This window comes from Mobula birostris, chromosome 11, assembly GCF_030028105.1.
Source record: "Mobula birostris isolate sMobBir1 chromosome 11, sMobBir1.hap1, whole genome shotgun sequence".
Lineage (NCBI taxonomy): Eukaryota > Metazoa > Chordata > Chondrichthyes > Myliobatiformes > Myliobatidae > Mobula > Mobula birostris.
In genome coordinates, this window is record NC_092380.1 from 102,064,317 (window position 1) to 102,136,405 (window position 72,089).

General features: G+C 41.1%; 1 protein-coding gene across 1 annotated transcript; it reads right to left on the reverse strand.

The window, feature by feature from the left end:
* Positions 1 to 5,396: 5,396 nt before the first annotated feature.
* fgf3 (fibroblast growth factor 3) lies at positions 5,397 to 17,452 on the reverse strand. Its single transcript, XM_072271381.1, has 4 exons — positions 17,371 to 17,452; positions 11,295 to 11,591; positions 8,904 to 9,007; positions 5,397 to 5,729 (listed from the first exon to the last, which is right to left on the reverse strand). Exons 1-4 carry the CDS (start codon positions 17,450 to 17,452, stop codon positions 5,397 to 5,399), a joined length of 816 nt encoding a protein of 271 aa, XP_072127482.1.
* Positions 17,453 to 72,089: the final 54,637 nt, after the last annotated feature.

Sequence of the window (72,089 nt, forward strand, 5' to 3'; positions counted from 1 at the left end):
TCTGTGAAAACAGAAACCGGTCTGTGTTTGGTGTCCGCGACTTTTTCTCGGAACTCGGGGAGGAGTGAAGGGTTTCCAGTTGTCAACGCAAACGCGGGAGAGGTGACCACAAATCGCCATATGGAGATAGGTTCAGATAGATCAGAAGATAAGGTGCAGGAGCACTAATCACCAGAGAAGCATTTAAAATAAACGAGAAGAGAATTCAATGTTCTCCAAACCCAGCTTCTCTAAATTCAAGTAAACAATCTCAACGTTTCTCATCATCAGGCTCATGTTGTTTTCTCGCCCTTCTCCGAGGCTCGTCACCTTGGATCCCTGAGATCCCGAGAGAGATGCCGTCTGCAGCTTAGCTCCTGGTAGGTCACTCAGGGCGGTAAGGTCGATGGAGAGGTTCCAGGCGAAGAGCGATCCAATCCAGACCTCAACGGTGGAGCTGGCGGAAAAAGACGATACATCACACCGGCAGTGAAGGTGGAAGAAGGTTGCAGCGGTGAGGTTCGTCGGTCGTCTTACACTCCAAGCCACTGGTTCCTAACCCCGACCTGTCAATGCCGATCTGTGGGGTGACTGCCCATACATCAGCCTCCCCACGGTAAACACCGTCTCACTGGCGTTCCCTATTCAGGGAATAACGCCTGACTCGACTGGAGCAAACGCAAGGCTACGCTTTCTTGCCACATTTCAAGTGGTCATGGCTAGTTTGCTCCCGTAATAACAGTCTGTAATCCAAAGAAACACTGCATATGATGAAAAAAATGAACTAGTCTTAAATGGACGCCAGTAAAGATTGTTACTCTTCTAAACTGGGCATTTTGATTCTACGTTGAATTTTTCTAAAGCTATCTCCCCGTAACCAAATTTTTACGTTCTGATGATTTATTATCGTTTTCCAAAGCCAAGAGATTGGGAAATAGAGTGTTCAGTAGCAGAGAATAGACGGCATTAGATATTTTTTAAAAAATTGGACCTTGAGGTCACAAGGAAAAGCTCTACACATATGGTGAACGATTATGAATCGTTCGCATTCATGAACTCAGGAGGCGGGACCATTAAGTATATTCATAAATTAGGTAGATTTTTGATCGTATTGAAATCGTCGTTATGGGGACCACACTGGAAAGTGGAGTGAACATCAACGTCAGATCGGCCTGTACTTTCATGGATAGAAGAGCAGGCTTGACGGGCCCTTGTGCCCCAATCCCGTTCTTGGATACTAGAATTGAAGCGAACTCAAATCAGTGAGATTGCGGTGCTACTCCTGTCCGTGCAAAACAACGCATAATTATATATATATTTTTAAAATCTCACATTTACGTGCAATAGGTGACTTCGACAGTCCGTAACAATCAAAGGCCCATATTCACTTATTTCCATTTAGCAAGTCCCGCAACCCGAACAGGTACATCAAGATATTATCCACAATTCAGAACCAAACGCCCCCGTTCAGCAAGGAAACGTTCTCTCCCAGCTTCTCATTTCATCCCACTGCTCCACCCGTCTACCTTGCTGCTCATCTGGTTTCGCCTATCACCTTCCAGCTTGTACCCTTTTCCATCCCTTCCCGCCTTCTTATTCTGGCTTCTTCCCCCTTCGCCCTCCTCGGCGTGGACGGCTTCATTCGCCTCAGCGCTGAACTGACTCCCCAACCTGTGGACTCAGCAACTCGTGTTCCATGCACTGTCTACTTTTTATTATCTGGACGATTTGTCCTCCTCTGCATATTGGATATTTGCCGGTCATTGTTGTGGGTTCTTTCCCTCCTTCCCCCCCCCCCCGATTCTACTCTATTTTTTGTTTTCGTGTGGATGCCTGCAAGAAAACGGATCTCAAGGTTATATAAGATATAATACTCGGAATTTTGACATTTCCAGTACTGTACTGATAAAGGATCTCGGTTCGAAACGGCGACTCTTTATTCCTTTCCATAGATGCTGCCCGACCTACTCAGTTCCTCCAGCATTTTGTGTGTGTTGATCATGAGTAAAACTTAGACTAACATTGCTCCGCCATTAGCGATACTTTGCCGCTTCATCGACCACACGAATCATCAATCAGAAATATCTACACTGGCTGTTGTTTCCAGTTGCTCTGTATGTGTAACTATAACGCTGTATAGATTGGATTTGTGTTTTGTCTGCAATACCTGTGTAGTTCCATGCAGTGCAAACGGAAAACATTGAACAGCTAAGGGCCAGCGTTCAGTATGTTTTCCGCTGAGCACAGCTTCCCCAAGGGGCGCCGACGCTGGAAAGTGGTATTCACCATCAAGCGCCCCCACCACCCAGGCCGTACTCTCTAGTCGCTGCTACCATCAGGAAGGAGGGACAGAAGCCTCACATCACAAACCCCCAGGTTCAGGATCAGCTATTGCCTCTCAACCATTAGGCTCCTGAACCGAAGTGGATAACCTCACACAAGCCAGAGCAGAGCTGATTTTGCAACCTCTGGACCCACTTTCAAGGACTCTACAACTGACGTTCTCAGTATTATTTATAATTTATCTATTATTGTTACTTCGTCTTTTTCCCCTTTTTTTTGCATTTGCACCATTTGTTATCTGTTGCACATTGGTTGTTTGTCCGCCTTTGCGTGTAATTTTTCATTGATTCTATTGTGTTTTTGTGTATTTGTATTAAATGTGACTGCCCGCAAGAAAATGAATCTCGGGGTTATTGATGACATATATATATTTTGAACTTGATGGGAAGCTGCATTTGAACTTCACAGATTGTCCTTCTATTGTTAGAACAAGTCAGAATAATGAACTAAGAATGCCCATTCGCCAGATATATATATAAAAAACTACGGTTAGCTGAGATGGGACATGGTTGGATTCTGGAACCACATTGACGCATTAGAAAAACGAAATATTTTATCGAAAACAACATTTCATAATTTACTGGCATAATTTACATATTACTATTTAACTATTTATGGTTCTGTTACTATTTATTATTTATGGTGCAACTGTAACGAAAACCAATTTCCCCCGGGATCAATAAAGTATGACTATGACTATGAACTGGACCACTTAATTTGCAACCATCTTGTTAGGAAAATATTATAGAAACGCATTTCTTCTTTTCCTAACTTTAAAAACGAATGTCCTTTACAACTCCGGAAAGCCCAGATGATAAGGTTTTTAGATTAGATGTTTGGCGATCGGAGAAAAGCAGTCTGTACTCATGATTTTACCGACAATTACAAGCAGCTAATTCGAAGGGAAAGAATGCGACAAGGAACGACACCCTTAAGTAGATTGTCGTTGAAAGTTTAAAATGTCTAATACCAGAGGGCGTGGTTTCAAAGTGAGAGGGGGTAAGTTCAAAGAAGATGTTTTGCTGCACAGAGTGGCGGGTGCCTAGAATGAGCTGCCTGGGGTGGTGGCAGAGGCAGACCCCTTAGAGACTTTTAAGACACGTTTAGAAGAGAGATTGAAGGATTTGGTCGTTGTGCAGGCAGAAGGGATGAGTTCAGTTGGCCATTTGATGACTAATTTAATTGGGTTGGCACAACACCGTGGGCCGAAGGGCGCGGTCCTGTGCTGTACTGTTCTATGTTCTATGTCAGGTGGATAACTGAATTCCAACGGCAAAACAGCATCGAAGCAAGCTTGGGGACCAAGTGGCGGAAATCACATTCCAAGTATAAATCAGTGGGAGTACTGTATTTTTAATGGCTTACACTTCATAACTAGCTGGCCACTGACATTTATCTTCTTCAGACTCAGTTGCGTTAGGTGAAATCTATGCATCCTTTGTCATTACTTTGGATTCATTCGGTATCAGTTGCTGATGTAGCAAGGTGAATGGACATTAAGTGAAACTATTTAGATAAGTGCATATCGGGACAGAAAAGACATGCTTCTGCGGTTTCATAATAAAAATTTCCTTCTTTTTCCCCCTCTTTATAGAACGTCATGTGGAATATAGAGATATATTGTAAAGTGGCTTTTTTGGTTCAAGGAATATCTGCCTCACAACCGACAGCTTTCACTGATAGATTGTTCGGAGCAAACGATGTAATGTATTATAATTCAGATATTCTTGACAGGAAATGTGAGATGTGCTTCATTTTTTATATTTAGATGTACAGTGTGGAGTAGGTCCTTGCGGCCTTTCGAGCCACGCAGCCAGCAACCCAACTATTTAACCTTAGCCTAATCACAGGGCAATTTACGGTACGTCTTTGGACTGTGGGAGGAAACTGGAGCACCCGAGGGAAATCTACGCATTCCACAGGGAGGACTTACAGAGGACGCCGGGGTTGAACTCCGACGCCTCCAGCAATAACAGTATCCCGCTGACTTCTACGCTACCATGGTGAAGAAACTGTTGCATTTAGTAATGAGCGTTTATATAAACGATCCCATCCACAGATTTTGTATCATGCAAAAAATGCCAGAAGAAATGGCTGAAGGAATCATTGGTTGTAGATTCCCTGCACGCTTGCATCGATATCCATCTGGAAGTCAAAGGACTTATATATTCCAGGTGTAAGCTCAGTCTGACCACTTCACTACAATTTATATCAATAGAATATCCAAAATTAAGGTTGCTTCATCCTTAAAATTTTGCGTTTCCGAAATGCGCCATGAACCACCCTCTGCAGCAAAGTGTTCATGTGTATATATTTATTTATAATAAATATAACTAGACAAATAAAGGACAGCTCTTGCGTACATTGTTCAGTGCAGTTTCTGACTTCCTCCATCAGCTAAGTTTAAAGTATTATCGAACGGCCAGGCCACCAGGACCATCATGTCTGTGCCGGTTTTTTTGAAAAGGATTACAAATCAGCACCAATCCCTTGCTTTTCTCCCGCAAACCTGTAATGTTCCCCATTCAAGTATTTATCCAGTTCCCTTTTGGAAATTGCCAGTAAATCGGCGGCAACGCTAGTTGTTTTGTGCAGGGCATTTCAGATCACACCACACAGATGCAACATCTCCCCAACGTTCTCGATATGTACCGCTCAATTACAAACAGGAGCATCCGACGTCAGACTTCATACCAGTGAAGTATATGTTAGTATTCTGTACCAAACCCGGGAAGAAAATACATCGCCGATAGATGTTCTACTAATTCATTTGTATTTTCTTGAGATGGAAAAAGGCATACAAAAATAGATGTTTAAAAAATCACTGACTACAAGTTCCTACTTAGTTCGAGTAAGACATTGAGGACGATATACATTAAATGTCTTTGAAGGTAGCGGCAGAACTGAAATGGAAACTAATTTACATATTTACATTAATTATATCATAGATAGTTTCAACCTGAAATACTAGGTATATTACTCTACAAATAAAATTAGCCCTAGGTCCAACCGAAGGGAGTCCAACATTATAAAGCATCTCTCTGCAAGGGTTGTTACCCCAACGATGTTCACCACTATTGGGCAGCTCTCCTTTTCTCCGCTTTGCCTGGATTTTTCACCAGGGCCTCTCGCTTTTTGGAACCAGTACGGAATAACCGGACAATTTCGTGATCTTTGCTGTCCAGCACCCTCGGCAAGAAAAGGGAAGATTTTTGAGTCCTTCGGGTTTTGAAGCCTCTCCTTGGTCGCCCCTTGCCGTTGATGGACACATACCAGAGTCTCTCAGCGCTGTTTCTGCGGCTTGATCCCGATGGGGTTGGAATGGTCCTGTAAGATCTGGACGCGTACGTGTTATATCCCAACTCATGAATTCTCTCTACAAACTCACACTCTGGAGTGTAGACTTCCTGTAGACGGCAGAGAAACACACAATATATTCAATTATAGAAATTATTTGGACTCTTTAAATAGAACGATTGCCTTTCTAGCATGACCTCCCTTCCCATCATTAAATTGGTATTGTAAATCTTCAGCTTCAGAGACAGATTGGTTTATTGTGATAAAAACAAGGGTTTAATTAAATTCCTTACTCGCCTGGAGAGTGAAGAGTGTACATGGTATTACAGTGGGGTGGCATGGTACACAGTGCCAGTGACCTGGGCTCAATCCTCACTGTTGTCTGTTAGGAGTTTGTACATTCTCCCTGTGACTATGTGGGTTTCCACCCACAATCCAAAGAGGTTAATAGCTAGTTGCTCATATGGGTGTAATGTGGGCTCGCTGGGTCAGAAGCACCCTTTACTGTGTTGTAAGTCTCCAAGTATAAGCAATAGTAAATATGGCGTCGAGCGCAGAACGACAGAAAGCTTCATTATACAAAGCAACACACATAAAAGTTGCTGGTGAACGCAGCAGGCCAGGCAGCATCTCTAGGAAGAGGTGCAGTACTCACTCTTCCTTCAGTTAGTTCTGACGAAGGGTCTCGGCCTGAAACGTCGACTGCACCTCTTCCTACAGATGCTGCCTGGCCTGCTGCGTTCACCAGCAACTTTTATGTGTGTTGCTTGAATTTCCAGCATCTGCAGAATTCCTGCTGTTTGCGTTTATACAAAGCATCCTTGATTTCCTTTTTGTCTTTCATATTGTTATGTTTGACAGTTTTACAATCTTTTGGACCACGTTTGTGTGACATTATGTTGTCTTACTATCACAGAGCAATGGTTCATACTCTTGCACAGATAATCAATTAATGAAAAGTGACATCTCGGTGCGGAATTAATTGGTAAGCACAAAGTCCGTCAATGCTAGAAGTCAATATTGGTCCCAAATATGATAACTTAAAATTTAACCTATTTGTAAAATACAGATTGAGAAATACAAACCCAAGGTTGTCTACACTGTACAGCTCCACTTGGAGGAACTAAAGGTAACTTTCCACCTGAGTGAAATAAAGCAATAGCGGAAAGAGCGGCCAGCACTTAGTCATGTACTCATCTCGGGGCGGTTAGGTAATTAAACATGCCCAAGTGAGAAGGTGTGAGGCCAATGTTATATGAAGTCTACTTAATCAAATTCATTAAGGGATAATGAGATTATCTTTTTAAGTTATAATATCTCCTGAAGTTATTTTTCACATGAATTCGAATCGAATTACGAAAGTTGCCTCCATTCGTTTTCTCCCAACTGGCCACACGTAGAGTCGATTAATGACAATCACGGCAAAGATTTTGAAGCTAGCGTGCTAATTATGTAGGTGTAAAGAACATTGCTTCTCTTTCCCACCCTCAGAGTTACTAACCTCGACCTTCTAAAACAGACATAGTTTGTTACAGTAATTACGCATTGAATGCATGTTCGCATTTCAAAAGCACTTATCGTACAAGGGCCAGAAAATTAGTCGGAAGTGGTGATTAATAATTGCCCTCTTACTAAAAAGGGAATGTAATACACATCAGATTATCAAACTCTGATTGGAACCACCACTTTGCTCAGCTCTATGTCTGCAAGTATATCAGCCGATCAAGGCTAGAAGTGCATTGATTCAAACAGTGGGGTATATTGAACAGGCTGCCGCGGGGACGGTAGCAATCTGATCACAGATAAGGACGATGCAGCGTGAGAACCCTTTTTGTGTACAATTCCTCTTTAACCAGATATTTCAAACGATGTTCTATCTGAAAAGAACGAACGGGGGAGTGGGAAGAGAAGATTAAACGGGAGTGAAGTGTGTTCACACTTTTACGTCAAATCTTGGACGTAAAAAAGGCAGAAATGAGAACTCCGAGAAAACAAATAAACCAGCAACCGGAAACAAAATTTCAAATAGTATATTAATGTCAACATAGCACGATTAAAAAACGCGTTTGTATTAAAATTCGCGCAATTCATTTCTCGCACTAGTTCGGTTGCTGTGAATGGTTTAATGCCAACATCTTAGCGCATGGGGTTTTGTGACTAACCCGCGGGCGGTTAGCCTGCTCACGGTTTGGAAATAGTCTTATAGATAATTAACGGTGAAATAGTTGGCCTGAAACTCTTGATGCCGCGATTTTCCACAATGAATGCGCATAGACTTCAAACGGATTCACCACTTGTGCGGCCTGCGGTTTGAGCCTCGCCACATGAATCCCGCGGTGGGAGATCTGGCACCTTGTTTTTCTAGGGGTGGGAGGGGCAGGGAGGAGGGCTGGGGATGATGATGACGACTGGTCAATTGCGGCTGCAAATGTGTTTGAGGCTTCAGAAGAGAGAAAAAAATGTTCAAAAATTCTCTTTGCACTGTTCACATGAAAGCATGCAATTACAACTCCTTCACCGTCCTCTTAGGTCAATGGCGTAAAGAACGGTGAAGGTGATACATGTCTCATGTTGTTGCATGCTTTATCCCAAGTTGCCCCCTAACTCTAACGGAGAGCGAGTGAGGTGGGAGAAGCTGTAGGGAACTATTACCAAGGAGAACCACCAGTTTTTCCCCTACTTGGTGGAGAGCCTTCTCCTCACCACGTCTCTGCACCGCTCCGAGGCTCGAGTTAGTTTTCGGGAAATCGTTCCAAACGCCTCTATATCCCGAACTGTGCCTCAGATTCGCTTGATACCACCAGTGGGGTATCCTTCATCAAGTGTTTTAAAGCACCCTCGGGATCTCTGGAACCAGCAAATAAGTTGAACAGCATGTCTGTTTGTACAACCTCGCCGAATTTCACCCTTTGTAATGGAAGAGAAGGAACAGGGTGGTAAAACAACACGGGAACGGTAATGAGAAAAGCCCGGGTCTCCGACCAGAGGGAAATGTATTTTGTCAGCTCCATCAATAGTCGTGGTCGTTATTTATGTGTATTACTTATGTTAGTAGACGTCAGATCCTTAAATAATAACAAAATAAACAGGTGCATTTCCTCCGCATAGAAAAGTTGGTCTGTACAATATTGCGTTATTTTATGACATTTTAGTAACTCGCTGGCAATATCTATTCAGAGAATGAAAGCGAAACCTTGAAGGACCCTACTTTAATATCTCGAACTAATACAGCATGATAGCCACGTATCAATTTTAATATATACGTAATAATAGAAATAACTTACCGAGGCGTATAGGCGTCCTCTTTTGTTCATGGCCAGATATCTACCCGAAAACAAGCCTTTGATCGCCACCACTCCCACGTCGACAGCAGTTATTTCCAAGATACCTGAAAGAAATAATATAAGGATCAATGAAAGAAGATAGGTGGTTTTAATATTTGAAAGGTTCTAGGTAGAGTGAACGCGGAGAGGATGTTTCCTACAACGGGAGAGTCTAGGAACAGAGAGCACGGCCTCAGAATAGAGGGACGTCCATCTAGAACGGATATGAGATGCAATTTGTTTAGCTACAGGGTGCTGAATCTGTGGAATTCACTGCCACAGACAACTGTGGGTGTCAAGTCATTGGGTGTATTTAAAGCGGAGGTTGGTAGGTTCTTGATTAGTAAGAATTTAGAACATAGACCAGGACAGCACTGGAACAGGCCCTTCGTTACACATTGTGCCGAGCAGATTACGTTAGTTAGGGCGTCAAATGTTACGAGGAGAAGGCAGGAGACTGGAGTTGAGACGGATAATAAATCAACCATGATGAAATGGTGGATCAGAGTAGATGGGCCGAATGGCTCAAATCTGCTCCTATGTCTTATGTTCTTCTGTTCTAATATGCCCCGATAAGTCAGCCGAGGAATGCAGGTAAAGGGGCGGGATATGATTTAACAGTCATAATATTCCAAATAAAACATTTTGCTAAAATGACAGGAAATCTTATCCATGAATAAGAAAGTCAGCTAATCTTCGTGAAAATGGTTCAAGGCCAAACAAAATATTATAACAATTCAGAAAACGTTGATTGACACTGAACTATATAAATCCTGTAAGAATCTACTTTCCTCCCGCCAAGTGCATTTTCATCACATACCAGACGCTAGTTCCAATCGCCAGTGTTTTAAGGGGTTTCTATTTATGTTGCTCTTATATACGAATTATTCTGTCAGATGCCAAGGAGTCGCCAGATTCTTCACTTAGCCGCGTTTTCCTGTCTATAAATCTTCCTATCCCCTTTCAGTTGAGATAATCAAAACTCAGATGGTACAAGTGATTGTAAGATGCTAGTAGTTCACCCTACAAGTGTATCAGTTGTTTTCGGCGTACTTCTAAACATTATTCTTAGGGAACAAGGTGATTAACAGATTTCTGTGTGTCCCACCACACCAATGTGCCATTGGTATTAAGCCTGACATTGTGATGCTGCCTATTCATCCACTAATTCCAATTAATCCCAATTGAGGCTATACAGCAGTTCATTACTCTTAATGGGATGTCAGAAAAGCGCATGGTACAAAAGGTTGGGAGAAGAGTAACAATTTAAACCGCTTTGTGGTCTTAAGAAAACAAATTTGAGTCTAGCTTCTAGGCTAGCGCAACGAATTAGGATTGCATTTTGTCACTGAGCTTTCAAGGGAAATGACGCGTGTTAAGGATAAATCCGTGCAAATGCAGCTAAAGGGGTGGCTTCTTCAGAAATGGTTCAACAAAGTGACAGTCTGCTGGAGTTGGCCATTGTTGGGGAAAATAAACTACTTATCCCCGCAGATTGATTTCCTTAAAGAAGTTTAGGAACTCCGGACATGGAACTAAGCAGAGAGGTGGGTCGCGGAAACGATTTTGCTGATAAACATTGCCTTTAGCACCCAGGCCCGAAGTGTCACACTCTGGAGTAGTTCCTTTGTGGTAAATCGAGGGATTCACAAGATCTTCCTCAAATAAATGATCTTACACGTCAAAACATGGCGAGGATTCGTATTCTTGTTAAATATTGGGCGTTTAGAATACCCCACATGCCCTTGGGCTGATGAACATAAGCAGCCGCTATAAACGCGTATTGGGAAACAGAATCGTTAAATGCAAAGGGAGCAAAGTTTAGATTGTACCATGTTGGCAGTCGTAAACTGGAGTTGTCCACTCATCGTTTTGTTTTCACAGGAAGGAGGAAGTTCATTATAAACCCAATGAGAGCGCATTGACAGTGGTGCCTTTAAAATGCCCCAAGGATGCAAAAGACTGCAAAAGGCTAGACATTGAAACTACGAAGAAATACTAGCCAAAAAGTAGCAACACTACAAAAAAAATCACCTAGTTCATTAAGTAAGATCTATTTACTGCAACTTAAATCTGTTTAATCTATAATGTGTCTCTGTGTAAAATCCAGAAGGATTTTTTATTCAGAAACTGCTACGCAATAGGCATCTTTAAATACAGTGCTATGCATTGAAATTACACGTAAAGTGGCTTGTATTTCACAAGTCTGAATAAACGTTTGAAGTTTCTGAATATTTCGCCTGAATGCAGTTATAATATTAATGTTGCAACATGCATGCGCACACGGTCACCACTTCACTCGCTCCGCTTGCTGGGTTAGTTCGGAAATTAAAAGGAAGATCTGCTACTCACTGAAGATGCTGTTTTTTTCCAGCGTGCCGTTGATCTTCCCATTGAGATGGATCTGCAGATGGTACTTGGTGGCACAGTAGAGCCTCCTCCGCCTGGGTGCTCCCCCGAGATGTTCATAGACCCCTCCGCGCCCCCCGGCATCCCTCCGCAGTCTGGACTCGCAGGCTGGGGACGGCGCGCACGGGACCTTAGGAGCCACGCTCAGCGCCCGGGGCGACGGCAACTGCTGTCTCGTGAAATCCAGGAAACTCAGCAACAAACAGACAGTTATAAACATTGTGGCATGGTCAAAACACTCTCCGGTACAATCCGATGCGGATCAAGGTCTGGATTAGCTAGGTCAGGGGGTCCCATTAAAGAATGTTCCAAACGGGCCAACAGTTCGCGGGGCGCGTCGTTCTACTCGATGAAACATGGTAATACATCTGCCTTGATGTGTTGAATCAATAGTTAGTGGTCTGAGCCATCCTAATCCCAAAACGTCCGGGTTTTGTCTGAAGAACGGTGTCTGCTCCCGCGAGTCCTACTCTCCAAATAGCGCACGGCAGACTGGCAGAAAAGCCACTGAATTTCACTTAAGACACTATCGTGAGATTTCGTCGCAACCCCGGTGATCGACGGCGCATAGAAATAAAAGAACTTTTCTCCGAACAATAGCTGAACTCCGACCAATTGATACAAAGGGGAAGGAGGCAAGGTATCAGTCTTGTGTGAACTCAGAGAGTGCGGCGTGGATAAAATTACAACATTACACACAGTGGCTTATTGCGGAAAACCGCATCACAAAGAAACCAGCAACGCATCTGAAGGCAGATTTTCCTTACAGCCCTTCTTAAAAGTCCAAAAGACCAATTATACATAAGAAAAAAATATACACTGAGGGTTGGAGTGAATATTCCCCAGGGCATGCCAGATCTCCCCGCTACTATCAATACAAACTAACAATACGTGACAACTTGGATGACTGATGCTAAAATGAAGCAACTTTAGAAAAAGTCTCTTTAAAAAGATGTCCACACACAAAAAAACTGCATACGAATGGAATCTCCTACGTTGCAGAATGTTTAAGGGGGCACTTTCACTGAGACGCCACTAATTCACACCTTGTGAAGTTTAACGCGACGTTTTAAACAAAAGCATTTTTTAAACGTTTTTCTCAAAAGTCCTACATGTGTTTGCAGAGTTTTAACTGTTGTGTTTCGCTCACCATTTGCTGATCTGGTGCACTGATGCCTCTGGGCTCGGGGCTAATTAAAATAATGGTTCTGTTTCTTTTGCAGAAGCGACTCAAAACCAGCAAGCTGTTTTACTGGAAGATTCACTGTAGTCACTGGAAACTAACTTCCTTTTTAGTTACTGTCTGCCAACACTATTTCCTACTGATTTAAAGCTGCTGACATTATAAGCATCTCATTGGGAGTCAGCAGAACGCAAATGAACAATTTCTTTATCTCCCGAAGCATAGAAACACTTCCCTGGACAAAATTACTTGCTGGATATATCACCCCCTGAACAATACTTTTTGAATGTGTCCGTTAACGTATGTCAATGTCAGGAAATCGATTATGCAGTGCCCTCGAATTATGGAGTGATGCTCTCATTGGGATCTCAACTGTGGCCGCTCATTTAAAAGCCAGCGGATATTTTGATGGTACTGTCGATGGAATCAGAATCTGAGTTCCGAGTTCCGAACCGACGTGTGCCACTAGCCTTTCTCCCAGACAGTTGTTTGACAACTTTTATTTTAGATGCTGGACGTGAGCTATGAAGTGAAGTTCTACTGGCCAGCATGCAGTCCTGGAGAAAGGATGGTCTAAGAGGCAGAGAGGCGGCGGTGGGTGTGCGGAGAATGTGGGTCCCTGGAATACAAGCCACTGATTAACCCTCACTCAACATCAGCGAGACAGGTTATCTGGCGACCGTCCCAATCCTCCTCGCTCACTGAAAATTGGCTGCTGAGTTACCACAGCTCCGGGACGTCCAACAACTCTTCTATTAATCGAGAACTCTTTGGGATGCCCCGAAAGGGACGTGGGTGGCGCTATATCAATACAATTCCTTATCCTGATTTCCCGGACGAACAACATTGTGGAGTTGACGATCGTTTGCATTACTTATCTGAATCCTTGCCAGAATTTAACAAGTGCGTCTGCTTTCCATCGTTCAACCATCTACTATTTCGGAATATGTAAATGTACCCAGGTTCAGGAGCTTGTCACCACCTAAACCAGGATGTGTTTGCTTAACAGTTGCCATTTGTTTCCAGTAATATGTCTTCAATCAGACCTCTTAACAGCAAAATTTAATCTTTGCTTAATATTACAATAAATTACAATCTGTCCAAACTAATCCTGTTTTAATACTGAATGTAAATTAATAGGTTGTTTAATGGGACGCCTACACGCAAGTGGCATTAGGCGAAATTGCTTCCATCCTTACTATGTTATGGTGACCATTCTGATCATGGGTACCATCGTCTGAAAACCCCCCTGCCCTTGGCAGCTGCTGGTTTATTCAGAATATATATATATATATATATATATATATATATATATATATATAGAGAGAGAGAGAGAGAGAGAGAGAGAGAGAGAGAGAGAGAGAGAGAGAGAGAGAGAGAGAGAGAGAGAGAGAGAGAGAGAGAGAGAGAGAGAGAGAGAGAGAGAGAGAAAGAAAGAGAGAGAGACAGAGAGAGAGACAGAGACAGACAGACAGACCTCAGTCCACCCCTCTCTGTCCTCTACGCAAGCTACACCCATCCCACCCATCGGGTTTGATATCTTCGTTCCACTTGGACACCGACTTTCCCTCTCCCCGAGCACACAAAACAAAACTGAAATTAAACTTATTTTAAAATCTACCCTCTTATAAGATCAAGTGGTTCACCCAGTCCCAGTCAGACATCAACAGTAAGCTCGCTGACGTATATTATAAGTTGTCTGATGACCATTTAAAGAAAATTTTGGCTTTTGATGTGGCCTGGTTGTGACTGAGGTTGGTACTTTAGATGTGGTCCGCTGTCTGTTTCTAGAAGCATTTTTAATTAGCCTTTAACCTCCCAGAAAGTATTTTGTGGCCCCTGAGCAACAATATGAGAACAGTTTTTGATTTATTTCTCTCTCTGTCTTTTTCTCGCTTGATCGTTTCTGTACTTTAGTCCAAGGACATATGTTTTTTTTTTTCAGGGAACGATGAACACATCTTCGTTTTAACGGAGTCCATGTGGATGTTATCCACAACCGAGTCTAGGGTGGCTATATATGTTTATATAATCACGTGACGGCAACTGTATCTCTGTAGATCTGGGATCCTGTTACAAGTGCATGCGATAGACAGATGGGAGAAGGGAAATGCTTTATCTAACCAGAAGTTGCGAGTGCCAGCGGTGGTCCTGTCCGTACCAATTAAATCAGGAGTAATTTAGGTTTCCTGTGCGTTTGCCTCTCGTTCTCATCTGTGCAGCGTTTGACTCCTTTAACACGCACCAGCGCTCGTTTAATTTAAAACCAGACTTCTCTTTGTATCATTTCTAAATACGCAACGCCGGCAGTACTCCAACCAGCAGTAAGCATTTCCACATATACATAGTTGTACTCCTGCCAGCATTCCCAAATCATATTTGTGAGCAGTTTTATGAATGAAAGAAAGATCACTTCATTAAAACTTCCGAACAGGAAGCCGAGGCGCTCATGAACGCCCCCGGATTCACCGCACGCAGCACACCGCAATTAACAACCAATTGACAATGCATGTAGCGCCTGCAAATAGGGTGAAAGCCAGGCCCTTATTGCCATAATTAGAAGGTTCGCATTTTAAAGGCGGATGCGAGGTCGTAAAACAAAGATTTCCCGGAAACGCAGCATTTTTAATCATAAAATATAGTGAGGGTGTAAAATATAGTTTAGGGATTCGCTATTCCCGATTTCCCGTAGGCTGAACATCCTGTTGGTAACTCTCAGTCAGTCAATGATTTACTGTTTTTAATGGATGTCTGAGGAATAAAAAGGGGAAGTTGCAATTTGTAGCCGCAGTAAGTAGGAGGGTGGGAGCGGCATGAGTGGAGGAGCCTCCCCCCTCCCCATTCCTCGCCAATTAAAAAGTCATTACTTGTTCAAACACAGTACATTCTACCGTCCCATAGAGCCCAATATTCAAAGGCAGTCATTAAGTGTTGCTTTCAATTCTGCTAGTACTTTGTGAGCACAGCTACCGGTAAGAACTCCTTTTTTAAAAAAAGATAAACCAGATTAACCCCGTAGTTCTGAAGAAGCCTTACCTTTCTGTAGAGCCACTTACTTCGTGCTTGTATCCCCCCGCTTTTTTAAACCACACAATACAATATAGGAAAAAAATGAATTAACCCTTCACTTTTACGCGGTTGCAATTATCTTCGATTTACGAGTTAACGGGCAGATTAGTAATAATTGCCGATCGATTTTTCCATCGAAAATAACACCGGGACTGGTTAAAATAAGGAATATGTTGCGATGAATTTACGTTTACGTACGTTCTCTACTTGTTTTTTTCCTTGCTACACAATGATTGAAAGATTGAAACTCTCACGCTGTCATCATTTCACTCTACCGCTCAAGAATGTTTTTCCAGCTGGAATAATCTTATGGATGACATTAGGAACGTTGAAAGACACATTGCTGGAACATTTCCCAAGTTGAAATTCAGTGTGTTCCTATCATTCAGTTTAGTTATGTCACATCAGCTATGGAGTTTCCAACTCAATGCTCTTTCTAACAACCCTTTCCTTTTACAAAAGGGGAATATGGAAACATAGAGTCATAAAACACAGCACAGAAACAGGCCCTTCGGTCCATCTATTCCGTGCTGAACTATTATTTTGCCTAGCCCATCGACCCGCATCCGGAGCATAGCCATGTACTTATCAAGCTTCTCTTAAAAGTCAACCTCCAACCCACGTCCGCCACTTCTACCGGCAGTTCGTTCCACGCTCTTACCAACCTCATGTATCCCCTTAAACATTTCACCTTTCATCCTTAACCATGACCTCTAGTTCTAGTCTCACCCAGCCTCAATGGAGCAAGCCTGCATGTATTTACCCTATCAATACCCCCGCATAATTTTGTATACCTCTACGTTGGAATTTTATTTAAATCACATTTTGTTTTATATATCTAAACACTGTTATAATAATACAAGATCACTTACTTTCTTAAAGAAAATTATTTAATGGTCGAGAGATATCAAAGTAATCGATGAATGGACGTTTCCAGTGTCTAAGGGACACTTCAGAGGGCAGGGGAAAACGGGGCAGGTTTAACCCACGCAGAAATTGTTTTACTTCCAAATTGCATCGATAGAATACATGATCTACGATAATCACTCAGTGATAATAGACGGACTATTATCGAAGTTCAAAGTTCAACATAAATTTATTATCCAAGTACGTACATGCCACTATATGCTACCTTTGAGGTTCATTTTCTTGCGAGCATTTGCAGTAGCTACAAAGAAATACAATGGAATCAATGAAAAAAAACTACACACAAAAACAAACAACCAATGTGCAAAAGAAGAGAAACTGTGCGAACACACCCCCCCCCCCGAAATAATAAACAATAAACAAACAAATATATATTTTCTCCAGTCCTGATGAAGAGTCTCGGTCCGAAACATCGACTGTACTTCTTCCACAGATGTTTCCCGGCCTGCTGAGTTCCTCCTGTGTTTTGTGTGCGTTGCTTGGACTTCCAGCACCTGCAGATTTTCTCTTGTTTGTGATTAAATAAATAAATAATTGGTTAATTAACCAATTCCGAGAACATGAGCTGTCGAGTCCTTGAAAGTGAGCCCATAGGTTGTGGACTCAGTTCTGTGTTCAGGTGAGTGAAGTTATTCGCCCTGGTTCAGGAACCTGATGGCTGATGGGTCATACTATCACAGAGTGTATCTGATGAATAATTACAAAATCACTGATTCGGACTACCGAATAGTTTTACAACACATCACTGATGCAGACAATTAGGAACAAGCAACATGAATGCGCTGGCGCAGATGATCTTATTCCTATGGTATTAAATCACTGGTGCTGGCTTTCAGATACTCCGCATGCAAAACGGCCGCAGACTTCGAGATATAGACAACACAAACCATTTGGTCAGATTATCAGATACCTCTATCGCCATATCTGGGACAGATTGAATATAAAAATAGATCACATCCAGCCGGCATGACATCAGCAAAGTGGATTACTTGTGTACCAGATGCTGTCACTATTCCTCAATATTACATAATAAACCGATAGAGAATTAACCAGTTATAGCAACCAACACAGGAGATTCTGCAGATGCTGGAAATCCAGAGTAACACGTACAAAATGATGGAGGAACCCAGCAGGTCAGGCAGCATCTCTGAAGAGGAATAAAGAGTCGCCGGTGCGAGACACTTCATCACCTCCTGATGAAGGGTCTCGGCCCGAAACGTTGACTCTTCATTCCTCTGCGCGGATGCTGTCTGACCTGATAGACTCCCACGGCATTTTGTGCGTGTTGCTTTAGGCATAGCTATATCCTTTCCATATTTGGACGACAGAATTTTATTCTGCATTCATACTCAGTTTTAATACCGTCTGTTCTGTCCATTTTTTGTTATGCGTTGGAATATTTTCATACGTGGCAAAGCAGATCTGTTGGTCTGCAATAGCTTCAACGGCAGTGTAAGCAACCGCAAATATTGAATAGTTCCAGTTGATTGTATCAGTGCTCCGGTTTCCTGCTATTCTGGGAGGAATTGCCAATAATGCTGACTGACCTTTGAACCTTTTCTGCTGTACTTCTTTGTCTCATGCCACAGTCTCTTTAGGGTGTTACTGATCTGAAGGCCTGGCCTGAGTTAGAGTCACTTTCTCAGACATCAGTGCCTTTCTCGTCCCTTGACAAATCACCGCCGAGTCTCCTTTGTCCCGTGACGCTTTGATCTCACCTGCCTGTCAGCACGAAGGACTGGGTACAGTCACAACGTGACGCGAACAGCTTTCATTCCTATGTCTCACGACATTGGGGAAAAGTACATAGGTTGTATACGATGTGGAATTGCTGAATATTTGTTTTAATAGTATTAATATCTGGAATTAATAAATGACTTTATTAAATATGTAATATAATATAAATAGATCAGACTCCTCCTAACCAAAGTGTGGATGGATCCCTTTAGCCAAACTATGACCTCATGTCCAGCTGTACCTTTGGGATCCAAGTTCTATATCAGTATGATGCCTGATAGAAGGTACTGTATGAATGGAAACCTTTTCTCCGCTGAAATTGGATAGGGTTTCTTATATGCTCAGCTTTCTTTTGCTTCTGACTTCAGGTTTCAACCGCTTCCACAACCTTTTCAGAAGGCATTAGAATACTCTACACTTTCCAACAGAATAATCTTTGTGATGACCTGTAACATTATCATTCAGTTGGGGACTATTCAGAGAACAGCTCTGGGCAGACCTGATTTCGACCAGAATGCATGAAGCATCTGACGGGAAAACATTTGCAAGAGAAAGTCTGCAAGATGCTGGAAATCCATAGCAACACACACAAACTGCTGGAGCAACTCAGCAGGCCAGGCAGCATCCATGGAAATGAATAAGCCGTTGACATTTCGAGCCAAGACCCTTCTTCAGGACCGAGAAGAAAGGGGGGAAATGCCAGAATAAAAAGAGTGGGGTGGGGGAGGAGGGAAAGAGGTGAGTTTGAAGGTGATAAGTGAAGCCAAGCAGGTGGGAAAGTTCATGGGCTGGAGAAGAAGGAGTCATATAGGAGAGGAGAGTGGACCACAGGAGAAAGGGAAGGAGGAGCGGACCCAGGGGGAAGTAATAGGCAGGTGTAAAGAGGTAAAAGGTCAGAGTGGGTAATGGAGGGGAGGGGGAGATGGATTTCTTTTAATCAGAAGGAGAAATCGATATTCATGTCATCAGACGGAATATAAGATGTTGCTCCTCCATGTTGAGCATGGTCTCATCTTGGTGCAAGAGGAGGCCATGGACTGACATATCGGAACGGGAATGGGAATCGGGATTAAGATGCTTGTTTGGCCATTGGGAAGTTTTGTTTGTGGCGGATGGAGCGGAGATGCTCAGCAAAACATTTATCTCAATATCTGAAACTAAACGGGCAAATTCTCATATCCATATCACAACGAGGCACTTAGTGACAACGTTATTAGTTAGCTCATGTACCTAATAAGGTGGCCATTGAATGTATGTTCATGGTCTTCTGCTGCTGTTGCCCTTTCTCTTCAGGGTTGACATGTTGTTAGCCCCCCCGTCAGTTTGAAGCAATCTGGCCATTCTCCTCTGACCTCTCTCATTAACAAGGCACTTTCGCCCCACAGACCTGCCACTCACAAGCTGCTGTTATTAAGTTTTTCACACTATTGTCTATAAAATACAGAGAATATTGTACATTAAAATCCCAGGAAAGCAGCAGTTTCTGAGATACTCAAACTATCCTGTCTGGCACTGACAATCATTCCACGCCCAAGTCACTTACATCATATTTCTTCCTCATTCTGATGTTGGCTTTGAACAACAACTGAACCCCTTGTCCATTGCTGCATGCTTTTATGCATTGAGTTACGAGGTGCTTTGCATCCTGGTTTGTGGTGCCTGAATTCTTCAGTCTGATAGTCTGCTGTCAGCTGCTGATATCGCTATTGAACATAAATTCTGAACTCAATTCAGAAAGTGCAATCCAGATTACAACACCTTAATACTATTGAGCACATGTTCAAGGAGACATTGGATTGTATAGAGGCAGAGTGAGTTTAAAAGAAGTGAGTGGGTAGGGGGGAGGTAGCCCATACATTTTGCATACTACAGTCCCTGAGGAGACATTGGATTGCGCATAATCTAGAACTAAAGTTCATGGCTCATCATGACTTTGGCGAGGAGAAGCATAGACCATAGGTAGATATTTATCCTTTCTTTCTGATTGCACATTTAGATGGGGATGCCAGGCAGGATAGTGGAATGCTCCTCTTGTAGGATGAGGGAAGGCAGGGAGACGTCCAGTGTCCCTGATGACTACACCTGCAAGAAGTGCATCCAGCTGCAGCTTCTAAAAGTCCGTGTTAAGGAGTTAGTGCTGGAATTGGATGAACTCCGAATCATTCGGGAGGCTGAGGGGTTGATAGATAGGACGTACAGGTAGGGAGTTACACCTGAGGTGCAGGACACAGGTAACTGGGTCATCAACAGGAGGGGGAGAAGGGATAGGCAGGCAGTGCAGAGTACCCTTGTGGCCGTTCCCTTCAACAACACTTTGGATACTGTTGGAGGGAGGATCGACCTAGCAGAGAAAAGCCACAGCGGGCAGCTGTCTGGCACTGATCCTGGCTTTGTGGCTCAGAAGGGAAGGGGGAGAAGAGGTGCGCTGTAGAGATAGGGGATTCATTGGTTATGGGAACAGAAAGGAGGTTCTGTGGATGAGAGCAAGATTCCTGGATGGCATGTTGCTTCCCGGGTGCAGGAGTCAGGGATATTTCAGACTGAGTCCACAGTGTTCTTAAGTGGGACAGCGAGCATCCAGAGGTGGTGGTCCACACCAGTACCAATGACGTGGGCAGGACAAGTGATGAGTTCCTGCAAAGTGAGTTCAGGGGATTCAGTGCTGTTGAAAGACAGGACCTCCAGGGATGTGATGTCAGGTTTGCTACCTGTGCAAGAGAATACTCAAGAAGGAAATCAGAGGGGCTAAAAGATGACATGAAGTTGTTCTAGCAGACAAGGTGAAGGAGAATTATAAGGGCTTCTATAGATATATTAAGAGCAAAAGGATAGCAAGGGACAAAATTGGTCCTCTGGAAGATCAGAGTGATCATCTATGCACGGAGCTGAAAGAATGAGTGAGATGTTTTATATCTGTATTTACTCCGAAGATGGGCACAGAGTCTATAGAAACAAGGGAAAGCAGCAGAGAGATCATGTACCCTACATAGATTACAGAGGAGGGGGTGTCTGCTGTCTTTAGGTGAATTAGGGTGGATAAATTCTCAGGCCTGACACGGTGTTCCCTTGGATCCTGTGGAAGAATAGTCCAGAAATTGCAGGGCCTCTGGTAAAGATATTTAAAATGTCTTTAGCCATGGATGAGATGGTGGAGGATTGGAGGACAGCTAATGTTGTTCCATTGTTTAACAAAAGCTCTAAGAATAAGACAGGAAATAATAGGCTGATGAGCCTGATATCAGTAATGGGTAAATTATTGGAAGGTATTTAAAGAAACAGGATTTATAAATATTTGGATAAACAGGAACTGATTAGGTATAGTCAACATGGCTTTGTGTGTGGTAGGCTGTGTCAAACCTATTTTATACAGTTTTTTGAGGATGTTGCCAGGAAAACTGGTGAAGGCAAGGCAGTGGATATCATCTACATGAACCTTAGCAAGGCCTTTGACAGTGTCCCGCATGGGAGGTTGGTCACGAAGGTTCAGTAGCTTACTTTCAAGATGAGGTATTAAACATTGGCTTTGTGGGAGAAGCTAAAGGGTGGTAGTAGGTGGTTGCCTCTCTGACTGCAGGCAAACTATAGTAGGGACCGGTGCTGGGTCTGTTGTTGTTTGCCATCTATGTCAGTGATCTGGATGATAATGTTTTAAATTTGATGACACCAGGATTGGACTGTGATGGACAGAGAGGGAAACTATTGCAGCTTTCAGTGGGATCTGGACCAGCTGGGAAAATGGCAGATGTAATTTAATGCAGCCAAGTGTGAAGTGTTCCACTTTGCGAGGAAAAAGCCGGGTAGGAGTTACATGGTAGGGAACTGAGGAATGCAATTGAACAGAGGGGTCTGAGGATACAGATTCTGGCGTCACAGGTAGTAGATAGGGTTGTAAAGAGAGCTGTTGGCCTATTGGCCTTCATAAATCAAATTATTGAGTACAGGAGTTGGGATGTTTTGCTGAAGCTGTATCAGATATTGGTGAGGCTTAATTAGGAGTATTGTGTCCAGTTCTGAGACTGAAAAGACAGGGTGTCAGGATCTGGGACGGCAGCTGATTTCGCTTGTTCTCCATAATGGTCACTCCTCTCTCCATGGCGTTGAGGCCATGAAGACTGCCTCGGCTTCTGGGCTGTGTGCCTGCTAATGTGATGAACTGATAAGCGAGACTTTGGGCCTACTCTGGGCTGCTCCGGGGTTCGGATCTGAGGATTCAATTTTGGTTCGAAAAGTTGTTGTTTGCTTCAATTGTTTGCATGATTTCTATTTTTTTTCTTTCTCTTGTGCATCAAGTATTCATCCTTTATTTTTAAAATTTTTTTTTGTTAATTGGGCTCTTTCAGGTTTCTTGCTTTGTGGCTACCTGTGGGCGAGCAAATCTCAAGGTTGTATAATTTATACATTCTTTGATAATAAATGTACTTGAATCTTGAAGCTACCTATGGGAAAGAAGTCAGTAAGATTGAAAGAGTGCACAGAAATTTCACAAGGCTGTTGTTGGGACTTGAGGACCTGAGTTATAGGGAAAGGTTGAATAGGTTAGGACTTCTTTTCCTAGAACATAGAAGAGTGAGGGGAGATATCAATAGAGGCATACAAAATCATGAGGGTGAGAGTGTGGACGAGCTGCCAGCAGAAGCAGTGGATGTGGTTTTGATTTCAGCATTTAAGAGAAATTTGGATGGGTACATGGATGGGAAGGGTATGGACGTCTATGCTGCGGGTGTGGGTCAATGGGACTAGGCAGAATAATGGTTTGGCACGGACTAGATAGGACAAAGGACCTGTTTCTGTACAGTAGTGTTTTATGACTATGCCTCTCTGTCTGCATGTTTTTATGCACTGAGTTGCTGCCACGTGATTGGTTATTTAGTTATTTGCTTTAACATGCAGGAGTAGCTAGTAAAGTGGCCACTAAGTGTATAAAGAACAATTTAGTTTTGAATACAGTGCATTTAAAGGAGAAAAAAGCATAAAAGAAAAACAGTAAAATAATAATGTCTTCACAACAATCTGCTTCACTGAGGAAAGTTATGCTTACATTAAAGAAATTTTTTTTTTAACCAGAGGTTGGTAAATCTACGGAATTTGTTGCCACGGGCGGCAGTGGAGGCCAAGTCATTGGGTGTACTTAAGGCAGAGATTGATAAGTATCTGAGTAGCCAGGACATCAAAGGTTATGGTGAGAAGACAGGGCAGTGAGACTAAATGGGAGAATGGATCAGCTCATGATAAAATGGCGGAGCAGACTCGATGGGCCGAATGGCCGACTTCTGCTCCTTTGTCTTATGGTCTTATGGTCTTATTGTCAGCTGGTTGGTCATCATTTCAGAAACTCAATTGTGACAATCAGCTGATTGATAAGTATATACAGACCAAGCATTTGGAGGACACTCACAAGTGAACAGTGCACTGGTGATATCTCCTCATATGATGATGAAACATTTGCAAATGGGTTGCCAAGGTCAGAGAACAACTCAACCAAACCAAAGCCATATTGCTTGTGTATCTGACATAGACTTTAGAAGCAAGTACATGTTTCTGTCACAGATTGTGATTGCCAGGTGGAAAGCAGGGAAAAAAAGTTGCAGGTGCGCTCAAAGCTTCCTTGAAGAAATGCAATAATCTCACTGACTCTTGGGAATCCCCAGCCTTTGTGGCTATTGAAGGTGAAGGTGGAGAATAAACAATTGAGACCAACTGAGTTCAAGAGCCACGAGGTAATGTCACAGTTCTAGAAACCGCTGGTTAGATCACACTTGGAATATGGTGTTCAGTTCCAGCTGACTCATTATAGGAAAGATGTAGAATCTTTAGACAGGCTGTGGAGGAAATTTACCAGGATGATGCTTGGTTAGAGAGCGTGCCTAATGAGGCTCTCCACTTGGCATTCGGTCACCTGGACAAAAGTCATATCTAAGTAAGGCTGTTTTTATTGATTACAGCTCAGCGTTCAACACCATTATATCTTCAGTTCTAATCAACAAGCTCCAAAACCTCTGAGCCTCTGTACTTCTCTCTACAACTAGATCCTTGACTTTCTCAACTGGATTCTACAGTCTGCGCGGATGTGCTCAAAGCTTCCTTGAAGAAATTCAATAATCCCACTGACTCCTGGGTATCCCCAGCCTTTGGAAATACATTAACATTTATTCCTCGCTGACAATCAACACTGGCACACCTCAAGGATACATCTTGGTCCACTGCTTTACTCTCTCTACACCCAGAATTGTGGGTAGGCACAGCTCAATTATCATCTATGAATTTGCTGATGACACAACTATTGCTGGCGGAGTTTCGGATGAAGACGAGGAGGCATACTAGTGCAAAATAGATTGGCTGATTGAGCGGAGTCACAACAACAACCTTGCACTCAACATCAGTAAAACCAAGGGATTGATTATGGACTTCAGGAAGGGGAAGTCAAGGGACTACACACCAGTGTAAACATCTCTGAAGATTTACCCTGGGTGCAACACATTGATGCAGTTACAAAGAAGACATGACAGTGGATATATTTCATTAGGAGCTTGAGGAGATTTGATATGTCCCCAAAGACTCACAAGTTGCTACAGATGTAGCATGGAGAGCCCCCTAACTGGTTGCATCACCAGCTGGTATGGAAGATCAGAAAAAGCTGCAGAATGTTGTACACTCAGACAACTCCATTATGGGCACTAGCCTCCTCAGCATCCAGGACACCTTCAAAAGCCAATGCCTCAGAAAGATGGCGTCCATCACTAAGGACCTTCATCAGCAAGGGCATGCCATCTATCACACAGGAGATGCAGGAGCCTGAAGACACACACAGTGTTTCAGTACACGCACATCAAAGTTGCTGGTGAATGCAGCAGGCAAGGCAGTATCTCTAGGAAGAGGTACAGTCAACGTTTCGGGCCGAGACCCTTCGTCAGGACTAACTGAAAGAAGAGATAGTAAGAGATTTGAAAGTGGGAGGGGGAGGGGGAGATCCAAAGTGATAGGAGAAGACAGGAGGGGGAGGGATGGAGCCAAGAACTGGACAGGTGATTGGCAAAGGGGATATGAGAGGATTATGGGACAGGAGACCCAGGAAGAAGGAAAAGGGGGAGGGGGGGAAAGACCCAGAGGATGGGCAAGGGGTATAGTCAGAGGGACAGAGGGAGAAAAAGGAGAGAGAGAGAAAGAATGTGTGTATATAAATAAATAATGGATGGGGTACGAGGAGGAGGTGGGGCATTAGCGGAAGTTAGAGAAGTCAATGTTCATGCCATCAGGATTTCAGGAACTGCCTTTTCCCTCTGCCATCAGATTTCTGAATGGACAATGAACCGATGAACACCACCTTACTAACTTTTTCTTCTCTCTTTGCACTACTTATTTAGCTAAATTTTTAATTTACAGACACACACACACACACACACACACACACACACACCCACCCACCCACCCACTTGTAGGCAAGAGCTGATGTTTGACTCCATTTCGCTGATTAAAGCTTCCATTGTTTGCCGATTAAAGCTAGGAGGGAGATTGAAATATCAAAGCGAATGTGGAAGGTGAGTGCCGGCTGCCTGCATTTTGATCGCTGGTGGGATCGCTCTGCCATGGAGAGGGGAGGCTGCCTTTTGATTGCTTGTGGGATTGCTTTTCTATGGAGAGGGAAACGCCTGCCTCTGGGCCCAGAGGACGTTACCCAGGTACCCAGGTTTTCGGCATTTTGGATATGGACTTGGACTATAGACGTTTTTTCAGTCTTATAGTTTTTTATATTCTGCAGTTCTCATTTTTTGAGTGTGGGGGAGGGGATTTTGGGGGTCAATATGCCTTTTCTGTTTTAGTTTGTTTTTGTGCAGGGAAGAAGAATTTGAAGGTTTATGATCATACTGCTATTCTTTACTTTATTGGTTTAGTGGCTATATGGAGAAGAAGAATTTCAGAGTTGTATACTTTGATAATAAAATAAACCTTTGAACCTTTTTGAACCTTTAAAATAATAGGAGGCATAGACCAAATGGACAACCAGAGACTTCTTCGCTGGACAGAAATGGCTAATAGGAGAGGGGCATAATTTTAAGTTAATTAGGGGTGGGTGATATTGGTTTTTTTTATTACATAGAGAATTGTGGGTGTGTGGAACATGTTGCTGAGGGGGTAGATGCAGATGCATTGTGGACATTTAAGAGATACTTAGGTAGGGACACGGATGATAGAAAAATAGACGGTTATGTAGGTAGGAAGGGTTGGGTTGATTTGAGAGTAGATTAAAAGGTTGGCACAACATCATGAGTTGAAGGGCCTGTGCTGTGCTGTACTGTTCCAAGTTCTATGTTTATATTGATAACTTTGAATGGCTGCATACAGACAGAAGGAAGGCAAGAGATTCATCCACCTGTGACATCACTACCTTCTGTCCCATCTTTGGAAAAGTTCCCACATTTGCCTCATCAGTGACCTCCAACCCTCAGAACTGAAGTGGAAGCACGATGTTCTCAATGCAAAGGGACTGCTGAAGGAAATGAAGCCAAGTTAGTTAGCAGGAGTGGCAGTACGCCTAAGCAAGTTCCTTCTTTTCTTGAATTGGCACTTTTCAATTTGGTTACAGGAGAGGACCTGGAATAATCTTATCTCATCAAAAGATCTGCTTTCTCAACAGTCATGGTAAAACTATTTTGTTTTTTTGGCAAAAACAAAATGTATTGTCTGTCAGTTTTTGTATGTAGTTTTTCACTGATTCTATTGAATTTCTTTGTAATGAAATTTGTTGTTTTGCAGCAACAGTACAGTGCAATACATTAAAAAAATCCTATAAGCTACTGCAAGGAATACACGTAACAATTAAATTAAATAGAGCAAAACGAGAGCAAAAGATAGCGAGGTAGTGTTCATGGGTTGGTTCATTGTCTATTTAGAAATCTGATGGTGCAGGGGAAGAAGCTGTCCCTAAAACATTGAGTGTGTGGCTCTTGTACCTCCTTGTTAACAGTAGCGATGAGTGGAGGGCATTTCCCGGGTGACGGGGGTCCTTAATGATGGATGCCACCTTTTTGAGGTATCACCTTTTGATGATGTTCTTGATGTCAGGAGGCTGGTGCCCATGATGGATCTGGCTGTTTTTGCAACCCTCTGCAGCTTATTTCGATCCTGTGCAGTGGCCCCTCCATGGACAGTGATGCAACCAGTCAGAATGCTCTCCACGGTATAACAGTAGAAATTTGCTAGCGTCTTTAGTGACATACCAAATTGATTGATTGGAAATAACTATTGACAAGCAATTTTTATTTCAGAACTGGACTTCAGAGAAAAGTGAGACGAACCGGAGATCAATAATTTGACTGTTGAAAACATGGTGCAAGTATTTCGATTGCACTGTGATAACAGCACAAGTAAATAAAGCAGCACAAGTCATTGTTGACAACCATCCCTTTTCAGGTTTTTCTCACCAGAGAAGTTACTGTCCACATTGGTTTAGCATTCAGTTGCAGACTGCTTTTCTGGATTGTTCCACCTCAGACTTTTGATAAATTTATACCTTCTTATGTTTGTGTTGTTAGAGCATATTCTGGACTTGGGATATTTAGCAAAATATTAACCAGCAACTAACTTCAGTATCCAGTCTTTAGATCTGAACAAGAACTGTAGATTAAATTAAAAATTTAAATTGTGAAGAGCTGTTAATTGAAAACAAATACAATGCAGATTAGCATTCCTTTTGCTGTCTAGAGCGTTTGGTGCGAAGGAAGCGTGAAAGTTATATGTAATTCAAAGGAAGTGTTGTAGATACTTTGTAAATATAGAATCGTCCTTTGATCTGCATCATATAAAAAATATCATGTCTTGTTGGGTCGAGCAGGCCTCTTCCTCCGAAAGTGTCTCAATATGATGCCTTCTGCATTTCATTTTGTCAAATAACAAGCTGCTTCATATCTACCAGCTGTGTTTCTCCAGTGACTATGTTCACGCTACAACAGGGCGACGTGTAGCACTAATCTCTAATTGTAAACTAATACGCACTCATGATAGGTAGACACAACTGATGCCTTTTAAAGTTACTCCCCTTCAACCATCAGGCTGCTGAATCAGTGTGGACAACTTCACTCACCTCAATATTAAACTGATTCCAAAATCTACAAACACACTTTTAAGGAACTTACAATTTGTGTTCTCGGAATTATTTATTTATTTATTTATAATAATAAATTTTTTTTGCATTTGCAGTTTCTCTTCTGTTGCACATTGTTTGCTTGTCAGTCTTTGTATGCAGTTTTTAATTGATTCTGCTGTGTTTCTTTGTTCCACTATGAATGCCTGCAAGGAAATGAATCTCATGGTAGTATATTCAAAGATTCGAAGATTCAAAGTACATTTATTATCAAAGTATGTATACAGAATACAACTCTGAGATTTGTCCTCCTGCAGGCAGCCACAAACCTAAGAAACACCATGGAACTCATTTAAGAGAACATCAAAAACCCAATGCATGAAAAAAGAACAAATCGTGCAAACAGCAAAAAACGAGCGGACAACACATGGAATATCAAACATCAAACCAGGAGTCCAGTGGTATTTAGTTTAGTTCAGTTCAGTGCCGCGCCGCGAGCCTACTGCAGGCTGCAGGGCAGAGCACTCTTCACTGAAGTGCCCAGTCCGTCTCGATTGTCCCAATCAAACTGCTCTGAAACAGCCAAACAAGAGTAACCAGAATCCAGGAACAGATGCAACATGAACCATAAAGTTCCCCCAAAACATATATGTAATAATAAATTTACTTTGAACTTTGGACATTGATGCCATAAACTGAATTCCAGAGAGTTCCAAATACAGATTTGAAGGTCTAAGCACCAACTGTTAGTAGGAGGCATGGTGTAAGTGTGCATCTAGATAACTTCTTTAATGAAAACTCCTTGAAGAAAACCGGATGAAGAAATCCCCAAATGAAAATGATGAGAAGTAATAATGGCAAAGATATGCTCAAATTGACAACGGTTTAGGCTCTATTGTGCTGTCTGCTAGATCCTATCCAATTGATTCCACACTTTACTTACAAACTTGCATCCCCTATCTTCCTTATTTCTGTCTCCAGTCAGAGTAGATTTTGTTTCCTTAGTCTCTGTAGTTAACTGATTTAGAATTGAAACCATTCACGCTGCAATTACTGAATCCTTTCACTGTGTATAATTTTCATAAGTATAGTGACCACAACTGGGCATAACACTGTCTTACACTATTAGACAACATGCACTGAATGATTCAATTCATGTAGCAGAACATTCCTAGGAGCATTTAACCATTACCATATGCTATGATATTTCCATTAGTTGGTCAACTATAACACAAAGATTCTAATCATCTTGTCCATTTTAGCAACATCACATACAGTCTTACATTTGCCAATGTTAGAAATTGCCATTTATCACCACACATTTTAAGTCTGTACTACTTTAATGACTTGATAATTATTCCTAAATATGACCTTCCATATTTAACTCATTTTAGACATTTCAATTTGAGTACTCTCATCAGGATTATTTATAAATGTACTGTAAAATGAAGATGTTCTCAGTCTGATCCATTGGCATTTCCAGTGATTGCAATAACCCCATTAATGCTGGAAAATTGTTTTATTTATTTTTGTTTATACAGTATGTGATGTCCATAATGTAATAAATTTGTACGTTCTCCCCGTGACTGCGTGGGTTTCCTCCGGGTGCTCTGGTTTCCTCCCACAGTTACAGACATGACAGTTGGTAGGCAATTGGTCATTGTAAACTGTCCTGTGAATAGTCTTTATCCCTCCATAGATGCTGCCTGGCCCACTGAGTTCCTCCAGCACCATTGTGTGTCGTTCCAGATTTTCAGCATCTGCAGTTTCTAGTGTCTCCTTCAAACGAAGGCCCAAATATAGTCCAGAAGTTATCAAGAAGTGAAAAAAAATCAAAATATATGTTCTGCTTTATAATTCTACAGATGCACTGTACTATGTATACCCACACAAACTTACACGGACCATTCTACATCAAACTTCACCACCAAGTTCATTCATCTTTCCTCTGTGCTTTTATGTAGACGTTAAACAAATATATTCTAATAGGCAAAACTTGTGTAGATGAATTTCACATTCTAACCTTTCTTTGTTTCGAAATATCTCTTTAACTGCCAATTGGAATTATACTGAATACCTTATAGTCTGAAACTCTTAATTCAAGTATCAGACACAAAAAAGAATGTCATTCATGTCATACCCTTTCATGATCTCTGGATCTTTATATTTTTTTTCTACCCATGCTGCTCATGGTCTGTTTGTTCCACTCCCATTAGGGAGGAGTCTATGTACCATCCATGTCAGGACCACCAGACTCGAAAACAGATACATTCCCCAAAAAATAAGGCTGATCAAGACTTCTACTCATTAACCCACCCCTCCATAACCCCCACCACCACTATTTTATCATTTCCTGTCAGAGTCACCTCATAAGATGACCCTTCTGTGCCTATTGTCACTTCATGGGCATACAATCAATCTACACATATGTTATGTTGTGTACTTATATTTATTGTGTTTTTTTTTATTATTGTGTCCTTTATCTTATTGTGTTTTTTCCCCCTGTGCTGCATTGGATCTAGACAACAATTATATCACTCTCCTTTACACTTGCATACTGGAAATGGCTTTGTACAATCTTGAGTCTTGAATCTTAAAAATGTTCAGTGAATTTCAAATACGGTCCCAAATGTTTCTGTAAAAGGTTTACAAACATCTCTGCTTTTGAACTCTTGAACTGCACTCCAGTAACTTGCCTTTAAAGCAACCCGTGTACCTGATTTCCTGCAAATGCGTGCATTCTTTACACAGAATAGGTCCAGTATAAACCAAACAACAGCAGTCAAAATACTTTGACAATGTTTCAACGGACTTTGTAAGAAAACAAATAAGGATGATGGGGCGATTCATTCATTATATCTGATGAAAGACATCTGGAAAAACAGTACATGTTTTGCATTGTTTCAAAGCCTGATAAGACTCATTGAGCTTGCAGAGTGTGGAGTGATCCAGGCTAAGTTAAGCAGGAAACAGAGGCATCGTGAAGAAATAGAGGAGACCATGTACTGTAGTGAAATAAATTAGATCTTATTCTGATTGGAAACAGTAGTTCATATGAGATAAAAGTAAAGGCTAGCAAAATGTTATACTTCATACTTTATTGTCGCCAAACAATTGATACTAGAACGTACAATCATCACAGCGATATTTGATTCTGCGCTTCCTGCTCCCTGGATTACAAATCGATAGTAAATATTAAAAATTTAATTTATAAATCATAAATAGAAAATAAAAAAATGGAAAGTAAGGTAGTGCAAAAAAACTGAGAGGCAGGACCGGATATTTGGAGGGTACGAAAGTATTGGAAAAATGTCAGGGAAGTTTTTTGCAGAGTGGTGGGTGCATGGAATGTGCTTCCAGGGCTGGTGGTGGAGGCTTATGTATTAGGGACATTTAAGAGACTCTTGGATGGCTACATGGGTGATAGAATGATGGAGGGGTATGTGGGAAGGAGGGATTGATCTTAGCGTAGGTTAAAAGGTTGGAACAACATCGTGGGCCAAAGGGCTTGTAAAGTTCAGAACTGTTCTATGTCCTACATTCTAAAAAGGTCTCACATAACATTTTATACTTTATGGGAAAATATTAATAAAGCTATGCATTGAGTGGAGTTGTTCTTCAAAGGGAAGGATGATCAAGAAGCCATGAAATTCTGAATCTGGTCCTTGCTGCTGGCTTCAATAGACTGAGATTTTCTCAAGTTTGGACCAACCGTATAGCACAAAACCTGCACAATTTAATGAAACAAGTTCATGCTATTTAAGTTCCTATTGAGAAATGTTCCAGGATCATTTTGCGAGCAGCATTACAATCAGAAACTAATATTAACCAAATGCCTAACAAGAAAATAAAATTAGTGGGCTACAAATTGTGCTTGGATCAACATCTGCAGAAATTCATATATATGTGAAGAAAAGATTGGTAGATCCATCAGTGGTTGGCAGCTAATATCTGGGAAAGATGAAGGCACTGAGTATATGTATTTTGTCCTGTTCACCTCTTGTGGCTGAAGCAATCTGATACAATTTGTACAGCATATGCAACACAGGAATGGCAGCATTATTAGTTAACAGCATGCAACTTAATCAGCTGCATCCGTTTTCTATTAGCACAGTGTTTTGATGTTAGTTATTATACCCAATCCAGGTTGCCCGCCAGCAGTTGTGACAACAGGAAGATGTATTTGCCTGCTGCGTTTAAAGCAACATGGTTCACTGTAATAGCAGAGAATATATGCAGTATACGACCTGAAATCCTTGCTCTTCACAGACATTCATAAAACAAGAGAAAAAACCCAGCGAATGACAGAAACATGTTAGAACCCCAATGCCCCCCCCATGCACAAGCAGCAGCAAAAGTATCAACTCTCCCCACACTTGCTCCAGCAAAAGGATCAGCCCCCACCATCACCCACCGTGCAAGCAATAGCAAGTCCCCAGAGACCCGGCCTAGAGTCCGTCAAAAACTGCTGTCCATCCCAACACTTCGACATCTCAACAGGCTGCCTCTCTCGCTAACGACGGAGAGAGAGATATCACTCCTGCCACAGCGAGGGGGAGGCCAACAGTTTGCTGCTTCGATGTCACGGTCTGCAGCGTCAGTGCCACTCCACAATCGAATTGATGACTTACCCGTCAGTACTGCTCTCCAATGTCGGTTCCCTGGGAAACAAACTGAATTACCCTTGTCTGCAACTGACCCAGCATGAGATGAGCAACTGCTGCATGCTCCTTCTTGCAGAAGCATGGCTACAGGATAATAATATTTTGTTCATCATAGCTATATGTGCTGTCTGTGACTATACTCTGCTTTGTACCTTGGATGCAGGGGAATGATGTTTCATTTAGCTGTATACATGTGTATGGTTGAATTATGATGAACTTGAATTTGAAAACCCCATTATGATCTTTCACTTTATTGTTTATCTGTACTGCACTCTTTTGGTAGCTTTTATACTCAATTATGCATTGTTATCATTTACATGCTAGATCAATACAGTGTCTAAAGATTTGATGTGTATAAATAGTATGTAAGACAAGCAATGAACTGTATCTTAGTACGTGTGACAATAATAGACCAAAACCAACACAAAATTTTAATATAAAGCTACATAAGGATCAGTGAGAAAAGCTCAGTTTCAGAGGTCTGTTTTTTCATTGTCTAAAGGAAGAAAGGGAAAGAGATGTTTATGGTAGGAATTCCAGAGTTTTGGCATTGGTAGTTATGAGCACATTGTGGGCATGGACATATTGAGAAGCAATAATGATAATTTTATAACCAAGCCATTGGCCTATTTAGAATCCAAGGTATATCAGCAGCCAAGTGGGCGATATGTGAATGTACTGGTGTGAGTTAAAAACTTGGACCTGTGTTTTGTATGAACTCATAATCAGAATAGAAACAGGTTTATAATCAAGAACACATGACATGAAATTTGTTGTTTTGTGACAGCAGTACATATAAATTACAATAATTTACAATAAGAATATATATATATATAAAAATTTGTGCAGATGGGGCTCATCAGCTGTAGTTGGCAGCTCATCTAGGAGAAGGAAAACTTTGATCTCAAGCCTCGGCTGCTTTGTGGCTATACTAACTCATGGAGAAGGCTTCAGGAGTAAACTCTGAGGAAAAATCCAGAGCTGGAGTCCCTAAGGCAGTCCTCCATTGAGTTCAATGCTGACTGGCAACTCCTGCAACACTGCTGGTGCCAAACCTAATTAGTCTCTGTTGTTCCTTTGGATTCATCAGCTGCGTGGAGACACCACTCAACTATTTAATCTATCTCATTCCTTTACAGCTCCTCATCATCGTCTGAGATTCTGCCAACAGTTGAGTCATTGGTGAATTTACAGATGGTGTTTGAGCTTTGCTCATTTACATAGGGAAGAATAAGTGAGACCAGGAATGTGTCATAATATTCACCACTCTTGATTACAGAACCAAAAGTAGCATTGTAAGGAAAATGCTTTGAATTACACTCAGTGGCCAATTTATTATGTACCTCATGTAACTAAAGTAGCCTCTGAATGTATGTTCATGGTCGCATGCTGCTGTTGCCCACCAATCCAAGGTTCAATGTTGTGCATTCAGAGATGCTCTTCTGCACACCACTCATGTAACGCATGGTTACGTGAGTTACTCTTGCCTTCCTGTCAGCTTGAACCAATCTCCTCTGACCTCTCTCATTAACAAGACTTTCTTTCTTCCCACAGAATATTGGTCAAAAGATGTTTTTTTTTTGTTTTTGCACCGTTCTCAGTAAATGCTAGAGACTGTTTTGCACAAAAATCCCAGGAGATCAGAGGTTTTTGAGGTATTCAAACCATCCCATCTGGCACCAACAATAATTCCACTGTCAAAGTCACTTAGATCACATTTCTGCCTCATTCTGATGTTGGGCTGAATAACAACTGAACTTCTTGACCCGGTCTACATGCTTTTATGTGACAAGAGACCTAGGCGAGGTTGGTAAACACAGGAGTTGGAGTATCTGAGACTAGATTTGATGCATGATATGACACTGAGACAAGGACAGGGTTCTAAACTAGATGCTAGACGATAATCCAAAGTAGAACTGACAATTGAGCTCTGAAATGAACCTCAGTTCAGGCGCTCTTTAAATATTAAAATCCTGGTGCCAAAACATGGCCGCCAATTAGCGGAGCGGACCAGCAATCCATATTAAGGTGAGTTGGAACGTTTAAACCCCAGAAGCTGGCATGGTCAGGTGCATACTGTAACACTTTTATGCACTGAGTTGCAATGAAGTAATCTGTTCTTTCCTCCACCCATAGTGACTAGAATTAACACTTGAGAGGAATTGCACAAGCAAGTATTTGTAAATGGTTGCTGCCAAGTACACCTTGTCAAGAAGAAAGCTCTGATTTCAAGGTTCAGTTCAGTTTCATAACTAATGGGGCTTGCCATCTTCGACAGATACGGGGAGTAACTTCTTCACTCACAGTAGAGTGAGTATTTGGAATTCTCTGCAGTGGATGGCTGAGGACACTCAGTCATTGACTTAAAGAGAGACTGAATTGAAATTGAGTTTCTGTTTTACTCTAAAGTGTGCAGCATGGATGAATGATACTCTTCACTACTCAGACTTTTCCCATCCAACAGTAAGGAAGTCCTGTTTCATTTCTTCACTACTACTAATAGTCAACAACAAGTTTGTTTTCATGTGCACAAGTACATGTATGCACGGGTATGAAAAAAACGTACTTGCAGAAGGATCACAAGAACATAGCATTCATAAAAAAGTCTAAATTAAACATAAATTGTGCAGAAGTATACAAAAGAGACGACGATTAAAATTAGGTTGGCGGTTACTACTGTATTAGGTTGGCAGTTACTACTGTGGCCAGATTTTTTTCTGTGAAGATATTAATGCGTCAAATGCTTGTTAGTCTGAATTTTGCTGGCATGGGCTCACCTGCCAGAATTTCTGCTCACTAAGTCTGTGCAAATGCCTTTCTGAAGTGCCCTGAATTTCAGTGACGAACCTTGAACTTTTGCTTTGGCCTCAAACAATATAATGGAGAGGCTCTTTCCCTAAATCTCTCTTGACAGCTTTGGTCGCTTGCAAAGCCTTGCCTTCAATTTTGTAGAAAGATTTTCCCGATTTTTCATGTTTGGCTTTTTGCTAACGGGAACAGTGAGCTACTGAAAGCAGTAGTATCACAATGTTCACTTCTTAAACAAAATCTAGAGCATAATAATCACAATTCTGTTCCATATTCACTTTCATGGTTATGTTTTAAAAATTCTCAAACAAATGAATGAATTATATCATATATTCACAAACTTAATACAATTTGTTTTAGTCTGAAAGCAAGGGGTAAAAAGCTAGAACTAATTTTCAGCATTGAAGTGTTTCAGCTTGGAGACTTCAAGAATAATAAATTAATGAGAGAGTTATACAGAACCAAAATGGGTCCTTTGGGCTCACCTCATCCATGCACGACAGTGATGCTTGTATATACTTATCCATGTTTCATCTGATACATGAAGGATAAAAGAAAGGTGAAGGAGGATATCCGACTGCTAGAGAGGTAGTAATGGGATACAATGAAATGGTGGTTGAACTGGATAAGTATTGTGCTTCAGTCTTCACAGTGGAAGGCACTAGCAGTAAGGTGGAAGATCCAGGTGTCTAGGGTCATGAAGTGTGTGAAGTTACCATAAATAGAGAGATGGTTTTTGGGAAACTGAAAGGTAGGTCACCTGGACCAGATGGTGTACACCCCAGAATTCTGAAAGAGGTGGCTGAAGAGATTGAGGAGGCATTAGTAATGATCTTTCAAGAATCACTAGATTCTGGAATGGTTCCGGAAGACTAGAAAAATGCAAATGTTGCTCCACTCTTCAAGAAGGGAGAGAGGCAGAAGAAGGGAAACTATAAGCCAGTTAGTCTGACCTCAGTAGTTGGGGAGATGTTGGAGTCGATTGTTAAGGATGAGGTCTCAGGGTACTTGGAGGCAGATGATGAAACAGGCCGTAGTGAGCATGGTTTCGTAAAAGAAAAATCTTGCCTGACAAATCTGTTGAAATTCTTTGAAGAAGTAACAAGCAGAATAGACAAAGGAGAACCGGTTGATGTTGTGTAGTTTCCCTTCTTCTGCCTCTCTCCCTTCTTGAAGAGTGAAGCAACATTTGCAATTTTCCAGTCTTCCAGAATCTAGTGATTCTTGAAAGATCATTACTAATGCCTCCTCAATCTCTTCAGCCACCTCTTTCAGAAACCTGGATTTTCAGAAGGCCTTTGACAAGGTACCACACATGAGGCTGCTTAACAAGCTATGAGCCCATGGTATTACTAACATGAATAGTCATAGTCATACTTTATTGATCCTGGGGGAAATTGTTTTTTTTTACAGTGGCTGAAAGGCAGGAGGCAAGGAGTGGGAATAAGGAGTGCCTTTCTGGTTTGCTGCCGGTGACTAGTGGTGTTCCACAAGGGTCAATGTTGGGACCAATTCTGTTATATTATAGGTCAATGATTTGGATGATAGAATTGATGGTTTTGTTACAAAGTTTGCAGACACTATGAGGAGAGGTGGAGGGGCAGGTAGTTCTGAGGAAGTAGAGAGACTACAGACGGACTTAGATTAGGAGAATGGGTAAAGAATGGAATACAATTTCAGGAGGTATACGGCATGCACTTTGGTAGAAGAAATGAAAGGGTTGACAATTTTCTAAATGGAGAGAAAATATAAAGAACTGAGGTGCAAAGGGACTTGGGAGTCCTTGTGCAGGATCCCTTAAAGGTTAATTTGCAGTTGAGACTGTGATGAGGAAGGCAAATGCAATGTTAGCATCCAATTCAAGAGGACTAGAACATAAAAGCAAGGCTGTAACATTGAACCTTTATAAAGCATTGGTGAGGCCTCACTTGGAGTACTGTGAGCAATTTTGGGCCCCTTATCTTAGAAAGGATGTGCTGAATCTGGAAGTGGTTTAAAGGAGGTGCATGAAAATGATTCCAGGATTGAATAGCTTGTCATATGAAGAGCATTTGATGGCTTTGGGCTTGTATTCCCTAGAATTCAGTAGAATGAGGGGTGACCTCATTGAAACCTGTTGAATGGTGAAAGGCTTTGATAAAGTGGATGTGGAGCGGATGTTTCTTATGGTGGGAGAGTCTGAGGCCTCAGAATAGAGGGCTGTCCCTTTAGAATAGAGAGGAGGTGGATTTTCTTTAGCCAGAGAGTGGTTAATCTGTGGAACTTTTGCCACAGGCAGCCATGGAGGCCAAGCCTTTGATGCGTATATTTAAGGCAGAGGTTGATAGATTCTTGATTGGTGTGGGTATGAAGGGATACAAAGAGAAGGCAGGACATTGGAGCTGAGAGGAAAATTGGATCAGCCATGATGCAATGGCAGAGCAGACTTGATGGGCCAAATGGCCTAATCCTTCTCCTACATCTTATGGTCTTCTGGTCTAATCCATGTACCTCTGTTGGACTCTGTGTCTTTCTTACCGAAGTATCTTTCTAAATGTGTTTTCAAGTTGTAATTCTATCTGTTTCTACCACTTCCTTAGGTAGTTTATTATGGAGTCACAGATACATCGAAAAGTACAACACATAATGAGGACCTTCAGCCCATCTAGTCCATGTCGAGCCAATTAAAGTACATACTCCCATTGACCTGCACCAGGACCAGAGGCCTTCATGCCACTACCATCCATGTACCTATCTAAACTTCTCTTAAACATTGAAATCGAACTTGTATGCACCACCTGTGCTGGCAGCTCATTCCACACTCGACCCTCCGAGTGAAGAAATTTCCCCTCATGTTCCCCTTAAACTTTTCATCTTTCACCCTTAACCTATGACCTCTGGTTGTAGTCCCACCCAACCTCAGTGGAAAAAGCCTGCTTGCATTTACCCTATCAATACCTCTCTTAATTTTGTATATCTCTATCAAATCTTTCTCAATCTTCTTCATTCCAAGGGATAAAGTCCCAACCTATTCAATCTTCCCTTCTAACTGAGATCCTCCAGAGCTGGAGACATCCTTGTAAATTTTCTCTGAACGCTTTCAACCTTATTTACATCTTTCCTATAGGCAGGTGACCAAAATTGCACACAATACTGCAAATTAGGCCTTACCAATGTCTTATACAACTTCAACGCAACATCCCACACCTATAATTCCTTACAATCACCCCAGAAGTGAAAAAGTTATGCTTCAGATCTCCTATAAATGTTTTCCCTCTCACCTTAAACCTGTGCCCTCTAATTCTAGACTTCCCTGCCCTGAAAGGAAGACTCTGGCTATCTAGTCCTCTTTTTTTTTAAGATCAACCCTCAGTTTCTTATATGTTAGTGAGAATAAACTTGGCCTATCCAATCTCTTTTCACTGCAACTCTCCTATCCATTGAATATCTCTGCACACTTTCTAACACTAGCACATCCTTCCCATACTCTGGCAACTGTACACAAACCTTCAAGTGCAGCCTAACTAATGTTTTGTGTAAATGCAGCGTAACACCCCAGCTCTTATACACAACGCCTCAGCCGACAAAGGAACGCATACCAAACACCCTCTCACTAGCCTATGCATCTGTGTTGCTACTTTCATGGAACTATGAACTCGCATCCCAAGACCCTGCCATTTACCTTCTATGTCATTCTAGAATATATCTTTCCAAGGTGCATTGCCTAGCTGCTAAAAGTAGCCAGATAGGACTCACTTAGATGGGCTTCTTGGTTGGCATGGACAGGTCAAAACAAAGAACTTGATTCCATAATGGGACACAGATGACTGGATTATATTCCATTTTCTCCTGCTCTGCTTAACCCATTGGCTAATCTATGCCTCACTATATCCTTAGGCAACCTTCTTCGCTACCTTTGAATTCATCAATCTTCATGTCATCTGTAAACTTACTAATCAGACCATCTACATTTTCATCCAAATGATTTATATATACTACAAACAACAAAGGTTCCAGTACTGAACCCTGTGGTATACCACTTGTTATAGAATTCCAGTCAAAAAAATGCCCGTCGACCACTGCCCTTTGCCTCCTATCACCAAGCAGCTTCTAACTCGTACTTCAGAATGGAGACAGAACATGCCAAATATGATGACAGATATAATATTAATGGTAAGACTCTTAGCAGTGTGGAGGATCAGAGGGATCTTGGGGTCCGAATCCATAGGATGTTCAAAGCAGCAGCGCCGGTTGACGCTGTGGTTAAGAAGGCATACGGTGTATTGGCCTTCATGAACCATGAAATTGAATTTAGGAGCCGAGAGATAATGTTGCAGCTATATAGGACCCTGGTTAGACCCCACTTGGAGTACTGTGCTCAGTTCTGTTCACCTCACTACAGGAAGGATGTGGAAGCCATAGAAAGGGTGCAGAGGAGATTTACAAGGATGTTGCTTGGATTGGGGAGCATGCCTTATGAGAATAGGTTGAGTGAACTCGGACTTTTCTCTTTGGAGTGAAGGAGGATGAGATGTGACCTGATAGAGGTGTATATAAGATGATGAGAGGCATTGATCATATGGATAGTCAGAGGCTTTTTCCCAGGGCTGAAATGGTTGCCACAAGAGGACACAGGTTTAAGGTGCTGGGGAGTAGGTACAGAGGTGATGTCAGGCGTAAGTTTTTCACTCAGAGAGTGGTGAGTGTGTGGAATGGGCTGCTGGCAACGGTGGTGGAGGGCAGATATGAAAGGGTCTTTTAAGAGACTTTTGGACATGGAGTTTAGAAAAATAGGGGGCTATGGGGAAGTCTAGTCATTTCTAAGGTAGGGACATGTTCGGCACAACTTTGTGGGCCGAAGGGCCTGCATTGTGCTGTAGGTTTTCTATGTTTTCTATGTTTCTATGTTTCTATAAATAGTTAGACCAGATCATTAGCATTCCTGGCTCATTCCCATCAACAGTCCTTAACTACTGAAGTTATTCATAGAAGGGATTACACGGTGCATGTGCTGAATTTCACTGGAAATGCTTATTGGTCAAGCCTAGCTGCAATCTCATCGGTTACAAATACTTATTAGATCTGTAGAGCAATCTGCTTTCAAAATGAGGTTAGATGTTTTAGTAGTGGGAGTTTATGTGCGGAATGCATCTTTAAAAGGTTTATAACAAATTCCCTCAGGCTAGCGGTTGGGAAAGTGTCTTTAATTTAACATGCTGATAATGTATGTAATTTTCTCTATCAGAGGATTTTACAAGCTATTTGTTGACTGGAGCTTAAATTCAGCAAAAAATTACCATAATGCATTGTTGTTATCCAGATTTGTCTAAAATATATCCGGTTAATTAAAAATATTCCATATCTAGAAGTGCTTTGGTCTTTAGTTTTTTTTAATTCTCTACAGACATTTACAGTTTATATTTTAAGAGAACTCATGCAAGTAATCTGTCTCATGCCAATCTGTGTTATTTACTTGTCAATCATCAGTTGAATTTGATATTAATTTCTTGTTGTTAGAAACAATAATGTACACTTCACAGCAAGAATTCAGTACAAATGTTTACCATCTATAAAAGTGATAGATATTTCCAAGGTTATGAAGGATTGTAAAAATATATGAATGATTATGATGACATTGTGGAAATGGTAGATGTTAGATTATGAATTACCCAGGATTCCTGCCCGAAACGTCGACCGATCTTTTCCACGGATGCTGCCCGACCTGCTGATTTCCTCCAGCATGTTGTGAGTGTTGCTTTGACCCCAGCATCTGCAGATTATTTTGTGTTTATGAGGTAGTAATACAAACTACCCTGTTGTTAAGGCAAAGCTGACTGTAGTCTGAACCATCCCTTCAAAATCACAACAAGAACAATTATTTGTACAGTATCAACATCCCAAGGCACTCCACAAGAGTTTTATGGTTTCAAACAAATAAAGACAAGTTACGGAAAGAGATACTTGGGACAGATCTCAGAGAGAGGTTTAAGGATCATATTTAAGAAACAGGAGTTTAAGGCATAGGAAGGTTCAGGGATGGAAATTTCTGAATTTAATTTCCCAATAGCAGAAGGCACAGCCAACAAAGATGGATTAATTATACTCAAAATTCATAATTAGTAGTGCCCTGGTATCTTAGGTGCTACAGATCTAGAGAAAGCTACAGGAATAGGGAGCACTAAGGCAATGCGTGACAATTAAAAGCAGTCCAGAAAAAGGGTTCCAGCCCAAAACGTTGACTGTTTATTCATTTCCATAGTCACTGCCTGACCTGCTGAGTTCCTCCAGCATTTTGTTTGTGTGTCGCTTTGGATTTCCAGTATCTGCAGAGTGTCCCATGCTTTTAATGAACATCAATGCATTACTTATCTGTTGGGCTTACAGGTTAGCAAGGACGGGATGAATGCTGTGATTGAACACAGCAGACTTGTGGGTGACTTGCAAAGAGTAGAATGAGCAACACACACAAAATACTGGAGGAACTCAGCAGGCCAGGCAGCATCCATGGAAAAAAGCACAGCTGACGTTTCGGGCTGAGACCATTCAGCAGGACCGGAGAAAAAAAAGCTGAGGAGTAGAGTTGAAGGGTGGGGGGAGGGAAGAGAGAAACACCAGGGGATAGGTGAAACTTGGAGGGGGAGGGATGAAGCAAAGAGCTAGGAAGTTGATTGGTGAAAGAGACAGAAGGCCATGGAAGAAAAGAAAAGGGGGGGGGGAGCACCAGAGGGAGATGATGGGCAGGCAAGGAGATAACATGAGAGAGGGACAAGGGGATGGGAAATGGTGAAGGGGTGGGGGTTTGTGGAGTCTGAGAAATCGATGTTCATGCCATCAGGTTGGAGGCTACCCAAGCAGAATATAATATTGTTCCTCCAACCCAAAGGTGGCCTTATCATGACAGTGGAGGAGGCCATGTGTGGACATATCGGAATGGGAATGGGAAGTGGAATTAAAATGGCTGGCCACTGGGAGATCCGCTTGTTCTAGCAGATGGAGCTTAGGTGCTTGGCGAAGTGTTCTCCCAATCTACGTTGGGTCTCACCGATATACAGGAAGCCACATCAGGAGCAACAAACACAGTATATGACCTCAACAGACTCACGGGTGAAGTGTTGCCTCACCTGGAAGGACTATTTGGGGCCCTGAATGGTTGTGAGGGAGGAGGTGTAGGGGCAAGTGTAGCACTTGTTCTGCTTGCAAGGACAAAGAGTAGAATGAGTGTATTTGGTCAACAGTGCATAGGACTAGTTACATTTAGAGGTACAGTGATTTGGTTAAAGGTTGTAGCTAAAAATGAAGCAGCTACAAGCAGCTAGGAGCAAAGTGAAACGATGTTTGAAGACATTGAAATTTGTGGTCTTGAAAACAGCCTAGCTAAGTGGTCTGAAACCCATCATAAAGACAACTAAAGAACAAAGGCTGTGAACAGCCCGGTTCAGTTTTAATCATTTGCTAGAGAGAGAGAGCTCCAGGGAAAGGAGTTTGTGATGAGGACCAAAATTGATGGTTGAGAACTCTAAATATAGAACTTGAAGAAATTGATGCTTTTCTAGTACTGGAAGCTGGAAAAGCTGCCTGACAGGATGTAATGATCAACAACAGGTACTTCCTGAGAACCTAAGTGAATTTGGGCCCTCCGGTGCTCTGTGGCTGGGCAGGGTGGAGTAGATATTGAATCAATGTATTTTCAGTGGTACTATAAATGGTATACTCCAGTCAACAAATAGGTAGTTCATTGAAAGCAGCATCACAGGAAAGGTTGGAGAAGGACGTGTTTAGCACAATGGCTTTTATCATTGAATATAGAAGTTGGGATGTTATGTTGGAGTTGTATAGTCATACTTTATTGATCCCGGGGGAAATTGGTTTTCATTACACTTGCACCATAAATAATTAATTTAAGTCATTGGTGAGGCTGCTCTTGGAGTACTGTGTTTAGTTCTTATCGTCCTGTTATAGGAAAGACAGCATTAAACTAGAATGAGTTCAGAGAAGATTTATGAGGATGCTGCCAAGACTCTTAAGACCTGAGCTGTAGGGAAAGTTGGGCAGGCTAGGACTTTATTCCTTGGGATATAGGATATTGAAGGGTGACCTTATAAATGTGTATAACATCGTGAGGGAGGTATAGATAGGGTGAACACATATAGATTTTATCACAGGGTCATCATTATGTGCCGTGTAATATGATGTGGTCGATCATGGTCTATCCATGACCATGATAGTTCTTGGCAAATTTTTCTAAAGAAGTGGTTTGCTATTGCCTTCTTCTGGGCAGTGTTTTTACAAGATGGGTGACCCCAGCCATACTCTTCAGACATTGTCTGTCTGGAATCAATGTTTGAGTAACAAGAGTTTGAGGTATGCATCAGTTGCTCATACAACCATCTACCACCTGCTCCCATGGCTTCACGTGACCCTGATCACGGGAGACTGGGGACAAAAGCTGGTGATACACTTTGCCCAATGGCGACCTGCAGGTTAGTGGAGGGAAGAAGCACCTTACACCTCCTTCGGTAGAGACGTATCTCCACCCCGCCACTCAGGGTATAGGAACTAAAAACTAGAGAACATAGGTTATAGTGAGATGTGAAAGATTTCAAAAGGACCTGAGGAGCAACTTCTTAACGTAGAGTGGGATGTGTATGTGGAATGAGCCTTCAGAGGAAGTAGTTGATGCAGATACAAAAACATCACTGAAGACATTTGGATAAGTACAGTAGACACATGAATAGGAGGTGTTTAGAGGGATGGGGGCCAAACACAGGCAAATGGGGTTAGTGTGGTGGGAACCATGGTTGGCTTTCTATAGATACATAATTCAAGATTGCTTATTGTCATTCTTCAAAACACGAGTGTTATGGAGAAATAATTGCTGTTCCGGATCTGATGCAGCACACAAAATACAATAAGCATAAAGAACACAATAAAAAACAAAAAAATACAGTAAATATTCATCTAAAACCAATCCTATAAAACACAATGTACAAGTAACTGTTAAATATGCAGACTGATTGAATGTACATAAAGAGACAATAGATGAGGTGTATGTAGTGGTGGTGGGGTTGGTTAATGGGTGGAGGTTTGAGAAAGGATAACTATAATAGCAATAGGTACTCTCATAGAAACATAGAAAGTACTCCTGTTAGTCCTTCCGCGTTACCTTCCTTTCCAGATGGCGGCTTCAAAGCTGAAAGGTGATTACCTCAGATTTACATCCCAAGGATAGGCCTTTCAGTCCAATTTCTTTAGGTCTGAGACTTCACACTTAAAATGCTGGAGGAACTCAGCAGGCCAGGCAGCATCTATGGCAAGGAATAAACAGTCGACGTTTCAGGCCGAGATTAGATCTGAGTTTACTTTCTGCTGGGGCCTTGTTCCATCTTGTTTTCACTGGCTCTGTCAGCATACCCTCCCTTCCTCTCTCCCTCTCAACTGATCTAATTTCCCCTTGTGCATCCAGTCACTTTGCCTCAGGCTCTCTGTGTGGAAACACATTCCACATTCTAACCACTCTCTGGGTAAAGATATTTCCACTGAATTCCTTACTGGTCTTATTGGTGATTATCTTATATTTATGCTCCTGACTCAACCACAAAGAGAAACATTTTTATCTTCCATCGTAATTTGAAAGAACATTTTTTTTGGGCCATGTCGAGCTTTCTGTTTTCCATTAAACAAAGACCTTGTATGGGAATACGTCCCTCACAAAACGTGGGAAATTTAAACGATATCATAAAGTTAGGAGCTGAAACTTGGTCCTCTGAATTGCACTCTACACTGCACCATGCAGGTTATTGGGCCAAAGTTCTTAAAATTGTGCATATTCCCTAAATTCAGAAATCAGAGGTACAAAGAGACTTGGGAGCTCTTGTGCAGAATTCCTTAAAGTTAACTTGCAGGCTGAGTTGGTGGTAAGAAAGGCAAATGCAATGCTAATATTCATTTCAATGGGGGCTAGAATATAAATGCAAGAATGTAAAGCTGGGATTTTATAAGATATTGGATTTAGGCCCCATATCTAAGAGAGGATGTGCTACTGTTGGAGAGGGTCCAGAGGAGACACAAGAATGATCCAGGGAATTAAAGGGTTAATATATGAGGAACATTTGATGGCTCTGGGCCTGTACTCATGGAGTACAGTAGAATGAGGAGGGGGGATTTCATTGAAACCTATCGAATATTGGAGAGGATATTTCCTACAGACTTGGACCAGGGGGCAGCCTCAGAATACAAGGATGTCCCTTTAGAACAAAAGAGGAGGAATTTCTTTAGCCAGAGCCTGTGGATTTCACTGCTACAAATGGCTTTGAGGTCAAGTTATTGGATATATTTAAAGCAGAGGTTCATAGGTTCTTGATTAGTAAGACTGTCAAAAGTTACAGGAAGAAGGCAGGAGAATGGGGTTGAGAGGACTGATAAATCAGCCATGATGGATGGTGCAGTAGACTCGTTAGGCTAAATAGCCAAATTTTGCACCTCTGCCTTATAGTGTTATATTGTAGGCCCTGTGACTAAAATTCTTGAGCAATTTTTGCAAATCCTATCATTCTGCATGAAAGCTTGGGAGATTTTTGCCCGATTAAATTTGTGGAGAGGAGTCAGAAATACTTCATCTTAATTACCAGAATAATTCCCACTCTGTTTATAGGTTATGGAACCAAGAGTACATTTCTTACAGAGCCAGAAGAGCTAATCCCAAATCAACCATAACAAACAATATGATTATTTGTGATTTAATCTACCACAAGAATAACATCATCACAAAGTTCTGTTTAAACATATTCATGCACAATTTCCCCCAGAGATTTCAATGATTTAATTTTCATCAGTAACTTTTATGGCTTTACAAATTACCTTGTTCTATAGCCCATTATTCAAGTTAACTAATAAATATTTTTTTCATTATTGCTCCATACCATGAAATTGTAAAAATAATCAATATCCTTTTTGGTAATGTTTTTAAATTGTATTGTTTAAAATAGCATAAACAATTATGAATTGAATCTAGTCTATGTAATTTTGTAGAAGTTATGAGGGCATGAATTCCTTGCCTTGATTCATTTGCCAATCAGAACTAGAGCGCCATGTTCGCATAATGTTAATACAGCTTGAGGCATTCAAGAGCTCCAAGTTTAATTCCAGCGTCCTCTGTAAGGAGTTTGTCTGCTCTTCCCATGAAAGTGTGGGTTTCCTTCCTGTTCCCTGCTTTTCTCCCACAGTCCAAAGATGTACTGGGTAGTAAGTTAACTGATCATTGTAAATTGTCCTGTGATTAGGCTAGCGTTAAATAGATGGGTTGTAGCGTGGTGCAGCTCGTTGGGCCGGAAGGGGCTGTTGCGTGCAGTATCTCTCTAAAAAATAAATAACAATTTGTGAGGATTAATTGTGTATCTAATAAATTTGGTAATGCACTCATACAGATAAGGATTTTATGAAATAAGAGAACAAGTATATTCAGAAAGAAGAAAAAGGTCTGTGCAATGTGTGTGTGAGCATCAAAAGTAAAGATCCAATTGACTTGTTTTGTGATAAAAATTCTATTCTCATATCATAAGACAATCAGACTATAAGACACGGGAGCAGAATTAGGCCGTTCGACCCAATGATATCAGTGGTAATTAACAATTTAAAATCTGACGCAATCTTTGAATGATGGTAGAGCCGTTTTTCTCATAAAGTTCCAATATTCTGTTTTCTTTCTACGTGGAGCTGGCTTGGACTTTCACTTGTTGACTGTAATAAGGTTTATTGAATTGAGATGGCATCCATTCTTTGACCCTTACTTCTTCTGTGTCAAGCAACTTTTATGGCCAGTCAGTTAATAAGGTGAAATTAAATATATCATTCTCCTCTTCTGACACCATAATGGTGCACTCAAGGGTATTTTCTAAAATTGTCACTAATGTGAAAGGCACATTTGTGAAGGAAACATCAATATTTGTCTGGGAACTTTGTGCAGAGTGTAGAAACTGCTGTGGATGCCTTTCAGGATAAGACTATGAACCGTATGACTACATGATCAATTGGAATATGAAGCAGTATTTATTCTGTGTCCAATTGATGAAGAACACTAAACTCAAAGAAATAAAGAAAGATTAGCTTTATGTGTCACACGCACATTGAAACTTTGAAACATGGAGTGAAATGCGTCATTTTGTGTCAACGACCAACGCAGAAGATTGTGCTAGGGGGAGCTTGCAAGTGTTGCCATATTTCTGGTGCCAACATAGCATGCTAGCAATTCATGAACCCTAAATGTATGTCTTTGGAAAGTGGGAGGAAACTGGAACAGAAATCAAATCCTGATTGCTGATGGCTGGCGCTGTAAACCTACTGCACTTACTGCCATGCGACCATGCAACCAGATGAAAAAAACCATCACTATTTCTGTCTAATCAGAGAAGAGATGAGTATAGTAGCTATGACATATTGGAACTGGATTGGAAAACATTGATGCGATCACAAAGAAGGCATGCCACTGACTATTCTTCATTAGGGGTTTGAGGATTTTTGTTATGTCACCAAAGTCTAGCAAATTTCTATAGATGCACTGTGAAGAGCATTCTGACTGGCTGCATCACTGCCTGGTGCAGGGAATCCAATGTGCAGGATCACAAGACACTGCAGCGGATTGTAGACTTAGCCAGCTCCATCATGGGCACAACACTTAGGACTATCAAGGACATCTTCAAAAGGCAGTGTTTCAAGAAAGCAGCATCTATCATTAAGGTCACTCATCATCTGGGGCATGCTCTCTTCTAATTACAATGATCAGGAACAAGAAACAGGAGCCTGAAGACCCACACACACAACAGTTCAGGTACAGCTTCCTCCCTTTTGCCACCAGATTTCCAAAACAGTCCAAACCCTACCTTGCTAATTTTCTTTTGTATCATCTATCTGACTCAAAGTTCAAAGTAAATTTATTATCAAAGTACATATATGTCACGATATACCACCCTGAGATTCATTCGTGGGCATACTCATTAAATCCAGAATAAAATAATAACTATAATAGCATCAATTAAATACTGCCCTAACTTGGACATTCAATCAGTATGTATTGACAGATAGATATTTAACAGTATATCTATCTATCCATCTATCTATTTATTTATTGTTACTTATAGTAATTTTTATGTCTTGCACTATACTGCTGCCAGAAAGCTACAAATTTCACAATATATGCTAGTGATAATAAATCCGATTCCAATTCTGATTCAGAATTCTATAACAAGAATGGGTGAGAAATGAATGCTACATGGACAAAGGAATAACATTGGGTGTACGTTATAGACCCCCTAATGCTGATAGTGATTTTAATAAACAACTCTATCAGAATATTAGAAAAGCAAGTTCAAGGGTGATGTTATAGTTATAGGAGTCTTTAATTTCCTGATCATTGAGTGGCAGAACCCAGTGACTAATGGATTATACAGAAGTGAATTAGTTGTTTTAATGAATTTGTGAAAAGTGAATTTGTTGTGTTTTTTGACCCAGTATGTAAATGCATTATATAAACTTTATTGCAAAGAAAACACAACAGTGCCTCTACTTCCACGGAGGTTTGGCATGTCATTGAAAACCTTAGCAAACTTCTATAGATGTGTGGTGGAAAGTGTGCTGACTGGCTGCATTATAGCCTAGTATGGGAACACCAATACCTTTGAAAGGAAAATCCTGGAAATGGTAGTGGATTCAGCCCAGTATATCATGGGTAAAACCTTCCCACTCGTCAAGCACATCTACACGAGATGTTGCCATTGAAAAGCAGGATCTACCATCAAAGATCCTCACCACCCAGGCGATGCTCTGTTCTGTTCATTTCTTTGTGCAGGAGGAGGGATTTGGGTGTTGATGTGCCTGTTCCATTGTTGGTCGTTTCACTTTTGCGGGGAGGTGGGGTTCCGGGTCGATGATCGTACTGCTTTTCTTTCCTTTCTTGGTTTCATGGCTACCCGGAGAATTGAAGAATTTCAGAGTTGTACACTTTCATAATAAAATGAACCTTTGAGCCTTTGCTCTTTTTTCACTGCTGCTAAGAGGTAGAAGGTATAGGTGTCTCAGGACTCGAACCACCACGTTCAAGCTCTTGAGCAAAAGGGGATAGCTACACTCATTAAAGGACTCTGTTATATTATTATTTCATGCTCATTATTTATTGCTATTTATTTATATCTGCATTTGCACAATTTGTTTACAGTTAACAGTTCCTGATGCTTACAGCGACTGTTCTATAGATTTGCTAAGTATGCCCACACAAAAAGTATCTCAGGGTTGTATGTGGTGACATGTATGTACTCTGACAATAAATTTTACTTCGAACTTTGTTCTTTGAACTTTAAATGCACCAACAAGGAGGGAGGCCTGTCAAGATTTTATATTCTGTAACAATCAGGATAGAATTTTGGGGACGGAAATTGTTGAGCCTTTAGCAACTAGCGATCATAACATTGTTAGTCTCAAAAGTTTTTGGGAGAGGATATCAGTAAAAACCAAAGCCATTAAATTCAATTTCAGAAAGGCAATGTTTGTGTAGATGTGGCAAAAACTTCAGAAGGTAAACAGGAAGGAACTGCTTGATGTTGAGTCAGTTGAGGAACAATGGGGTCGATGTAAAGAGGTAATACTCGCAGTGCAGGAAATGTTTATACCCAAGGGTGGGAGAAGCAATAAAAACCATAGATTATCTACATGGATAAATAAAAATATACCTAAAAATTATTGAAGACAGCTATATAAGTACAGAAAACCTAGTAATAACATTAACCGTAGGCCATATGTAAATATGAGAGCTGTAGTCAAGAGGAAGATTGGGATTGCCAGAAGGATATTGCTGATAATGCTAGGATTGACCCCAACAGATTTCTTTCAATACTTTGGCAGTAAAAGAAAAGTCATGGAGGAAGTTAAGTGTATTAGGAATAATAGTGGGGTGATAAATAATCCAGAGAAGGACATAGCAGATACCCTTAACTCATATTTTGCTAGGTATTCACCACTGAAGATGTTGGCAATATGCTAGTAAGTGTGGAGAAAAATAAGTGACTTAGAGATCTTAGAAAGTGAAGTCTTGCTTCAGCCAAAAAGTCTGAAAGTTCATAAACCTCGAGGGCCAGATATCCTAGGGTACTTAAAGAGATCTCTGATTTTATATACAAACCTCTGGCATGTATTTTGCAAAGTCAGTGAAGACTGGTGAAATCCCAAAGGACTGGAAATGGGCGAATGTTGTCCCGGTATATAAGAAGGGTGACTGCACTGACCCTGGTTAACTATAGACTAGTAAGCTTAATGCGTATCGCAGGCAAGATAATGGAAACAATAATAAAGAATGAGTTATAAAAGCAGCTGATAAGAACAGGCATGTTAGCAGAAAGCCAGCAGGGGTTCTTGAAAAGTGAAATGATGTTTTACTAATATGCTGGAGTTCTATGAAGAGGCAACTAAAATTTATAGTAACAATAGAGCAGTTGATATCATTTACTTGGACTTTCAGCAGGCTTCTGCCAAGGTACTCCACAAAAGGTTAATAATCTAATTATAGGAGATAGGGATTCAGGGTAAAGTGTGCGAATGGGTGCAGAATTGGCTCAAAAACAGAAAATGAGTTATGGTGAGAGGATCATTTTCACACCTAGAAGTTGTTAAAAGTGGGATTCTGCAGGGATCAGTTTTGGAGCCACTGATGTTTTTAATTTACATTAATTATTTGGATAAGCACATTACAAATAAACTAGCAAAGTTTGCAGATAATGCAAAATTAGGGGATGGACAGATAACATTCAGGCAGCAGAGTCAGTACAGATAGATCTAAACAAAATCCAGATGTGGGTAGATAAATGGCAGATGAAATTTAATGTCAGTAAATGTAAAATATCACTTAAAGGAAGTAGAAATATTAGATACAAGTAGACAATGGGGGTCTTGAGTTAGAAAGTGTACTGTATGAGAAGGATTTGGGTGCCCTGGTGGTCTCATCACTATTAACATCTAGACAATGCCCAGAAGCGATTAGGAAGTCTAATAGAACGTTGGGCTATATAATGCGATCAGTGGAGTTCAAGTCTAGAGGCGTTCTACTTAAGCTGTTTAACGTGCTTGTGAGGCCACATCTTGAGTACTGTGTACAATTTTGGTCTCCATATTTTGTGAGGGATATGAAGGCATCAGAGAGAGCTCAGAGAAGGGTGACAAGACTCCTTCCAGGTCTGCAGGGTATGAGCTGTGAAGAAAGATTTGAAAGCATTTTTGACCTAAGTAGATGTAGAATGAGAGGAGACATGATAAAAATATTCAAAATCATTAAGGGCATAAGTAAGGATCAGCTACTACTTCAAAATTAATCCATCAAAGAGGACATGGGGCTATAGGTGGAGACTGGTTAAAGGGAGATTTCAGATTAACATCAGGAAACATTTCTTTACACAGTGCGTTGTGGACACATGGAACAAACATCTAGTTGTGTAGTTGAGAGTAGTACCTTAGAGACCTTGAAATCTAAACTCGATAGTTATTTCAACATATTACATGAATAGGAATTTGGTAAGCTTTGCTGGGGCGAATGGCTTGTTCCTGTCAAAAACTTTCTAAATGTTCTTGAGTTCTAAGAATTTTATGCCATATAACTATTCCTAGATGTTGGATCTTCCTTGAGATATTCCACTAACTCCTCAATTTAGTGGATTTATTTGCTCTGTGCCCAGTGCTTCTTGAACCAATTTAGAAAGAACCCGGTACATTGCTCAATACAGTATAAAATAGCTTTGAACATAATATACATATACAGATATTCAATTAAAATAGAAAGTGAATTATGAATTTAAAATAATTGTTTTATGTGAGATTAGCAAAACACTACTGCATCAAAGATCATATAAGTTGGAGTATTTTGAAGGTTTATTTTTTGTGTCGTCAAATGAGATTATAGCAGGCAATCTGCACAGAACAGGATTCCTGGAAGTGTTGTGAGTTGAATAATGTTTTTAGTGTCTTGATTTGAAGACTGAGGCATAAGATTTGTTGATTATGGTTGTTTTATTAAGTATTGTAAGAACAAGGAACAAACAAAAAAGAAGAAAAAGAACAAAGAAATTGTGGTTGTCTTATATAAAAGCTAGCTCCGACTTGAAGATAAAAACATTCCAGTGATAACAATTAACCTATAGATTCACCAGAATCAAGTGGCCTGATAGCTGCTGCAGGGAAACTAAGAAGCTTCTAGAAAATAAAGAATCAGCTATACTTAATTACTAAAACAAAAATCACTGACCAATTTAAGATACATAGGCAATTATACCCTCAATGGCCACTTTATAAGATACACCTGTCGTCAATGCAAATATCTAATCAGCTAATCATGTGGTAGCAACTCAAAGCACAAAAGCATGCAGACATGGTCAAGAGGTTCAGCTGTTCAGACCAAACATCAGAATGGGATAGAAATGTGATCTAAGTGACTTTTACTGTGGAATGATGGTTGGTGCCAGACAGGGAGGTTTGAGTATCTTAGGAAGAACTGGTCACCTGGAATTTTCATGCACAACAGTCTCTAGAGTTTACAGAGAATGGTGCAAAAAACAAAAAAAAATCCAGTGAGGCAATTCTGTGGGTATAAACACTTTGCTAATGAGTGAGGTCAGAGGAGAATGTCCAGATGGGCTAAAACTGACAGGAATGTAACAGTAACTGAAACAACCATGTGTACAACAATGGTGTGCAGAAGAGCATCTCTGAATGCACAGAACATCAGAGCTTGAAGTAGATGGGCCACAGCAGCAGAAGACTATGAACATACACTCAGTGACGGCTTTATTAGGTAGAGGAAGTACAGGAGGTACCTAATAAAGTAGTCACTGAGTGTATAAAAGTACAAGCAAGAATAGTAAAAGTTAAACTGCAAGAAAAATAACAATTGTACACTGTATTTTAACAGTCCCTTTGTTCCTTGATACTCCTTGGAGCCCAATACTGATTATTGGTATTTGTCCTAGCCATATTATTCTCATCAAAATGCATTGCATGCACTTAAAGGATTAAATTCCATCTGCTTTTCCTCTGCACATTTTACCATTTTATCAATATTCTCCTATGCTCTCAGCATCATCAACAACAAAAAATTCAAGGCTTCCCTCTGACATAATCTTATGTGACTATCGGTATTTTTCGGATCTAAATTTGTGCCTGACTGAGGAAATGAATGGGTTGCAAACACGAGGAATTCTGCAGATGCTGGAAATTCAAGCAACACACGTCAAAGTTGCTGGTGAACACAGCAGGCCAGGCAGCATCTCTAGGAAGAGGTACAGTCGACGTTTCGGGCTGAGACCCTTTGTCAGTGCTGACGAAGGGTCTCGGCCCAAAACGTCGACTGTACCTCTTCCTAGAGATGCTGCCTGGCCTGCTGCGTTCACCAGCAACTTTGATGTGTGTTAAATGAATGGATTGGTTGTGTTAGGACTGTGGTGTTTCCCTTAGTGACAATGCACAACTAATCTTTCTTCAACTTAATGACATTAAAATTCAAAAATATTTCAGTTGCTAGTACTTAAAAGTAGAAAGAGATTTCTAACAAGGTACTTTTGATTCAAGTATTTTTCCTTTCCACAGAAGCAGTCTATTCTGTTGTGTGTTTCCAATGTTTTCTGTTTAGAATCCGTCTCTTTGCTACATTTGAATGCTAGCTTAGTGTGGGCTTGTTGACTATTGCACTGTGAAAGAGAGCTCCAGATTCTTTGATGCCCATGTGGTGTTTATCCTCTCTGAGCAAGGGAAGGAGATATCTAAATTCATTAAGATTCAGAAAGAAGCAACCAAGCCATTGCTGGTCTCTGCAAAGCCTACTCTGTTCCATTCCTCCACTCATTCACCATAGATCTGCAAATTACTTTCTTACAATAGTCTGTGTTATTAACATGTAAAACTGTTCAACATATCTTTCCCTGATTTTCTTCTCTATGCCTCGTAGTTATTAATACAACTCCAGAATAATTTTATTTATCACATCAGAAGTTTTCATCTTCCTCGGTTTCTTTTGAGCCTTTTATCATTCTAGCTTCGCCCAGCCCCTGAATTGGGAATATTGACCACCGACAGGCGTTTCTACATTAGACACATTTGAAGTTCCCCTTCTCAATACTGCCATCCTTCGAGTCTCAGGAATCACAGTAGCATGAGCTCAAGAGCTATTAGTGAGGATCAATCAATCACTTTGCCACAAACCAACTAAGGGTGCCTTAGGGTAGGGTAATGGTGATGTCTTACCAACCAAGGAATAGTTGGATTATAAATTAATGAGGAAAAACTGAATTGGGTAATGGTATTCACATAAGTATGGCCAAGGTTAGGACAATAGTAGGTTAGCTAAAAATGGGAATTGTAAGGAAAATGATGGTTGTACTGTTTCGTTTGGTGAATAATATTTATTCATCGACAACAGGTTGTAATAGGCTAAGACATTCTACAACAAGCTCATAGAGTCATGTTAATAACTATGAGGGATAGTGTAGACCTGTCCTTTTGTTCACAGGGGAAGTTGTTGGATGGCTGTTGAAGTCTCATGGTCTGAAGCAAAAGCTCTCCATGGCCACTTCATACTTACACTTATAGCAGGGAACCATATTGCTATTCTCAGTGACGAGTCAGAGCACAGCAAAAATGAAGACTCGTGCAGCCTCTGCCCACAGATATTTATATGCCAATATCAAACCCATACACCCTAATGCAAAGATCCCATGGTCGCAGTCTGAGAAGTTGCCAGAGCTACTGACTGTCTTCATTACTGTGCACCCCTCTGTTTCTGAGTTGTTATACACTTTGTCAATAGTAGACTCTTTAAACATTTACTGAAAGTATTTTGGCATCAAATCCCTGCCCTTAAGGAAGAGGAAAAATACAAGACATTCTCCAAATTCCCATTTTATTTGTTCTTCCAATCCTTTACTGTTTATCCTGGTGAGGTTATTATACTTTCTCCACCTCATGCTGAATATTATCAGCTGCTCAGCATGGTCCCTGCCAGAGAAAGTACTTCTCTTTTTCTGCACACTTCGGGCCACAGAATCATAGAGGCCCAACAGCCCAACGAGTCCATGCCAACCATGGGCAGCTGGTCCCGATTTCTGCATTGAGCCCAAATTCCTCTAAGCCCTGTCCCTGCATTTAGCTATGCACACACTTCTTAAATGATACTCCTGTACCTGCCTCAGTTACGTTCTCTGGCAGCTCATTTCATATGCTAACCACCCTCTGCAAGAAAGGTTGTCCTTCCGGATCCTCTCACCCTAAATCTATGCTCCTCAGATTTTGACTTCCTACCACGAGAAAAAGATGTTACCATCCATCTTATCTATGCCACTTAGAATTGTAAATATTTCTATAAGGTTGCCCTCATTCTCTGACACTCCAAAGAAGAAAGACCTAGACTAGCCAAACTCTCCTTTTAACTCTAGTCATCTCGTTCCAGCATCATTCTCTCAAATCTTTTCTGCACTTTTTCCAGTTTAACCACATCTTTCCTATGACAGGTTAACCAAAACTGTACATTGTACTCCAGGTGCAGCCTCACCAATGACTTACAGAATGGCAATATTATGTCCCAACTCCTATACCTAATGCTCTGACTGATAAAGACCATGGTGCTAAACACCATTTTCACCAACTTGCTAGTAGAGTTCTTTATCACTCAATAATATGGTTGCCCTGCTTCAACAAGACTACTAACTGCTAAACGACTAAATCAGCATCCTTCATCAGGGACCCCCCACCACCCAGGGCATGCTTTCTGCTTGCTGTTGCCATCAGGAAGAAGGTACAGGAGCTTCCGGACTCACACCACCAGGTTCAGGAACAGTTATTACTCCTCAAACATCGGGCTCTTGAACCAAAAGGGATAACTTCACTTGCCCCATCATTGAAAGTTTTCCACAAGCAATGGACTCACTTTCAAGGACTCTTCATCTCATGTTCTTGATATTTATTGCTTATTTATTCATTATTACTATTATTATTTCTTTTTGTACTTGTACTCTGTACCCTGGTTGAGCACCCCAGTTAGGTGGTCTTTCCTTGATTCTATTATATTTTTACTCTATAGATTTATTGTGTATGCCCATAAGAAAATGAATCACAGGGCTGTATTATATGGTGACATATATGTACTTTGAATAAAAAATTACTTTGAACTTTGAACTGCAATATGACTGCAGTACAATGGGGTCATTTTTGCCCTGGTTTTATGGAAGTTCTTTCAATCACAGATAAATAAGTTCTTGGTGAAAATTTGTTTTTCAGGCTAGTATGTCTATAGGTTAGTCTATGGCACCCTGGCAGTCTATAGGTTAGTCTATGGTACCCTGGCCTGAGCCTGCTTAGCTTCCAAGGTAAGACAAAATCAGGGTTCTTTCTGAGAGCTCAGCTATAATTTATTAAGTTGGTCAAATATGTAAATACTTGTGAGCTTGCACTAACCTATTCATATGTATGCTTTTTGTGAATTGTCTGATAGTACAGAGCACAGCAAAAAGAATTACCCCCTTTGTATGTCCAAAAGATTAGTACTGATCTGATTGAAGTATTGATAGATACTTTATTGATCCCAAAGGAAATTACAATGTCACAGTAGAATCACAGTTCATAAGCAGTTTATGTAATGCTGCTCTAGGCAATGTTCTGTGGATTAATGCTCAGAATGGAAAAGTCTACAGAAAGTGGTTCATTGCAGGAAAAGCCCTCCCCAACATTGAACACATTTACATGGAGCTCTACCACAAGAAAGCAGCATCCATCAAAGACCCCCACCATCCAGGCCATACCTTCTTGTCACTGCCACCAACAGACAGGAGGTACAGGAGCCTTAGGTCCCACACCATCAGGTTCAGGAACAGTTATTACCCTTCAACCATCAGGCTCCAGAATAACTTCACTCACCGCAACTCTGAATTGATTCCACAACCTACAGACTCACTTTTAGAGACTTTGCAACATGGGTTCTCAGAATTATTTACTTTATATTTACACAAGTTGTCTTCTTTTGCACATTGCTTGCTTGTCAGTCTTTGTGTATGATTTTGATAAATTCTATTGTATTTTCTTATTTTCCTGTAGATCGCAGCAAAAAATGAATCTCTAGGTAATATATATGTAACATAAATGTACTTTGATAATAAATTTATTTTGACTTTGACTTGACCTTTGATCAATGACTGGTATGCTCTTTGTTTCAAATATGTCAGATAGTGGATCTGACATACCTGTAGGTAATTTCGTAGGGTGCATTTACTTGCCATAATAGCGTAAGCAATGTGTTACTAACTGAATATTTGGACATGATGCTACAGTATTGGAAGTAAATGAATGTTGCCTTTGTGATGGTAGACAGAACTTTCCTGTGGCTTCAATAACTTGTGACATTGCACTGGCTGATAATGTTAAAAACTTCTGAGAATACCAATCACTAGTTTTACCCGTGTTCGCTTCCTTTCACTTCAAGCAACAACTGGTATGTTTGATCATACTAATGGATGGAACACAGGAGTAGGAGAGCAAGTCAATCTATTAGATTGTGCCTGACTTGTGTGTCAGTTTCACTTACCTGTCTTCTTTCCATACCCTTTACAACTAAAACCCTAAGAAAATTTTTGATTTGAATATTTTATTGACCAACCAGGTTTCTGGGAGAGAGAGCATCCGACCTCCACTGTTCTACTTGTCAGACAGAACTTGGTAATACAATCGAAGAATTCATCCCTCACTCCTCTCTTCACATTTTCAAATTCCTGTGAGATCGCATCTCTCACAACCTCTCATTATCCCAGAGTACATTCTACACAATCACTAAAGCTCACCAATGCCTCTGCTTCCTGAGGAGGCTGAAGAAATCTGGACTATGTACATCTATACTTGCAATCATTCTACAGATGATCTGTAGAGAGCATTCTAAAAGGCTGTATCACTGCATGGTACGGAAACTGCACTGCAGCAGACAGGAAGTCTGTAAAGAGTAGTCAAAACTGCCCAACGATCACTGGCACCAACCTACCCACCAATAAGGACAATAAGAAAGGTGTGGGAAAAATGCCAGCAACATCATGAAGTTAATACCTACTCTGCTCATGAACTGTATGTCGCACTCCCATCAGGCTATATAACATAGTATCCACATCAAGATCACCATACTCTGAAATATTAACTTTCCCCAAGCAGTAAGGCTGATCAACACCTCCACCCACTAACCCATCACAACACAGCCCTCAGCATGACTACTTTATCAGTTCCTGCCAGAGCCACCTTATGCACAGATTCCCCTGTACCTAGTGTTACTTTATATACATACAATCAATCTATGTACAGTGGATTCCAGCTAACTGGACCACCAGTTAATTGGGGCAGCCATTTATTTGGGACAATTCTTAAAGTACAAAAAATAAATCGAGAAAATATGAGATTCCCTTTGTTAATTTGAGACAGTATGCCGCTTAATTGGGGCAGGAGACTATTGCTGAGCAATTTCTAATTAGCAAGAGAAAATCACTGGCGCCTTTTGCGTGCACTTGCGTAGCCATTGGACACTACACTGTGCTTAGAGTGATCAGTATTTTATATAGCAACAGTTGTTTGTGTTTCTGTTCAAAAAGCAGTGATATTTGTCTGATAGCTGGCAAGAAGGAGGTGGTAAGTCAATTCAGGACCGTTTTGCTCGCCGCAGTTTTAAGCATTCAGGCATGGAGATGCTGGAAACAGCCAGGAGTGAAAATGAAACTATATCGCTACTTCAACAAGTTAAGAATGTTAGGGTATTGACAATTATCTTGAGTGTTACAGTGAAAATGAATCTGAAGCATTGTATGAAGCAAATCCATAATCTGCACTAGGTGTCTGTGCTGATTTTATCAGTCATTCAAAAGAACACGTCAGATTATTTCCTCCATCAAGAACTTTTATAGTACTGTAGAGGTATTGGTCGTGTTCTAATTTGTTCTGTATTTCATTTGAACACATAAATTGTTAATCAGTTAAATGGTCATTTGTCTTTTTTATACCTTTTTAACTATTTCCATAAAACTTCAGCTAATTAGGGCAGCTGCTTAATTGAGCCAAAATATACCAGTCCTGATGTGTCCCAATAAACAGGAATCCACTGTATATAAGATAGATTATATATTTATAGTTATTGTGTTTTTAATTATTATCTTATTATGGTCTTGTGCTGTACTGGATCCAGAGTGACAATTATTTTGTTCTCCTTTACACTTCTGTACTGGAAATGACATGAAACAATCTTGAATATTGAATAAACACAAACAAAATGCTGGAACTCTGCAGGCCAGGCAGCATCTATGGAAAAGAATACAGTCAATGTTTCAGGCTGAGACCCTTCATCAGGACCAGAAAAGAAAGATCAGGGGTCAGAATAAGAAAGTGGGGCGAGAGGAGGAAGAACCACAAAGTGGTAAGTGAAACCTGGGTGGGGGGGTGGAAGGTGAGGCCACACTCAGGTTGGAGGAGCAACACTTTATATTCCATTTGGGTAGCCTCCAAACTGATGGCATGAACATTGATTTCTCAGACTTCCGGTAATGATACTCTCCCCCTCACCATTCTCCCATTCCCATTTCCCTCTCTCACCTTACCTCCTTACCTGCCTACCACCTCCCTCTGGTGCTCCTCCCTCTTTTCTTTCTTCCATGGCCTCCTATCAGATTCCCCCCCTCTCCAGCCCCATATCTCTTTCACCAATCAACTTCCCAGTTCTTTACTTCACTGCTCCCCCACTCCTGGTTTTACTTATCACCTTGTGTTTCTTCCTCCCCACCCTCCAACTTCTAACTCTGACGCCTCATCTTTTTTTCCAGTCCTGATGAAGCCCGAAACGTCGACTATTTATTCTTTTCCATAGATGTCAGCTGACCTGCTGAATTCCTCCGGCATTTTGTGTGTTTTGCTTGGATTTCCAGCATCTGCAGATTTTCTCATGTTTGTGATTGAATATTGAATCGTTAGGTTATTTTCTTGATTGTTTTGTTCACTGCTGCACAGATATTATGTACTGGTCACTATATTGAAGTAAAGTGAGCAACAGAGTAGCATAACACTATTCTAGTGCCAACGACCCGGGTTCATTTCCCACGCTGTCTGTAAGGAGTTTGTACGTTCTCCTTGTGACTGCATGGGTTTCCTCTGGGGGGTCCGGTTTTCTCCCACGTTCCAGTGATGAACCTGTTAGCAGGGTAACTGGCCAGATAGGGAAATTGTGGGGGTGTAGGCTCAAGGGCTGGAAGTGCTTATTACCTTGCAGTATCTCCAAACAGGGTGGGGAGGGGGATTTGTTGGGGGTGGTGGTTGGTAGCCTTAGTATTGTTTCAGATGTATCAGGTACACTCTTCTTCAACAAGGATCAAGGATCAAGGTTCAGGGGTCAACTTGATTTGCCATATACATTTACATGTATTCGGAATTCAGTCAGGGTGAAACATGCTGCATAAAATAGCAACATTCAACAATTATAAAGTATTAAGAAATATATATATATAAAATTACAGGTTAAAGCAGGGATACGGAATAAAATGTGCATAAATACATAAATACCAGTTTGTATTTACAATGTAAACAATATTATAAAGATGGTTTAAAATTTTTACAGTGCTGTGCAGTGATGAAAGTAACAGATAGAGGGGGTTGGGGGTGGTTAGCTAGGTTGATTTAACAGAATTTATCACTTGATTTGCTCAGATTGGTAGATTACCTGAGTGGTTTAAAGTTCAAAGTAAATGTATTATCAAAGTACATTTATGTCACAATATAGTATCCTGTGATACATTTTCCTGAATACAGGTAGGAATACTTAATACCTGATGGCATGAACATCGACTTCTCAAACTTCCGCTAATGCCCCACCTCCCCCTCGTACCCCAACCGTTACATCTATTTATATACATACATTCTTTTTCTCTCTCTTCTTTTTCTCCCTCTGTCCCTCTGACTATACTCCTTGCCCTTCCTCTGGGCTTCCCCCCTCCCCCTTTTCCTTCTCCCTGGGCCTCCTGTCCCATGATCCTCTCATATCCCCTTTGCCAATCACCTGTCCAGTTCTTGGCTCCATCCCTCCCCCTCCTGTCTTCTCCTATCACTTTGGATATCCCCCTCCCCCTCCCACTTCCAAATCTCTTACTAACTCTTCTTTCAGTTAGTCCTGACGAAGAGTCTCGGCCCGAAACGTCGACTGTGCCTCTCCCTAGAGATGCTGCCTGGCCTGCTGCGTTCACCAGCAACTTTTATGTGTGTTGCTTGAAATTCCAGCATCTGCAGATTTTCTCGTGTTTGCAGTGAAATATTCATTGACTTCAGTGAGAAACAACTAGTTACAGTTAAGTTTATTGTCGCGTACACAAGTATATGTACACAGATGTGCAATGAAAAGCTTACATACAGCAGTATCACAGACTCAGGGCATCAGATAGACAACATTCACAAGAATGTGGTATAATTTATATTATACAAAAAAGAACACAATCAAAACAAAATGAATGTCTATTGTAGTGCAAAGTAGTCATAGTATTGCTATACCGAAGTTGTGATTAGGATTGTTTGTGCAAGTTCGTTCAAGAACCAAATGATTGAAGGAAAGTAGCAGTTCTTTGGTGGTGAGGTGGAGATAGATCTCTACCAAAGGAGGTGTAAGGTTTTCCTTCCTTTGCTAGACAGCAGGTCACCCTTGGACAAGGTGTAGCACCTGCTTAGCCCCCCGATCAGGGTCATATGAAGCCATGGGAGCAGGCAGTGTATGGTCATATGAGCAGCTGGTGCATAAGACAAGTCCTGGTTATCTGACACCAGGCAGACAAACTCTGAAGAGTATTGATAATGGCTGGGATCACCCGCCTTGTAAAGATACTGTCCAGAAGAAGGCAATGGCATACAACTTCTGTCAAAAAAATTGCCAAGAACAGTCATGGCAATAGAAAGACCATGATTGGTCATGTCATCCGATATGGCGCACATCGAACGAATGAAGTGTTTTTGAACCAGGTGGAGTGAGACTTCCTGCCTCCTGCCTGATGTTAGCTGTGAAAAGATGGTGTGGCCTGGATGATGGGATCTTTGATGATAGATTTTGCCTTTTTGAGGCAGTGCCTCATTTAGATGCTCCCATTTCAGGGAAGGAGTGTGTTAGTGATGTATTGGGCTGAGCCCTAATCTTGACGATTAGGATTCAGCCCAATATGTCACTGAGAACTAACCTTATTCATTGAACCCAGAGATACCATGATTAAAAGACTAATGTCAATTAGATGTTAAGGGAATGGCACTTCCTGCGTTCTGGATTATGAAGGAACCCCATATATCATTCTTCAACTGGAACTAATGACTTATCATCATGCTTAAGATAAAAATAATTGTTCTCAGAAAATTGCAGTCACTAATAAACCCAGCATTTTGGTGAAAGATAATTGCAAATGGAATTTATTGAGAAGCCCAGAGATCAGGTCAAATCCAAAAGCACCTGATGCACTGAATTCCTATTATCAATATTTTCATATGATCTTTACGGCAGTGGTTCTTTCTCATTGTAACCATTGGTTCAACATTATTACTATGTACACATTTTGCTGGATCCTCTATTATCGAAGATAATGAAGATGTTTCTTGTATTTACTGTGAATGCCTGCAAGAAAATGAACCTCAGGATTGTATATGATGACATATATGTACTTTGATAATAAATTTACTTTGAACTTTGATATATGTTTTCATGTTCTATGCATTAAATTCAAAAAACACAAGAAATTCTGCAGATGCTGGAAATCCAGAATAACAAGCACAAAATGCTGGAGGAACTCAGAAGGTCAGGCAGCATCTGCGGAGAGGAATAGACAGTTGACATTTCAGATTGAGATCGTTCATCTGGATCTGAAAAGCATATAATACAGCAGCGAACATTGCTGATTGGTGAACTATGTGATCTGAGGTCATGGTGGGTTGAGTTCTCGATTTCCAAACATTCTTTCCCGCAGAATACTCTCTGCAAATTCAATGCAGGTGCTGATAAGGATGTATCACTTCAGCACAATAGCGATTCCATTCCAAACATACCTGCAGTTTTTCCTCATACATTACATTTCAAAAACACAAATAATATTTGCAAAATTTCTGAAAAGAATAACATTTATGGAAAGGACCTTGTCACAATTTAATTAGCTAAACAAGGACTTAAAGGCTAATTAAAACATTCCAAGAAAGAGCATAAAGGTTCCAATTAAGGATTTATTCAAAGCTTATTGTGGATTGTGTCTTCTTTGGTTTAATACATTTGTTTGAAAGATTTGTAAAACAGAAGTTCTCAGAATCCTGGAAGGGCTGATAGGATTGAATTAAGAGGGCAGGTTGCAAGGATTAGGACTATATCCCCTCGGGTAGAAGAAGTTAATGGATGGACTAATTGAGATGTTAAAGATGATTAAAGGAGTTGGTGAGACAGATGGAGAGAAACAATTTCCTCTGGCAGTGAGGATGCAGAACAAGCAAGTATAATGTTAAAGTCAAAGCTAGAATGTGGTGTAAGCTGAATTAGAACTTCTTCCTATAAAGAGAAAAGAATATTCCACAACCCCTTTGCCACTTCAAGCTGAAAATTGCATAAACTATAATTGCTGTATTTTCATTAGACAAGGAAGTTGAAAGAATTTATGGAACAGTGTTTTCCCCTCTACTATCAGAACTCTGAATGGACAATGGACCATGCTATGAATGCTACCTCACTATTTTCTTAGCTCTCTTTTTACAATATTCTTATTGTAATTTATAGCCTGTACATGTACAAAGTATTATACTATACTGCTGCTGCAAAACAACAAAATTGACGATGTATGCCAACAATTCTGATTATCCTGAAGGTATAACCAAGGTGGGTAGTTAGCATTAAGACCTTTATTAATCTTTATGGGTGATACTGTAGTGTAGTGGTTAGCACAACACTTTACAGTACAAGCGACCTGGGTTCAATTCCCACTGCTGCCCTACGGAGTTTGTATGCTCTCCCTGTGATGGTGTGAATTTCCTTCAGCTTCCTCCCAGAGATGTACTGGTTGGTAGGTTAATTGGTCATTGTAAATTGTCCCATGATTAAGCTAGAATTAAATCAGCAGATTGCTGGGTGGTGTGGTTCCATTTATCTCAATAGATAATAGCACAATGTGTTGAAGGGAACTGGAAGGGGGCGGGGTTAGAATAAGAAGATGAGGGGAGGGGGTGAAATAGAATTAGACCTATCCCCTCCTCTGTTCTCATTTATCACCTGCCAGTTTATACCCCTCTTCCCCTCCCCTTCTTATTCTGGCTTCTGTCCCCTTCCTTTCCAGTCTTGACGGAAGTCTCTGCCTGAAACATTGACTGTTTATTTCCTTCCGTAGAGGCTGCCTGATTTGCTGAGTTTCTCCAGCGTTTTGTGTGTGTTGCTCAAGACCCCTGCAAGATCTCTTGGGTCCTTCAACCCATGCAGTACAAGGTAACAATTGACAATGAAGAACGTCTCAGACCCAACTACACCTAAAGTCCAAATTCTAGGCCAAGGACTATTTTTGCTAATGATACCCAGTTATCTGTTACAGTAAGATCTTTATTCAAAAGGGGATGAATTGGAGAGTTCAGATGAAAGTTCATCCCAGTTCGCCACCACTCAGTTATCCTTGCAATTGACTACAGCTGATGTGCAGTATAAGCAGCATGTTGTGTGGATGGATGAAATACTAACGTTCAGTATATGTTGTGAAAATCCACATAGCTGAGCTTACGTTAGCCCCCTATAGTCAGCATCAGAATCAAATTTATTATCACTGACATATGCTGTAAAATGTGTTTTGTGGCAGCAGTACACTGCAGTACATAAAACTATGATATGTTACAATAAGAAATATATAAAAAAATAGGTAATGCAAAAAGAAAGCAAAATAGTGAGGTAATATTCATGAACTTACTGACCATTCCGAAATCTGATGGCGGAGAAGAAGCTGTTTCTACAACATTGATTGCGTGTCTTCAGGCTCCTGTACCTTCTCCCAGATAGTAGTCACAAGAAGAGGGCATTTCCTGATGATGAGGTCCTTAATAATGGATGCTGCCTTCTTGAGCCATCACCTTTGAAGATGTCCTCAATGGTGCCTATGATGGAGCTGACTGAGTCTATTACCCTCTACAGCTTTTTTCCTATCTTGTGCATTGATGTCTTCATACCAGACAGTGATGCAACCAGTCAGGATGATCCCCATGACAATCCATGGAAGTTTGCTCATGTCTTTGGTGACATGTCAAATCTCCTTAAACTCGCCAAACCTTATGGTTAGCAGTTTGGCACTGACACCCTTACTGCTTTAAGACCGGAGAGTAAAGCGATTATTTCTTGATCAATGCAAAAATACAATATGCATCAATACTTCTACCTTCTTTTCCCTGAAGAGCTCGAGGACAAACATTTAAGGTGACTGGGTAAAGATTTAGTAGAAAACTAAGGGGCAATGTTTTTACCCAGAGGTGTGTTTATGGAGTGGGCTGCCAGTGGAAGTGTTTGAGGCTGATACATTACAACGATTAAAAGGAGCTTGGACACACACATTGATAGGAACGGTTTAGGAAGACATGGGCTAAATGAGGGCAAATAGAACTAGCTTAGATTAGCATCTTGGTCAGCATGGACTAGCTGACCTGTAGGGTCTGTTTCTGCCATATATGACTTTTTGGCTCAGTGTCTCAGTGCATGTGGTGGAGTGAGGGGTGGGCACCATATGGGGAGTGGAGGGCTGAACTGGGCATTCTCCCATCTTCCACATCCACTGATACAAGTTCCATGCACTGTACCCTTACAAGAAAGGATAACAACTTGGAAAATGGCTCCCTCAGGAGACATGAGGGCGACTGAGGGCCAGCCTTAAGAACATGTGAGCTTCTGCTCTAAAAGACTTACTGCCCATTATGCCACTGGCATTTAGGGCAGCAATGAAGGTCCTCCATCTTTGGTGTTCAAGGCTTTCTTCATTATATCGGTAGCTTCCTCATGGTTTTCACTATAGTCAGTCATGCAAGTCCTGGGCAAAGACTCAGAAATACCATCAAACTCAGATGTAGAAGGAGTCGTCATTGCTGCTTCCGTATCAATATTGCTTTACCAGTCAGAGTTATTAGCTCTGAGCTGAAACCCTGAACCTGGAGAACCGTTGGACCATTCTTAGTCTGTTCTCTGCCCTTTGACCTGCCAAAAGCCATAGCGTAAAGCCCTGACTCCAGCCAACATAGCTTCCCGGGTCTTTGAGGGATGCCAGACTCCAAAACACGGCAAGGTTGTGGTCCTCTTGGAGGTGCTCTATAATAAACCAGCTATTTTAGAAATGATTGATGGAAGTTCCACTTATAAAAATTGCTGTAGAATGTCACTGACAACGTCGGGAAGTCACATCCTGAGGGGCTTCACTTTGTAATTTGTAATTTGCATATATTTCAGATCACTAAGGAAGCAATTTCCTTTATAAAAAATAAAATTGCCACTCTTCACATTCAAAGTTCAATCAACGCCTTGCATACCAGTACAGCAAATAACATTGAAAATATTAGGTAATAGAAATAACCCAGTGTCAGATGCTCTATTTATTTGGCACATGGCTATTTTTGCTGAACTGGTTTGCTGAGCACCTATATTGAATTCTTTTGGGAAAAACACGAGTGAACTTTGGGAATACTAGACACAAACCTCCCTGTGTTAAATGTTCCCAGATGGGCAGCCAGACACAGCTTCCAGGATATCAATGTGACCATCTTCTGGACTTCCTTCGCCTATTAGGTCACACAGCTCACGTGTTCCAATCCAACTAAACATTTTTTCCCCCTCAGCACAAAACAAAATCCAAACTTTCAATTTACCTCAGCAAGACGATTTCTTATGTTGCCTTCTCACAACTTACATTGGAAAACAATTGCAACTTGCAACTTCAAAGATCACAGAACAGACGTATGATATGCACATGTATGTATGCTGCACACACATACATATACTTACACACACAGTCACTCATATTCACCCTAACACTCTCAGACATACACTCGCATATTCAGCATCAGAATCAGTTTGGTTATCACTAGTTTATATGACGTGAAATCTATTGTTATGTGCAGCACTAAAACTCAAAGATCTACAAATAATGCGAATTATGAATATGAATAAATAATGAACAGAATAACACGCTAGTGTCCGTGGGTTTATTGGTTGTACACAGATCTGATGGAGAATGGGAGGAAACTGCTCCTGAATCACTGAGTGTTGACCTTTAGGTATTTGTACCTCCTCCTCAATGGCTGCAGTGAGAAGAGAGCAAGCAGAATTTTCTGCTCTTTCCCTCGCCCCCTCACACACACACACACACACACACACACACGCACGCGCGCACACACACAATATTGGATGGACATTCATGTGGAATCTTTTCTTTTGTTTGTTCAGCTTTAACTGAGCTGCTTCGAGGAGACTGAAGCAGGTAGGATGGGGAGCAGGGCTGGCTGTTTCCACACAGATACTGGTCTCTGCTTTCTCCTATTTCTCAGTGTCTGATTGCTTGCAGTAAACCGGGAGTGGAGGGGCAGGTTTTTGCCTCAGAGGGCACAATATTTTCCTCCATCATGCCTTGAAAATTCTGAAATACACATGGTGGTGATTTGATTCAGTTGAAAGATTAATCTTGCATTTCAATATTTTACTCTGAAACAATATTACTGATGTAATGTTATTTCTGTGTGTTATGGATTAACTTTGACAAAGAAAGTTCACCCTACCTGATTTATTAATATTACTGAAGTCTGAATGGCACTATGACTCTAACTCATTCTCTTGTCACTATTACACCTTCGTTCTCTGTAACTTCATCCCACAACTCAAATAGATGGCAATATTTTTCTGCCACCCCCATAAAAAATCAGCCTGCCCTACCCCTCTCCTTCCCCTGCTGACCCCCTCAACCATTCTTTCAGTCTGTTACTTTTCACCATAGGGCTATAGGACTATAAAACATAGGAGCAGAATCAGGCCATTGGGTTCATTGAGTCTGCTCTGCCATTCGATCACAGCTGATTTATTTTCCCTCTCAACTCCATTTTCCTCCCTGCTCCTCATAATTTTATGCACTGCTATCTCTCCTCAGCCTTTGATCCTTCAGAGCAAATAATCCAAGTTTGTCCAACCTCTTCTGATAGCTAATACTCTCTAATCCAGACAACATCCTGATGAATCTCTTCTGCATTCTCTCCAAAACCTCTACATCCTTCCTGTAAGATTATAAGATCATGAGACATAGGAGCAGAATTAGGCCATTCAGCCCACCGAGTCTGCTACACCCTTTGATCATGGTTGATTTATTTTCCTTCTCAACCTATTCTCTTGCCTTCTCATCATAGCTTTTAATGCCCTTCCTAATCAAGTAGGGTGGTGGGGTGGAGATACATCGCTACAAAGGAGGTAAGTGTAAGGTGCTCCTTCCCTCTGCTAGCCTTCAGGTCACCCTTGAGCATGGTGTAGCATCTGCTTAGCCTCCTGATCAGGGTCACGTGAAGCCACGTAGGTCGGTGGTGGATAGCCATATGAGCAGCTGGTGCATATCAGAAGTCCTGGTTATGTGACCACTGACATCAAGCATTCAATTGCTGAAGAGTATTAATAATGACTGGGGTCACCCACCTTGAAAAGACACTGCCCAGAAGAAGGCAATGGCAAACCAGTTCTGTAGAAAAAATTGCCAAGAACAATCATGATCATAGAAAGCCCATGATTGCCTACATCACACAACATGGCATATAATGAACAAACTAATCAAGAACTTATCAACCTCTGCTTTAAATATACCAAATGACTTGTCCTCCACAGCCATTTGTGGCAATGAATTCCACAGATTCACCACCCTCTAGCTAAAGAAATTGCTCTTCATCTCTATTCTCAAGGGATGTCTTTCTAGTCTGGAGTTGTCACTCAGGCTTTTGTTATACTTCATTTTTCTGCAGCCTTTGTTGAGTTTACTTGGACAGCAGAGCGTCAGACAACATGCTATGCCATCCAAGTAAGTTAGAGACCTGCAATTTCTGAGTGATACCTTCAATATCTCACGGAGAGCTCTTAGATTAGATTAGATGAATGTATTGTCAAGCAAATGGGGAGCAATGAATTACTTTTAGTATTATATTAATTTAATAAATACAACAATAAGTACATCAACTTGCACATTATAGAAGAATATAGTGCAATCTCAATTAGCGCAGATAAAACCTTTAAGTGACAATAGTGAAATAACTAAGAAGGGTCAAGTTAAGAGTATGAAAACGTGGCAGCACCACTGGGAATGGAATGGGACAGATTGGTATGTGATTGTTTCAGGAGTCTGATATTAGTGTGATAGTTTCCTTCCAGTTCAACAAAATAGATCTTCTCGCCATTAAAGTAACAAAAGCTATCATTCGACAGGCTGAAGAAGACAAAGATCTATGTTCTACCATTGGCAATCCAAAGATTGCTGTAATAGGATGGGGTTTTAAATCAAAGCGTAGAACTGTTGAAATAATATCAAAAATGTCTTTCCAATGTTTTTCCAAAAGAGGACAGGACCAAAACATATGAGTTAAAGAAGCCACTTCAGAGTGACATCTATCACAAGTAAGGTTTATATGGGAATTAAAGACGAGCTAGTTTATCTTTGGACATATGAGCTCTGTGTACTACTTTAAATTGTATTAATGTATGTTTAGCACATATAGAAGAAGTATTAATTAATTGAAAAATTTTTTCTCATTTCTCTATGGGTAGGGAAAGTTTAAGTTCCCTTTCCCATTCATTTTTGATTTTATTACATATATCTGGCTGTAATTTCATAATTATATCATAAATTATTGCTATTAATCCCAACCCCTTCCTATAAATTAAGTTGGAGGAGCCACCTTATATTCTGTCTGGATAGCCTCCAACATTGATTTCTATAACTTCCAGTAATTGCCCTCCTCTCCTTCACCATTCCCTATTCCTGTTTCCCTCTCTCACCTTATCTCCTTACCTACCCAACAACACCCTCTGGTGCTCCGCTCCTTTTCTTTCTTCCATGGCCTTCTGTCCTCTCCTATCAGATTCCCCCTTCGCCAGCCCTTCATCTCTTTCACCAATCAACTTCCCAGCTCTTTACTTCACTCGCTCCCCTTCTCCCAGTTTCACTTATCCCCTGCCACCCTGTACTTCTCCCTCCCCTCCCCCATCTTCTTTTTCTGACTTCTCCCCTTCCATTTCAGTTCTGATGAAGGGTCGTGGCCTTTGTGCTCAATTCCCCATCTGTTGAAGGCAAGCATTCCATGTACTTTCTTCACTACTTTGCCTAATTGTATCCCCAGTTGTAAAGAACTGTAGACTTGTATACATGTGTCTTTCTATTCTACAGCACTTCCCAATGTCCTGCCATTTGTGTGTATGTCCTGCCCTGGATTAACTTCTCAGAATCTATCATTTCACACGTTCTTGAGCTAAACTCTTTCACCCACTTCCCCAAATGACCTAGATCCTGTGACAGTCTTAGAAAAACCTCTTTACTCCCCACTGTGTTTCTCCCAGAAGGCAGAAGAGAGAAAAGGAAATGGTCAGGCAGACACATGATCACCAGACTCTTGAAGTCCACTTGACCTCTGTGAAAGGTTCTCAAAAGTGTAAACCATTCTTAAAAAATACCCTTGTTGTTTGCACAGCTCCAGTGATAAGAATTTAGTCTGGACTCACACGTTATTGTGACTGAGGGGTTTTCAGATAAGTGTAAGGCATTGCATTTTGGGTAGGCCATTTGGAATGAACAGTATGGTCCTGGGAAATGTTGTAAAACAAAGGGACCTTGGAATGCTTGTAACAACAGGAATTCTGCAGATGCTGGAAATTCAAGCAACACACATCAAAGTTGCTGGTGAACACAAGGTCTCGTCCTGAAATGTCGACTGCACCTCTTCCTACAGATGCTGCCTGGCCTGCTGCGTTCACCAGCAACTTTGATGTGTGTTGCTTGGAATGCTTGTATTTAATTCACTGAAGTTGGTATCATAGGCAGACTGGATGGTGAAGAAGGCTGTTGTCAAGACGTCCTTCATCAGTCAGAGCACTGATTTCAGGAGTTAGGGTATTACGTTGCAGTTGTACTTAGCACTGGGACTCCCACCAACCACCACATGCTGCCTTTTCACCGCTTCCATCAGGAAGAAGGTACTGGAACCTCAGAACTCACGTGATCAGATTCAGGAACAGTTAC

Excerpts from the sequence above, each read along its gene's own strand:
- fgf3 (XM_072271381.1), bottom strand. The coding sequence starts at position 17,452 with ATGGCGATAGAGGTATCTGATAATCTGACCAAATGGTTTGTGTTGTCT. Across the intron at positions 11,592-17,370 it reads GCGGCCGTTTTGCATGCGGA|AGTGTTTTGACCATGCCACA; the intron begins GTATCTGAAAGC and ends ATTGTACCGGAG. Across the intron at positions 9,008-11,294 it reads GGAAAAAAACAGCATCTTCA|GTATCTTGGAAATAACTGCT; the intron begins GTGAGTAGCAGA and ends TATTTCTTTCAG.